The sequence below is a fragment of the Amborella trichopoda genome, chromosome 5 (genome assembly GCF_054954075.1).
Source record: "Amborella trichopoda isolate Santa Cruz 75 chromosome 5, AtrichopodaSantaCruz75HAP2 v2.0, whole genome shotgun sequence".
Taxonomy (NCBI): domain Eukaryota; kingdom Viridiplantae; phylum Streptophyta; class Magnoliopsida; order Amborellales; family Amborellaceae; genus Amborella; species Amborella trichopoda.
In genome coordinates, this window is record NC_142340.1 from 45,822,146 (window position 1) to 45,883,093 (window position 60,948).

The 60,948-nt window shown below is 34.2% G+C and overlaps 3 protein-coding genes and 2 long non-coding RNA genes across 39 annotated transcripts in view; 3 read left to right on the plus strand and 2 right to left on the minus strand.

Moving 5' to 3' along the window:
* LOC18431938 (phosphopantothenoylcysteine decarboxylase HAL3a) overlaps positions 1-8,054 on the plus strand; it is an 18,249-nt gene extending 10,195 nt beyond the window's left edge. For 13 of the 19 annotated variants that reach the window (XM_088868330.1, XM_088868334.1, XM_088868328.1 and 10 more), the window contains 2 exons: positions 5,091-5,441; positions 7,529-8,054. In XM_088868330.1, the coding sequence (XP_088724456.1) occupies positions 5,121-5,441; positions 7,529-7,816 (609 nt within the window). In that variant the 5' untranslated portion in view covers positions 5,091-5,120 and the 3' untranslated portion in view covers positions 7,817-8,054. Of the gene's footprint in view, positions 1-5,074; positions 5,442-7,528 lie in introns of all 19 variants that reach the window. The other 6 variants (XM_088868333.1, XM_088868332.1, XM_088868341.1 and 3 more) reach the window with 1 other exon arrangement.
* A 10,771-nt stretch (positions 8,055-18,825) lies between these two features.
* Positions 18,826-21,777, plus strand: LOC110007547 (uncharacterized). 2 transcript variants are annotated; one of them, XR_016056513.1, is made up of 6 exons: positions 18,826-18,975; positions 19,104-19,144; positions 19,273-19,612; positions 19,992-20,199; positions 20,392-20,662; positions 20,900-21,777. It is a non-coding gene; the product is annotated as an uncharacterized LOC110007547 (long non-coding RNA). The 2 variants fall into 2 exon arrangements; XR_016056514.1 differs by having other exon boundaries at positions 19,995-20,199.
* Positions 21,778-27,061: 5,284 nt separating this feature from the next.
* LOC105420472 (uncharacterized) lies at positions 27,062-59,899 on the plus strand. Of its 16 annotated transcripts, none has more exons than XR_016056516.1 (5): positions 27,062-27,146; positions 27,239-27,388; positions 37,227-37,396; positions 46,453-46,495; positions 59,567-59,899. XR_016056516.1 is itself a non-coding variant. In XM_088868343.1 (4 exons), the coding sequence occupies exons 1-3, from the start codon at positions 30,222-30,224 to the stop codon at positions 32,299-32,301; spliced, it is 1,902 nt and encodes a 633-aa protein (XP_088724469.1). In that variant the 5' UTR covers positions 27,402-30,221; the 3' UTR covers positions 32,302-32,317; positions 32,407-33,277. The 16 variants fall into 16 exon arrangements, 2 of the variants coding, with proteins under 2 accessions (XP_088724469.1, XP_088724470.1); XR_016056519.1 differs by having other exon boundaries at positions 27,063-27,146; positions 59,564-59,899; XR_016056518.1 differs by lacking the exon at positions 27,062-27,146 and having other exon boundaries at positions 27,210-27,388; positions 59,564-59,899.
* On the minus strand, positions 38,305-39,105 carry LOC110007055 (hypothetical protein). Its single transcript, XM_020665857.2, has 2 exons — positions 38,954-39,105; positions 38,305-38,813 (listed from the first exon to the last, which is right to left on the minus strand). Exons 1-2 carry the CDS (start codon positions 38,961-38,963, stop codon positions 38,455-38,457), a joined length of 369 nt encoding a protein of 122 aa, XP_020521516.1. The 5' UTR covers positions 38,964-39,105; the 3' UTR covers positions 38,305-38,454.
* LOC18436955 (uncharacterized) lies at positions 48,842-49,916 on the minus strand. Its single transcript, XR_016056528.1, has 2 exons — positions 49,723-49,916; positions 48,842-49,645 (listed from the first exon to the last, which is right to left on the minus strand). It is a non-coding gene; the product is annotated as an uncharacterized LOC18436955 (long non-coding RNA).
* Positions 59,900-60,948: the final 1,049 nt, after the last annotated feature.

Below are 60,948 nucleotides of genomic sequence, written 5' to 3' on the forward strand. Positions count from 1 at the left end.
AGTTAACATTTCTCAGAAAAAAGTTTCATGCTGCCTGCACTACTTAACATAACCCTCATTTATCTGTGCTTGGGACTGGCATGACAGCTTGGGAGTAGCCATGGAGGAGTTTTATAAGTTTAATTACCTAATCAGAAAATAAGTTAAATGCTAAATTATCATAGAATGATTGGATATTCTTATATTTTTTAATAAAATATTGAATCTTTTAAAAATTCATTAATTACTAATAATATTATATGACTGCACTACTGCCGAAGGAACCCTAGTTAACCAAATGGAGCTTGGTCTGTAGCACTTATCATTTGATCCCTAGAATTTGGGATTGAGCTCCCAACGTAATGGGTCTAGATTCCTAAATTTTGGGGTGTACAGATGGCAATCCCAAACCTAGGGACCTTCTAGCCTTTCAAATCACTCGCTCCTGATTCGGTCCCACAGCCGGTCCCACTCCCGATCCCACTCCCGATCCCAGTACATGTTTTCTTTCGATGTGCTAGCATTGTGATGTGACTTAGGTGAAGAGCTAGGTCTGATTCTCATTACAAATGCGTAGCTGTTTTTAAATGCTCTACACAAAATTTTGAAAAAATAGATTAAATTTTATGAGACTGTTTGGTTCAGCGAGTTGACTTAGTTTTGGCATGAAGGCAAGGAATTTGAGCTTTTGAACACTCATATTAATAAAAAGGATTCTTTACATGACTTCTTATATGTTGAAGAACAAGGAAGATGAATCATATATACCTGTTAACTCCGAGAATATATCTCTTTTGACCTTTGTCTTATTTTTCATATTTTTCGCTAGAGTATTTTTCACTAGAGTATTTATATAAATATATAAACATGTTTTTCACTAGAGTAAAGGGGAGTTTCCATATTTTTCACTAGAGTATTTTTTGATAACTCACACAATAAGAAATCTGTTTCTCATAGATAATGGAGACATTGCTAGGCATTAAATCCAATATTTGTAAGTCCAAGTGAAGTGGATCCCAAAAACAATCTGAGAATTCAGAATTATCTCAACTATTAACGAAATTTGGAAGATATATTCACCCCATAAACTCACCAGGTAGCAAACAATCCATGTCCACCTTGTAATTTGAAAGGATTCCAAAGAGCACATTCCCCTACGACAAAACAATGTAGAGATCATTGATCCAAGCAAATTAAAAAGATGCCATTTAAAATGTGTTCTATTCGAAACATTCTTCATCAAGCCAAGCTACTCCTTTCACTCTAGCGCAGCCTTGGTACTGGTCTGGCTCATGCTTAGGCAAACTTGAGAAGGAACACCCATGACCACATGACTTCATGGTCATAAGAGCTTGCAATCTGTTAATATATGGCTATCAGCATCACTTGACAAGATGCACACATGCATATAAACACTAGGCTGTTTACCAAAAGGTGGTGAACATCAGGCCCTTAAATCCAGTGCAAATATGGGTTTGTCAACGGTATCTCCAGATCACCATAAGCGGTTCACAAAAGTATTGTGGTTGCAGTTTTGTGATCTTCAAAGTTCCACCCAAATCCTGATCTTATTTAAATTATTATTGGAGAGGTTGTAATGTGTGTTGGAAATTGGTTCGATCAAACTGATTGGTGCCGAGTTGCAGAAACCGTTCAATTGGGTGCTGTTCTCAACCGAAAACTAACACTGTCCTGGTGATTTCTTGGCATTTGTGGGCTTTGCCTGTTTCCATTTTGAAAAATGTTTTCTTGTCATTCTGGTGTTAGCAATTATGTGCCATTCATGAATGGAAGGAAAGATCTCCATGTTGTAACTGGGTGTAGATGATAAGCTTAGGTTCGTTTTCTTGACAAGAGACACTTCATGGAAGGAGAGCAGAACGATGATTCTTCAATAGAGAGCCCAAAAGGGTGTCTAGTCAAGCCATCACTATAAATTTTCATGAGCCAGTGAGCAAGGAGGCATGTACCATTAACTAGTTGGTTCATCTGTAAGGAAAACAAGGGAAAATGATGGGTTCAGAGTCTAGCTGAACAGCATTGATGTTATTTCTGTTATCCAGGGAGCAGGCGTGTTTACAGTTTGCATACCTTGTGCATATTTAGTTTGTTGCTTTTTAACAATATAAGAAAATATATTGGTATGCTAGCACTCTCAAATAAAACATTTAAGTGAGCCATTGTTGTTTTTCTATTAGTCCTCTTTTTGTATTCTATGACTGATGGTTATTCTTTATTTTATGAGTTTATTCTTTGTTTATTTTAACACCAAGATCAATATTGATAAATCTTTATTTATTTTAACGCCAAGATCAATATTGCATGTCCAGATTTTTCCTTGACAATTGTGATGTTATTTGCTTGTTTTCCTCAGGTTAGCTGGTTTCTACATGAATACAGTACATTTAGCTTGTTTATCTGTGCTTGATTTGTGTATTCTTTACCTATAATTCTCTTAATTTAGGGTTGATTACTAAATATCTTATAGTCATGAGAACATCCAAACTTGTATTCATTAGTAATAGTAGTTTAGTTCTATTGAAGCATTTATACATCTATTTGGTGATGGGTGCTGGATTAGTATTTGAATGCTTATCGCCGTTTTGGTGTAAATCGATATTTGATTTTTATTCTCTGGTCTTCTATATTCATAAAGGTGCTTTCCAAATGTATACATTGGTTGTTTTTGGGTGGAATTGATATGGCTGTGTTCCCCCTTTTAGGTACAAGTTGCAAAATGGGATGTGCTTTTAATATAATCTATGTGGAGCTAAAGGATGGGTTCATTTTCTCTCCATATATGTGTATTCATGTTTGTATGCACATATCCATATTTATTGGCATACAAGAGCGTGAAGTTTAATTTCATGGAACTTGACTCAACATGGATTGCAGTGGTAACCAAATGATATGGAATCTGTGAGGAATAAACTTATATGCACATAACATATTTGAGATTTTTTTTCGTCTCCCCCTTCAGAAAACTGCAATCCCAAACTGATTATTCAATCAGCTTGTAATAAAATCTGAGTCCGTATTTTTTGTGTTTATTTGGTGATTTTACAGATTTTTCGCAACAGCCCAATAGATCCGAGCTCAGTTACAAAAAAAATTGAGCTCAGTTACAAACTGATTATTCAAACCGGTTGTAATAAAATCTGAGTTCTTTTTTTTTTTTACATTGGTTGTTTTTGGGTGGCATTGATATGGCTGTGTTCCCCCTTTCAGGCACAAGTCCCAAAATGGGATGTGTCTTTTATATAATCTTTGTGGAGCTAGAGGATGGGTATATTTTCTCTCCATATATGTGTATTCATGTTTGTATGCATATATCCTTATTTATTGGCATCAATGTTTTAAAATGCGGGATGCGGCCCTGATGCGGTGGGGGGCCAATGTGGCGATGCGGCTCGATGCGGCCCGGATGAGGGTGCATCGCGATGATGCGGGCAATAAATGTAAAAAAGTTCTAAAAAGTTTTAAAAAATAAGTTAATGGATAGAAAAAAATATGAAGGTGATATATGTGATAGTAGGTATTTTGGTTTAATGATTAACTTCAAAACTATTAGTTGTCGGAGATTTTGTATCCAGTTATCCACCCATATAAGTATTTCCACAGAGCAAGCATATCACACAGTTTCTATCTTTGGGATTTTTTAGTTTAGCATATTTCCAAGCCGGATCCTTATTATTAGTAGATTGGGAAGAAGACATTGCCCCAAAAATATGTATAATAGTAATATTGTACAAGAATGAAACAAAATTTACCGACTCTGTGAAGTACTGTTCGATTTCTTTAGGACTTCTGAAACACCCGATTTTTTATCACAAATTCACCCTAACATCTCCAAATCAACAATCAAAGGCATCCAATGAACATCCAAGTATCAAACAAACAACCGCCAAATCAAAGATTTCAATGAAAAAAAAAAACCGCCTAAATTTTTTTTTACCTCGATTTGATGCAAAAAAAAGCCACTAAAGTGGCTGAAAATCTTCGTTTAGGGCCCCTAATACCCCCCAAACAGTTTCCCTAACATTTGGATGGTCAAAAGACCATTTTGCCCCTCCCCGAGGGCCAAAACAGAAAAAAATTCGGTGGACACTGTAGCAGTGGGATGCGGCCTATGCAGGATGCGGCTATGTTGAGGCCTGATGCGGCGCATATGCGGCCGCATCTGTGAAAAGCGCATATGAGCCTGTTTCTGATGCGGATGCGAGCACATCGCCAATGATGCGCCCGCATTTTAAAACACTGATTGGCATTTAAAGCGTGAAGTTTCATTTCATGGAACTTGACTCAACATGGATTGCAGTGGTAACCAAATGTTATGGAATCTGTGAGGAATAAACTTCATTCCACTCTATAAAATATATGCACATAACATATTTTGGCGCTTTTTTTTTTATTTATTTATTTTTATTTCAACCTTCAGAAAACTGGACTGGCTACAAACTAGTAATTCAACTGATTGGTCAGAGTTTTTTTGAATATGTTCACTCTAACTATTGGTCAGAGTTAGACTAGCATCCTTGCTGGTTTGACATTTGGTCTGATTTTAATATCATCGAGTGCTACTTTAATAAGAATAGGCAAAATAAATTTGAAAGGTTCCATATAATGTGATCCACACAGTCATCATATTCCCATGACCTCGAGGTTATTACCATCCCATCAATGGGTTGAATGGAATCATATTATATTTTTTAATTTTCCAATTTGAAATATTTGAAGATGGATGTGGTTACCTTGATTATTCTGACCTGTTTTGTTACTACTATATGTATTGTAAGCACTCTGCGAAAAAGACATAGTTGCACATGAAGAGAATATATTCCTGATAATATGCAATTATATGTACCAATGTGACATATGCAGCTGAAACATACATTCGACATGCCTAGACTAAGATAAATTTCTAGAATGGGATAGATGCTATTAGTTTGATGAGTATAAGAATCTATATTTCGATAGTGACGCATGTTGCCATTTTGGAATAAATAATCTCACTAAAAAATATTTGGTCCATGTGGTTGATGTGCTACTTTCAGCGCTCATTTTCTCTTAATCTATGGAAATAAGAACCATATAGTTTTTTCTTTTGACAGGTGACATTGTGAAGTCAGTGTAGAACTAACATGGAAGCAGAGACTCAGCAAAGTGGCGTGGAATCACGTAAACGGCGGATTCTCTTGGCCGCAAGTGGAAGCGTAGCTGCGATCAAATTTGCCAATCTTTGTCACTGTTTCTGTGATTGGGCTGAAGTCAGGGCAGTGGCTACTGAGAATGCTATGCACTTCATTGACACAGCACTGATTCCTAAGCATGTAACTCTCTATACAGATGAGAAGGAATGGCAAGCGTGGAAGAAGCTAGGGGACGAAGTGTGCCATATTGAACTTCGCAAGTGGGCAGATGCTATGGTGATTGCTCCATTGTCAGCAAACACACTTGGCAAGGTAAGTTGTTACTACTCTCTCTCTCGCTCTGTTCTTGATGCAGCCCTTTTTGACATGTTTTTCTGTTTGTTTGCCATTTAATGAAGAGCACTGAAGCTGATTTACTATCCCTTATTATAAAAATAAAGACAAAATGGCTATCATCTGTTTACGACTCCTGCTAAAAGGCTTCTTCTGCCATAATGAACAAGCTTCGAAAATGGGTCCACTTGTTAAATCCCTCTTGAACCTTGAAAGAAGCCATATGTAGTTCCTTCCATTAATTCCAAGTGCTAAACCGTACCTGTATATCCTTGGATGAGCCATAACCATAGTGGCTGGAACCTTGAAAGGAAGTCATGGACCCGATTTGGAACCTTGGTCCCATGATTTCAGCTAGGGATCTTGGATGGAATGCGGATTCCTATATTGTGATCCTCATTCCTAGTGGGTTTGAACTGCGGTTCTCAAGTGTGGATTCAGTGCATATGATGTTTACTCTATTCGGCACTGATTGAAGTTTGTGCTTGATGGTACTGTGAACCCACGCATCATTCGTGATTCCTTAAAACTTAGTACTGTGATTCCTTCCTATTGGAACTGCGCTTCCCTATGACAAGGATCCCTCCCTTGATAAGGGATTCTATTGACTACGATCCTAACCACAAGGAGCTTCTAGCAATCCATGGTTCCACGGACCCGAGGCAAGAACACACCTGCGCCTGACAACTATGGTGATAACTATTTCTCTGCCAAACCCCATACTCTTTTTCAGTACCTCTATACTCAATGCGATGACAATGCTTTAATCCTAATATTTAGACCTTAGTTTTTCCGCCACCATCTTTCTCTATAGCCTAGATCAAAGTTTCCTAGTTTCTTGGCCATTTAGAAGGACCTTGAAGATAACCTTTTTTGGTGAGTTACTTCGGCTACATAAAGTAATAGTTAAATCACTCTAGCGAAGTTAACCGTCTCAGCCCTTTCATCTTTAGTCTTTACCTTTTGTGGGGCTAGGGGATATAAAGTAATAGTTAATCATTTTAGCGAGTTTGAGTTAAACTAAAATTCTTTAATAAATACCTTCTCTCGAGGTCCGGTGATTTCAAGGCAGTGAGATCTTCTGCATGGGGGTGATTGAACCGTACAGAGTTTCAGATTGGGGATCCTTTTCAATAGAGCTGTAGACCTCTGAATGGGCTTTCCATGGAGTACCAATATGCCATGTTTCGCAAGACGAGCGAGGAGTTATGGCTGTTTGAAGGCACCTAAGTCATTATTGAGGTCTAGAGATTTGAAGGCAGTGAGATCTTCTGCATGGGGGTGATTGAAAATGTACAGAGTTTCGGATTGGGGGTATATTTCAACATCTACTTGAAATGCATGAAACCTGCAGTAAGCTACTCCTTTAGGGGTTCCAATGGTTCAGAGCGACTAGAGCTCTCCTTTTTCGTTTTTTTTCTCCTGCTATTGGCAGTGTTACAGGGCTTATTGTTCTTATCATTTGGTTGCTTTGATTGTCCATGTCTGATGTTATTGGTTTGATCATCAAAAGTTATGAGGTCAAAGTTTTGGCGGAAAGCCTGGACCGTTTAACTTGTCATTTAGAGCCACCAATTCTCAGTGCACAAACCAGTGGCCTGGTAATAATAATGTCCTGGCCCTAACCATGACAAATTCTTTCTGCTCTCTTTGGAAGTGAATGACTATAAAATTATGATACTGTATAATTCCTCCTGAGTGTTGCCATGCTTTGTTGTTTCTCTGAGCTATTGCTAGTGTTACCTTTATTTGAAAATACTTGAACCCATTTGTAGGCCTCTCCATTGGTAGAGAGTTCAACCATTCTTGAAGAACCCATGTGTGTTTTTGTGCATGTGTGAGAGAGAGAGAAGTCAGCTCAAGACGGTCTGTTTCAGTGCAATATGCCCTATGAGTGTACCCATTCGATCTCGGAATTCTGAGCTGGCCATTATTCCATTGTTAAAACTTGTTAATCATTTCCATTTTATATTATTTTAGCTTATCAATTTGGTGTTATTTGAGAAGTTTATCCACAAAAGGGACCAAAACATGTTTTCAATCTGGGAATTCGTGTCGCACTCTAGATTTCAATGGGACTCTGTGACAACTTGCTGACTTGTGTGGTGAGAGCATGGGACTACGATACGAAGCCTCTCTTTGTGGCTCCTGCCATGAACACTTTAATGTGGAGCAACTCTTTCACTAAAGACCAGATCAACTCAATAACTAACCTTGGAGTCAAGGTTATCGAGCCTGTTTCGAAGAGACTGGCCTGTGGGGATCAAGGGAAAGGCGCAATGGCTGAGCCTTGCGATATCAATAACGAGGTGCATCTCGCCCTTGATGCTCAAGCTCTCAATGTCACTGGTTAGGCTTCCCTTTGGAGACATACTTCAATGTGCTCTATGCCATGGTGACAATTTTGGCTACTCTCTCTCTTTCTCTCTTTTGGCTAGTTCAGTAGTTGGAATCGCTCTCTCTCTCTCTAATTGTGACAATTCTGACTATATGAGACTCTCTCTCTATGTGGATAGTATTATTTTCACTTTTCTGAACTTGTGTACAAATGTCTCATTCTTTATTACTGTAACGTTTTTTATCTTTTTTCAAGAAGCTCGTGGTCCAGTGATGTGGTATTTTTTTTTGGCCGGCCATTTTTGCATTTAGCTGCGGCAACAGGTGAAGAAAGAAAAAAGAAAAAAGAAAAAAGAAAAAAGAACAAAGAACAAAGAACAAAGAACAAAGAATAAAGAAAAAAGAAAAAAGAAAAAAGAAAAAAGAAAAAAGAAAAAGAAAAAGAAAAAAGAAAAGAAAATAAATAATATATATATATATATATATATATATATATATATATATATATATATATATATATATATATATATATATATATATATATAGGGCAATGATTTCATGCCACCGTTTAGTAATGTGATGCAATAACTTTAAAACCAATCTTATGTCTATTTGTTTGATTCAAAATTTGAAATATATGTTTTTTTCATTTTAATGAACAATAAAATAAAATAAAATAAAATAAAATAAAATAAATTGAAAACACTTTTAAGAAAGTATTTTTTGAGCTCAATTAACATAAGCCGTTCATTTGGTGAGATGTTTAGATCTAGGTTTTAAAAGGATTTTTTCATTTTTAATTTTTTTTGAATGGCTTTATTATCATTAGATGAACAATGTTAAAAAAAAAAAAATGATTTTGAGTTTATAAAGGTTAAGACATTGAAATTCACAAAATAAATGGTCTAGATTCGTTTTTGGAGGGGATTCATTTTGATTATATCTAGGATTCAAATTGAACTTCTTTCTTGGGTATTGATTATTGAGATGAAGTGAGTGCCTGCAAAATTTGGGGTCCTACAAATACCACAAACATGGTTTGCTAGAAGTGTGCAATGGTTGCATTGGATCATTGCTTGTATATGTATATAGAAACAAGTTTATGTAAGGTTGCAACCTTAAAATGTAGAAATAGATGCACCTCAAAAATCCATAAGAAAAGGTTGTTTTAATGTTGTAGAACCCTATAATTGATTATCTTGACATCGAGATGTATGAATATAGAAAAAAAAAGATTTGGTCCCAGAAATAGTGCATCTTGCAACATATTATCTAGACTGTTCATTTTCAAAATTTTCAAATGTTTATAAATCTACTCGATTTTAGAATTGAAATATGAAATTATATTTTCAAATAATCTTAATGATATGGGTGTGGTTTGTATAGAGCTTAGGATCTAAACAATTAAATTAGAGTCTACCTTTAGAGAGTATCGAGAAATGTGGTTTAACACTGAAAATCTTTGTGATAGCCTTAAAATATATTTTGATATTTATTTATAAAGTTTAAAGCTTAAGAAATGGTGCAGATTGACAGATCTATGAAAACTTGAAAATCTTGAAAATTGACGGTAAAAAAATGCATTACAAAATACATTATTTCCAAAACTTGGAATCAATTTTTTTCTCATGTCCATGCATTTTGATGTCGAGATGATCAATGTGAGTACTTTTGGGCATCAAAACAATCTCGTTTAGTGAAATTTTTGACGTAGGCTCGAATGTGATATTTTAGAGCCTCGACTCTCTCTCCCCCCCCTCTCTCTCTCTCTCTCTATATATATATATATATATATATATATATATATATATATATATATATATATATATATATATATATATATATATATATATATATATATGAGTAACGATCCTATGAAACCCTTCCACACCTATATGTGTAGGACCTCAAAGGATCACCATTTAAATTTGACACAATCTCTAGAAAAGTCAAGTTTTACATCCATATCATAACTTTTTTTAGAGATGCATGTAAAATTTAATGGTGAGATTTTGGGGTCAAGTCTGTCAAGTCCCATACCCATGTCATAATTTTTCTAGCAATGTGTGTCAAATTTAATGGTGATCTTTTGGGGTCTTATATAGTCAAGTTCTACACCCACCCATGTCATAACTTTTCTAAAGATACGTGTCAAATTTAATGATGATCTTTTGGGGTTCTATACACATGGGTGAGATGCGTGTCAAATTTAATAGTGATCTTTTGGGCTCCTATACAATCAAGTCCTACACCCATGTCATAAATTTTCTAGAGATATGTATCAAATTTAATGATGATCTTTTGGGGTCCTATACACATGGGTGTGAGAGGGTCTCACAAGGTCATTTTATATATACTTCATATTTTTAGGTTTCATTTCACAATAAGTCAAAGGTTTTAAAAGATATCTTGAGGCATAAAAATTGTACATTTTATTTCTTCTAACCCCCTGAGCAAATTTAAACATGTTTTTTTAGGCCAAATAAATCTAAAAAGACATGCATTTTCTCAAAGCCATCCTCTTATACTTCTAGAGAGAGAGAGAGAAGGGCTTCATATAGGTGAGAGGTTACCAAGAGGAGTGAGAGGAGGGCTTCATATAGGTGAGAGGTTACCGGGAGGAAAGAGAGAGGTGTTTGGAGAAACACGAGAGAAAAAAAGATGAGAGATGCAGAAAGAGAGAAAGAGAGAAGATATCTTTTGAAACCTTGGGTTTACCGAGAAATGAAATAGGGATATGGAGATTTTTTCTCATATATATATATATATATATATATATATATATATATGATGAAAATAGACCAAGTCAAATTGGTTATTGGTGATAAGCTTCATATTATGTTCCTCTATCTCCAAGATTCATTGTGATTGTCTTATATATATACATATAGAGGCATGTACTTTTTTATCCAAAAATAGTGAAGATGTAGCCAGTTAGGGCTTTCGATTTGTTTGCATAAGACTTCGACCTAAACCACGTAAATCTATTTCTATGTATAATCCCACGAATTTTAACAGAGCAAAAGAAAACCTCTGGGCAAAATTTTTAACATGGTATCAGATCAAAAGAAAACCTCCGAACCCGGGCAAGAATTTTAACATCGTATCAGAGCAAAAGAAAACTTATTGTAAGAATTTTAACATAGTATCAGAGCAAACTAAAACCTCTGGGCAAGAATTTTAACATGGTATCAGAGCAAAAGAAAACCTCCTGCCTCAAGTGCCTTCCCGTGTAAATCTATCGCTCAAACGAAAACCAAACTCTGGGGCCATGCCGCATAAAAAAAACCTCTCGGGCCCCAAGTGCGTTGCCGCGTAAATTTATCACTCAAAAGAAAACCAAACCTCCGGGGCCATGCTGCATAAAAGAAAACCTCCGGCCCCAAGTGCCTTGGGGTATAAATTTATCCCTCAAACAGAGTGTCATGCCCTATAAAAGAAAACCTCCACCCCAAGTGCCCTACTGCTCAAAAACCTCCAGGCGATGCCGCGCAAAAAAAAAAACCTCCTGCCTCAAATGCCCTATCGCATAAAAGAAAAGAAAACCTCCGGCCCCAAAAGAAAAACCTACAGGCCTTTGGATCCGTGAACGTAAGGCAAAACCTTTAGGCCTTTGTATCCGTGAACGTAAGGCTTCGGCCTGAACAAGCTGAACCACGAAAATCTTGTGTTATCACTTTTCTTCTCTTCACATTTAATGTCCTGTGCATGCTCTCTCGAACTTTAACAATATATATATATATATATATATATATATATATATATATATATATATATATATATATATATATATATATATATATATATATAGAAAAGTATAGAATGAGATCTTTTACTTTAGTATAAAGTGGTCACAATTAATCATGACTATTAATGCGAAATATATATAGATAAATATAGAGACAGTTGGGAAGAGAGAGATCTGTCAATATGGGACGGTTGGGAAGGGGTTGCTATGCTTGGATACAGAATGAAATGGACGGTTAGGAAGGGGTTTCTATGCTTGGATACAGAATGAAATCTTGGACCTGTTTGGAGAAGACATTTATTAAAAAATAGGCATAGATTTACCCAAAAAAAGAAAGAAAGAAAAAATTTACCCCTATTGTGCGCTCCACCTTCCACTGTCACCAGTCAAAAAGAACGAACTCATTGTCTAAAAAGCAAAGCGCATAACCAAACGTAAAGCAAATACCTTCTTTTATATAGGCAAACAAGGACACAATGAAGAGATTACAATCAAGAAGTGCATTCACAATGTTGTAAGACAAAAGACAGTACACTCCAACTGGACTATAATGTCTATGTACTCTCTCGAATACAATCTCATCTATGATTAATTTTATGACCCTAAATTTGAGGATGTAAACTCTTCAACCCATAGATTAATCTCTATAATTTTTTTTTCTTAATTGCATCATTTATGTACTTCAAGAAAATAAGGCCTCAAATAGAAATATTTAAGAATTAACGATGTAACCAGATAATCAAAATAAATTAACAAAATAGTCAAATATTTCATTAGATCTGAGCTTGAATAGTTGGACAATGGAACCACCAAGAAAATGAAATGCTGAAGAAAAACACTTTGCTGAAAGCAAAACACTTTCTGCAAGTTTATTCCTATTACCCAAAAGATTTTCCACTCCCACGGGAGTATACTATCAATTTACTCCCTAGGGCAAAATATATGCTAGGGATATTTTTTAGATTTCAAATTTTGGATAATCTCAGTCAAAAGAGTTGAAGAAATGAACTCTCGATGTACTAGAAAAAACTAATGCCTCGAGATTGAATAGAGACCGTCTAATTTTTGAATAACTAGATTTAAGTGTCACAAAACTCAACATTCAAAATTTTATTTTAAAAATAATTATCCAGTAATTTTTATATGGTTCCCAAACTTTCAGTCTAAAAAATAACCTTCGTGTTTTGCCAAGGGAGTAGATGTGCAATATGATCATGCAGGAGCATAGTATATATTAAGTTATTAATTGAATGTAGTGAGAGAAGGAATCAACAAAGAGCTCTCAAGCCATGCCCCACATACCCCAAAGTCTGGCCACTAGATAGAGAGAGAGGTTTCTTTGTTATTTGTAGGTCATATGGGAAGTTCAAAGAATCAACAAAGAGCCCTCAAGCCATGCCCCACATACCCCAAAATCTAGCCACTAGATAGAGAGAGAGATTTCTTTGTGTTTTTTTGGGTCATATGGGGAGTTCAAAGAATCAACAAAGAGCCCTCAAGCCCTGCCCCACATACCCTAAAATCTAGCCTCTAGATAGTGAGAGAGGGATTTTTTTTTGTTTTTTTTGGGTGAATTAGTGATGAGAGGGCCCTTACCCTTAATAGAAATTAAGCTTAGGACTTAGCGTTACAAAACGTCAAGCGCCAACCAATTATGCCCTATGTAACAACACAACCCTAATTTTTCTTCTTAGTAACACAAAACCCTAATTTTTCTCAGTGGAAGGAGAAGCCCTAGATTCTCCCAGGTGCCCGTTAACAACTCACCAACTACAACTTTTCTTATGTGGTATGCTATCAATGGCCTTCGTTCCCTCTTCATTTGCTCGTTATCGACGCACCAACTACAACTTTCTTAAGTGGTATGATAACACTAGCCTCAAATTTTCCCGTTATCAACTCACTACCTAGAACGTTTTCTCACGTGTGTATGCTAACAGCAGCCTTCTCTCTCTTTCTAAATTTGTCCGTTATCAAGTCACTAACTATAACTTTTTCTTACGTGCTATGCTAACACTACCTTTTTTTTCTCTAGATTTGTCCGTAATCAACGCACTAACTAAAACGTTTTCTTACGTGGTATGTTAACATCAGCCTTCTCCGTGTCTCTAAATTTGTCCGTTATTAAGTCACCAACTATAGCTTTTTCTTGCGCGCCATGCTAACACGACCTTTTTTTTTTCTCTAGATTTGTTCGTTATCAACGCACTAACTAAAACGTTTTTTTACGTGGTACGTTAACACCAACTTTTTATTTGTCTCTAAAAATAGGAGAATCTACAAAAAATATCGAAAAAATATTTTATATGAAAAAATTTAACCAAAATACTCTCGAAACATTTCGAAGGTCTTTTGGTCAAATATTTTTTATGAATTATATTTTTTATATTTTTATTAGGTGCATCTCACTAAGATGTATATACACTCAAATTTCAGATCATTTCGATTTATAGAAAAATAAAATAAAAAATAAAACGTTATCGGACAATCGTAACCGTATAATAAACTTTGACTGGTGATGATTATAAGCAAAATTACTGTTCATTTTTTCTTATAGTCCTCTACCTTTCTAAATTTGTCCGTTACAAGTCACTATTTACAGCTTTTTCTTGCGTGCTATGCTAACACGACCGTTTTTTCTTGTTTTTTTTCTCTAGATTTGTCCGTAACCAACGCACTTAGTAAAACGTTTTCTTACGTGGTATGCTAACATCAGCCTTCTCCGTGTCTCTAAATTTATCCGTTATCAAGTCCCTAACGGTGAATTTTTCTTGAGTGCTATGCTCACACGACCTTTTTTCATTTAGATTTGTCCGTAATCAACGCTCAAACGTTTTCTTACGTGGTATGCTAACATCAGCCTTATCCCTGTTTCTAAATTTGTCCGTTATCAAGTCACTACCTATAACTTTTTCTTAAGTGCTATGCTAATCGCACCTTCTTTTTTTTCTGGAGTTGTTCGTTATCAACGCACTAACTAAAACGTTTTTTTTACGTGGTATGCTAGCAACAACTGTGTCTAAAAATAGGTGAATTTACAAAAAATATCAAAAAAAATATTTTACATAAAAAAATTAACCAAAAATTCCCCTAAAATATTTCGGAGGTATTTTGATCAAATGTTTTTCACGAATTATATTTTTTATATTTTTATTAGGAGTACCTTACCAAGATGTACACACTCCAAATTTCAAATCATTCCGATTTGTAGAAAAAAGAAAAGAAAAAGAAAACACTATCGGATAATTGTAACCGTACGATAAACTTTGGATGGTGATGATGGTAGGCAAAATCACGGTTCATTTTTGCCTATAGGTGTTGGGAAGACTTTTCCACACACACACACACACACACACATACACACATACATATATATATATATATATATATATATATATATATATATATATATATATATATATATATATATATATATATATATATATATATATATATATATGTGGAAGCCATTATGCAATGCCTATAAGTGAAATGCTACAGTAGTTTCGCCTACAGGCTTGGCTCCATCCAATTTTTTCGGACGGCAAGGATTAAAAGACCTCCATAGATCTAGGTCCGTCACGGTACTGTCACGGATATGGTAAAAAAAAACACGTGGTACCTTCATTGATATGACGACATCCGTTGCGGTTCCGTCTGATAAACCGCCACTGCAGAACGAAACACTATTCAAAATCACCTATAGGCGTTTTTAAGACTTTTCATATATATATATATATATATATATATTGAACATACTACAAATTGAAGAACTACAAAATGCCTATAGGTAAGGGACGGCGATTTCGCCTACCGTAAGGGACGGCGATTTCGCCTACCCTCATCACCGTCCAAAGTTCAACACATGGTCACGATTGTTTGGTAGTATTTTATTTTTTAATTTTTATTTTTTTTACAAATTAGAATGATCTCAAATTTGGAGCATGTTCATAAAAAATTGGTGAATCTAGAAAAATATAAAAAAAAATATTTTATATGAAATATATTGACCAAAATACCCCGAAAAGTTTTAGGGGTATTATGGTTAATTATTTTTCAGGAAATTTTTTTTTTATATATTTTTATTAGGTGCGCCTCACTAAAATGTACACATGTTCCAAATTCCAGATCATTCCGATTTGTAGAAAAGAAATGAAAAATGAAACACTACTGGACAATCGTTATCGTGCGATGGACTTTTGACGATGATGAGGGTAGGCAAAATCACTATTCATTTTCAGTTATAGGCATTAGGAGATATTACAAAACGCCTATAGGTAAAAATGAATAGTGATTTTGCCTACCCTCATCATCGTCTAAAGTTCATTGCACGGTCACGATTGTCTGGTAATATTTTATTTTTAATTTTTTTCTACAAATTGGAATGATTTGAAATTTGAAGCGTATGTTCATAAAAAAAATACGAATCTACGAAAAAAATATGAACAAATATTTTACATGAAAAAATTGACCAAATACCCTCAACAAATTTGGGGTAATTTGGTCAATTTTTTTTCTCGAATTATTATTTTTTTTATATTTTTATTAGGTGCGCATCACTAAGATGTACACATAGTTCAAATTTCAAATCATTCTGATTTGTAGAAAAAAAATAAAAAATAAAAATTCAAATCATTCTGATTTGTGGCTGTACGATAAACTTTGGACGGTGACGAGGGTTGGTAAAATCACTGTTCATTTTTTTTTTATAGGAGTTGAGAAGAGTTTTCCTATATATATATATATATATCCAAGTAGAAAAGAAGGAAACATGGAGGATACTACACTTGATCTTAGCCAAAAGGTTGAGAAAGGTAGAAAGAGTTAGAAACGATATTACGCTTGATCTTAGCCAAAAGGTGAGAAAGGTAGAGAGAGTTACAAATTTTGCAGGTTAACAATAGTGGAGAGATGTTAGTATATATTAGTTATTTAAACAACAGTTTTGTGACCCGGATCGGTCACCCCAAAACCAATTCGGGTCGTTAAATCAACGGTCTAAATTGTCGTTTTATTGTGTGGAAAAAACAATGAACTGACGAAAAAATATTGAACCAGCCAAAAATTGCTTCGGATCAATGAATCGGTGGTCCAAATTGTTGTGTCACTAAAGAGAATCACCGTTATATTGTACGGACCGACCAATTCCCTTCTAAACTCTATTGCCTTCCTATATATATACAGAACTGGTACGGGTTGATCGAATCTCAGGTTGGACCGGGCGATCCCATGCTGAAATGACATTTTTTAAATCAATATAATGTATAAATAGAAAAGGAGGTGGAGGGAAAAGGTAAGATAAAAGACTGAAAAATGAGAGAGAGAGAAAGAGGGGGAAAAGGTAAGATAAAAGATTGAAAAATGAGTGAGAGAGAGAAAGAGTTGGAAATGAAAAAACAGCAAGGGGTCATTTGGATACCTGGAAATATATTGTCTGTGAAATACCTTGCTAGTGTAATACATTACCTGCAAATGGATTGTTTCTGTTTGGGTAATATTTAGATGCAGGGAAATACATTGCTACCGTTTAGCTATATCTAGAAGAAATATGAGAAATGCATTACCAACATTTTACTAACAATTGCCTATAAACTATCATTTCTTTCATTTTTACAACAAAATTCCACTGAAATGCGGAATTAAAGTCATCATCACACTATTCAAAAAAGATTTTCTAATAATAACATCAACACCATTCCAAAAGGATTTTCTAATAATAACTTTTACCATTCTAAAGTCATAATGACAACATTTTTTACTTCTTTTGCATGCCTTTGGCACTTACATGGAATCACATGTCTTCTAACATAATTAGAAATTAGTTTCAACATGATAAGTTATTGAAATAATACGATTTGAATAACATGATTTTATTATGACAAGCCTTATTTTTATTTATTTTTTACAGAAGAGGTCTTTCAAATGTCTCTCTATATAATTTCAAATAAATAATAAATTCATGATATAAAATTTAAAATCTTTATGGTAATTAAAAAATGGGAGGAAATTTGATTAGAAAATTTGAGGCATGGTAGGAGACTAAAGAGGTATCTTATTTCAATTTAGCTTCTACTAATCTCTTAGGAGGATTATGTTGTGTGAAATTTTTTATTATGATTGTGTTGTACAATTTTTCATTGATTGCCGATTATTATTTTGATTATAAATTGGAGATAAAGGGATGTAGAAATGGATGGGCACTCTTCTATGGAATATCACTTATGTTCATTGATTTTTATTTTTATTATCGATTATTATTTTTATTATTTTTTATTGATTACTTATTATTATTTTTCATGCATTATCTTAGATATAAAGGAAAATCAATTGTGGCTTCAAGGGATACTTATCTCTGATGAATAAATAAAAATCTTAGATAGTGTAGAAATGGATGTGCCATGTAAACACTTATTTGTGGAGTTTAGAGAAAAACTAGAAGTGGATGTATGCAACATAGAGGGAGAATGGATGGGTAGAGAATAGAGGGAGTTTAGAAAGAGAAAGTAGAAATGGATGTATACAGGAGAGAGAATGGATGGGTGGAGAATGGAAGGCGATTTGTGCTGTGTAATTTTTCATTCATTACTGATTATTATTTTTATTACAAATTGGGAATAGAGGGATATAGAAATGGATGCGCTCGGCTAGTGTGGAAATGGATATACCAGGTAAACAGTTATATGTGGATTTTAGAGATTTACAAATTAGGGATAGAGGGATGTAGAAATGGATGCGCTTAGAGAGTGTAGAAATGGATATGCCATGTAAACATTTATACGTGGATTTTAGAGACAAGTGGATTTTAGAGAGAGAAAAAAAAAATGGATATGTACAAGATAGAGGGAGAATAGCGAGCGAATGGATACGTGGAGAATGGAGGGAGATAGAGGAATTTGTTTTTGTAAGGGATGTTACCCGTTAAACTGTTAATGGATTTTAGATTACCCATTAAGATTTTAAGAAATTTTATGTAACTTATTTCTATTTTCTTAGTGTTGAATCATGATAAATCTCATTTTTCCGTGTAATATGTTTTACTGTAATTGAATTTCAGGTAAAAAAAAAAAAAAAAAAAAAAATTGAAAAGGTTTGTGCAGTTTAAATTCGGGCGTTGCTCTTGAGAGAGAGTCAAGAAAGCGTAAAAGAGTGAACGTGACACATAGTAAGAGTCAAGAAAGGGTAAAAGAGTGAAAGTGACACATAGTAAGAGTCAAGAGAGGGTAAAAGAGTGAAAGTGACACATAGTTTAAATAAAGCCATTGCTTTTTGGCCATGCGCTTTTCTGCTTTTTAACTCTGGGCGGTGCGAAAGGTGCCTTTGACGCATTGTAGGCCTGCATCCCTTCACTATATATATACCATACACTTGTAATTCTCGATTTCAATATGCAACTTTGGTTTACCGGCGATATGGCCTTGGAGATCAAGAGTAAGTTCTCATTTTCATCTACCGGCTTCAATTTTGCTTAATATTAATCCCATTTTTTCTTCCTTATAGTAGAGGTTGAATGCCTCAGGCCTTAATCGCTGATGAGCCTTACCCTTGTGTTTTTTCAGGAATGTTTACTTTGTTGGCCGCTTTACTGGGCAGTCTCAAGGTATTTTCATTTCACTTTCTCTTCTGAAACCTCTGCTCTTTTATTTTCATGGTTTTAAGGACATAATGTCCTGCACCACAAGGAACACTCAGGTCACTTCCTCACTCTCTCATTTTTTGTAATGCCAGGGGTTCCAAGGAAACAAGAAGTTTTCTTTCTCACATGGCTGTATTTCCAGCAATTTCTCTCTCTCTTTCAATTATATCTTTAATATGATCCAGCGGCAGATGTGCCATCGCAATCCATCAGAAAGCGAGTCATCCTACAGCACACGAAGTGCCTACATCGAACAGAGTAGAGAGTGGCTTTCACTAAAACCCGAGTGATTTCTTGAAAACTCGCTCCTGATATGCAACTTTGTCCTTCACCTGACAATCAAAGCTACCCATATCTCCCTTGAGCAGTCATGTTTCTAGGTTTCAGTATGCAACTTCGGTTTACCTAGCGATATGACCTCGGCAATCAAGAGTAGGTTATCGTACCTATACACTCGATATTAGGTTATCATCCCTATACACTTGATGTTAATTCCATTTTTTCTTTCTTAGTTTTCTTTCTTATAGTTGATTTTGAATAACCTGAGGCCTCGAGAATTTTTATTCTTTTGACAACCTGCAATCTCAAGGTATATGCATTTCATTTCCTCTGCTCTTTCATTTTCATGGTTTTATGTATTTTTATATCCGGCATCACAGGGAATATTCAGTCACTTCCTCTCTCTCTCTCTCTTTATTTCTCTTCTCTGCTTTTATAATGTCATGGGTTCCAAGGCAACAGCAAGTTTTCTTTATCACATGGCTGTCTCTCATTTGTTTATTGGAGTGAGTTCTCTCTTCCTCTCTTGTAGCAGGAGCATTCCAAAGGGACACATGAAAGCAGAGCAACCCCAGACATTGAGGGCAATGACATGCCCATCGAAGACCGGTCTTCGACCTTGCCAATGGCCGCCAGCACCACCAGTGATCCACCGAATTTGGCCAGCAACAGTAAAGCGGACAGCGACTCAAAGGTCAAGAGCTCGGATGCCATCTCAATCGCCACGGCCTTCGGCTCTGGTGCGTGTCTTAGAGCCATTTCTCTCTTGTTCCCAACAACCAAAATCTATGCTCTTGTAACCCTCGTAGTTCTTTACTTTGTTATTTTCATTACTGCGGGCAAGATGTTATGCATCATATTCCGAGACCCTCCCCCTCCTAGAACCACAAAAGCCATCAATTTTATGTTAAAGTTCCTCCTAATTCTATCAGTTGTGGCCCTTCTGGTTGAGTTCTATGTTCATCTTCCGGACGAGAGGCACTGGATGGCTGGCTTGGCCTGCGGCGTCGTTCTTGTTTCAGGTGGGGTGATGAAATACTTCGATACTTGGGTGTCTACAGAGCCGCAGTCAGACGTAGCCTTTTCTCCCAGCCCTAATTAAATTGTGCTTCAGGCCATGTGATGTAGAAGACAGTCTATCCATTGGAGAGGTTTGAGATAGAAAGAGTTATAGATGTATGTGGTTGCTTTCCTTCTTTACAGGTATGTTTGGGACTCCTGAACTGTGTGCACTCTTGTTAGTGTTGAGCATCTTTCTTTTCCTTGTTGAGCTTGGTTTTAACTTTGTGGTTGTACTGGTACCCTCTTTGTACTTCATCTTTGTTTCTAATGGATTTCAATAAACTGGGTGAGAAATTATTGAGATGAATGTATTAGAATCTGAACAATGCTAAACTTGCATTTTACTCTCTCTTGAATGTTAACTTGTGACTTTGGTAGGGATGGAGCTCTCGGTATCATGTTGGGGCACCTCGTCATGTGATCACCGGGGCCTAGGAGCCATCTCTCAGTTATGTGACCACCAATCGTGAAGTCATCTCTCTATTACATGACTGCCTGGGCCTTGACGCTATCTCTCACATGTGTGACCACCCGATTCGAGAAGCCATCTCTCTCATCATCAGCAGTGCCATTTCTATTACATGGCCAAGCCATCTCTCTCATCATCAGCAGTGCCATTTCTATTACATGGCCAAGCCATCTCTCTTTTGCTTTAAAAAATCGTATTCATATTTGCGACAGCTTTTACAGGAAGCCGAGTGTAACTCCAAATTATAAGATTACAGAAGGGCCCATTTGGATATCTAGAAATAATTCTCTGGGAGACGTATCTTCACGAAGAATTCCGAACTTCTGAGTTTTAATTGCAGAAAATGCATCAGATGCAGTGTCAAAGCCCTGATCTTTCTCACCATCTTCTTCTGCAGCTGCTCTACCTCTCCCTCTAATGCAAGGATCAACGCAGGAGCATCTTTCTTCCACTGCTGCTCTTCTCTCTCTCTCACTCTCTGTTGCGAGGTACCATTAACACTGTCTCTGCCCTGCACGCTATCTCTTCTTTCTAAGTCGTTCTCTCTCTTATTTTGGTTTGCATTCTCCCTTCAATTTGGTGACATTGCATATGAATGCTAACCAAAACCAACATATGAGTAGAATTCATCAGCAACAGGATCTAAACTTCTCTCCCTCGTTTCAATCTCTAGGAAATGGCCTCCATGTTTTGGGACTCCATTAAATTGATTTCTTTTGAATTTTATTGTGGATTCAAAGGTGCTTTTGGCTTAAGAATATCTTTATGATTATTTGTTCTTCCTCAATTCTTGTTCCATTGTCTGTAAAGTTACCTGCGCAACATAAGTTCTGAGTTTTAATGGTGAATCTTGTTTTCTTTTCTTCTCTTTTGGATTACAGTAAAAATATTTTCTGGCACACATTGATGTATGATCCTTACAAGCTGCATACTGACTTTTATTTATTCAATTATCTTAACCAGGATCGTCTCATGATTTCCTTTTGTTGACTGAAAGCCATAGTCACTGTGTTTTTGAGTAAATTACAGCAAGGATTGCGGTAAAAAGAACAGCACAACTGGCAACAGATATAGTTAGCAATTAGGGCAAAAAAAAAATGAGGTCACCGAATATTTACAGAGTTTTTCAGGGCAAAAAATAAAAAAAAAAGCTTTAGTCACTATGTTTTCAAGTAAATCATTGAAAGTCGCAGTAAAACTAGAAATCTGGATTTTCATTGGTTCTAATATATCTTTCTTTCTTCTTTATGATACAATTAATGACAATGATTTTATAGTAAATAACTGTAAACTAATTTGCTTGTAAATTGTCCATTGCAATTGCTAGTAAAAATTCTTGTGCATTAAGCGCTTATTAGGCAAATGTTTGGATTCATTTTCTTTTTAGGACGGGTTTTAATGGCAGATTGGATTTAGTTGTTAAGATTTTGTTTGACGTTAATGGAAGATGAGCGAATGCTCCGCTGGTTTTGACAATGTGATAGATTTAGTTGGAGTTTGGATTCCTCTTAGATATTGTATACTATGAAACTATTTATTTTTTGTTATAAGGAGGTCACAATCACTCATAATCATTCGATATCAAAATAGATGATTTGGGGTGTATCGCAGCGTTTTAGATTTTTTTTAAGTTGAGTCAGTCAATGTACTCTTAAAACCGCCCGATTTGAAATCAGATTGACAAGTGTGACTAGGACCTATTTGTACAAAAAATAAATGGTATCGTGGTATACTTTTCATTTCTTTTAAGGGAAAAGTTTATATAAAGCTGAGGCTCTAAACAATTAAATTTGAGCCTACGCAAATATTTCATTAGAAGATGTTATTTTGATGCCCAAATATCTTCAAATTGATCATCTCGATATCAAGATGTATAGGCAGGAGAAAAAAAATTGGATTTCAAATTTTGGAAATAATGCATTTTATAACATATTTTTGGACTGTCAATTTTTAAGATTTTCAAGTTTTCATGTATCTGTCGAACTACACTATTTTTGAAACTGTAAACTTTATAAATAAATATGTAAATACATTTTAAGGCTATCACAAAGATTTTCAAAAGTGAAACTACATTTCTCGATACTATTTGAAAGTAGGTTTTAATTTGATATTTTAGAGCCTAGGCTATGTACTAAACAAACCCTTCTTTTAATAATAGGATTTTTCGTGGAGCTGTGGAGAAAAAACAAATGGCACTTTTGTTTTGTTCAGGAATCCAAGGAGAAGTGTCATAGACTTACAATGGTTCCTTGCTTTAGTTTAATGTCTCACTAACCCTAAGGGTCATAAGTAACCTAACTTTTGTTAAAGCTTTTCCAGTCTAAGCTAAAAAATTCGTGTACTCGTCGATCCGATCCGATAAAAAATCAAGCGATCCGGATTTAATAGTGGTGGTTTTATTTTTTTAAAATCTGGATTTTTTTCGGTTAGACGGCTGTTTTAGGGTTTTATTTATATTTAATTTTTTGAAATCCGGATGTACTTTTGAATAGTGGCGGATTTATTTATTTTTAATTTCTTGAAACATCCGGATTTTTTTCGGCCATTTTATTTATTTTTAATTTTTTGAAATCCGGATTTTACTTTTGAATACTGGCGGTTTTATTTATTTTTAATTTTTTTGAAATATCCTGATTTTTTTAAAATTTTTTGAAATATCCGGATTTTTTTCGGCCTTACACGAGTTTGTTCGTACGCGGTCTTTTGAATAGTGGCGGTTTTATTTATTTATTATTCTCAAGTTGTACGTACGCGGTCTTTTGTTGAATATTGAATATTGATATGTACTTTCCCTGCATGAATCGTCATTCAGCATTTAATTTACATCACACAAAATGATAAACATCGAATTAATATGGAATAAGTATATCAACATATATGGACTACAATAAAGCATAAAATTAGTAATATATGATCTAAAAATAAAATGATAGACGACGTTATTGTTCTTCTTGGTCACGCTGATGCTATTGATTAAATTCGTTTAACAATTAATTGATTCGATCTAAAAACGAATCATCGATATTAGCAGGCGTCTGACTATTCCCAAATCCTTGAGTGTTAGTGTTTTGTTGTGTTCCCAATCTAAAATCCTCGAAGATTATCCATCTTTCATGCTCACATGCACTGTCGTGCTCATCCCTACACTGTTGAGGTTGAGACTCGATATGTGAATAATATGGCTGGGATAGGGTGGCCTCAGAATCATTATCTCTCTCATTTTCTCTTTGAATAATATGGATTAAAAAAAAAAAACAAATTTTCAAAAAAAATCGATCATGGATTAAAAAAAAAAAAAATCACAAATTTTCAAAAAATTCTATCATGGATTACAAAAAAAAATTCGATCATGGATTAAAAAAAAAAAATCACAAATTTTCAAAAAATTCTATCATGGATTACAAAAAAAAAATTCGATCATGGATTAAAAAAAAAAATCACAAATTTTCAAAAAATTCAATCATGGATTACAAAAAATTTGATCATGGATTACATAAAATTCGATCATGGATTACATAAAATTCGATCATGGATTACAAAAAAAACAAACAAAAAAAAACAAAAAATTCAATCGTGGATTACAAAAAAAGAAAAAAACAATTCGATCATGGATTACAAAAAATTCAATCATGGATTACAAAAAACTCTATCATGGGTTACAAAAAAACAAAAAACAAAAAATTCGATCATGGATTACAAAAAAAAAAACAAACATTTCGATCATGGATTACAAAAAAAAAACAAACATTTCGATCATGGATTACAAAACATTCGATCACGGATTACAAAAAATTCTATCATGGGTTACAAAAAAAAACAAAAAATTCGATCATGGATTACAAGAAAAAAAAACAAACATTTCGATCATGGATTACAAAAAATTCGATCATGAATTACAAAAAATTCTATCATGGGTTACCAAAAAAAAAAAAAACAAAAAATTCGATCATAGATTACAAAAAAAAAAAACAAACAATTCGATCATGGATTATAAAAAAATCGATCAAGTATTACAAAAAAATCTATCAAGGATTAACAAAATACAAAATACAAAAACCAAAAAACAAAAAAAAAAAAAAAAAAAAAATTCCATACGAAATTCGTTGATTCCGTACAGTGACGTACAGAAACATCCGATTTTCTCTAAAACCGGACTGACGTACAGAATCATCCGATTTTCTCTAAAACCGAACGATTTCTATGTACAGAATCATCCGATTTTCTCTAAAACCGGACGATTTCTATTTATTCGTTGATTCGATCGGTTCATGGCGATTCCCGATTCGACTCAGTATTTTTTTAAACACTGGTTTATTGTAAATCAAGTTGTACGTATGTCTTTTACGGAGATGTGGCTTGTTTGCCACATGCTTTATTTTGCACGCTGCTTGCCACATACTTGATTTTACTGCCTGTGCGATGTGTTTTATAGAGTGAATTGCTCCATCAACATTTTGATGTGGGGCAAATGTTTTACGTCCATTGTAAAAATTAAAATAAGTTTTTTTTGCTATAAACCATAAATACATATTAAGCTATTGGTTAATAGAGATTAAAAAGAAAAAAAATAGTACTTACTTATAAGATATTATAATAATAATAAAATAATATTAATGTTAATTTATTGATCATTAAAAAATTACTAGTTTATGAGATATTTTAAAATAAAAAAATAATCCAAACCATTTTAAAATATATTTTAAAATTTTTTGGTCAATTATCCCGAATTGCAAGTGTGATATATATATATTTTTATAATTTTATAATAATATAATTACAAATTTATGTTTCTAAATTATATATTTCTGTAGATTTATTTATTTGTAAGGATCACATCTTTGTTTTGTATAAATAATTATACATTGATAACTAAATCTTTTATTTTTGTTGTTTATTTATTTATATTATAAAGTATATAATATATTATTTTTATTATAGCTGTAAATATTTTTTTTTTTTTAAAATTAGATTATATTATAAGACAAATTTAAAATTTATTCATACAGGAAAATAACATCTCAATATTCGCATATTGATGAAGAAAATGGAAATTCTTAATGTAATACCCACACTTCTTATTAGATTCTTAAAAAGCAATATTTATAATGACTTTTAATAGTTTTTTTGAATTTTTTTAAAAATAAATCTGATTAATTCTCAATCCGAAACGTCGATTCACTGATTCCGATGGATTTTTGAAGTGCCCGATCCATTTTTTAAACCATTGGTTTCACCTCAACCAATGAATGTAGGGTTGTCCATCGGGAACACCAAACCTGCTCGATCCGAAACGTCGATTCACTGATTCAGATAGATTTTTGAGGTGCCCGATCCGTTTTTTAAACCATTGGTTTCACCTCAACCAATGAATGTAGGGTTGTCCACCGGGAACACCAAACCTGCTCAAAGTAAAAAAAAGGGAAAGAAGCCAGAAACTTCAAATCACAAGAGCTTTCAGGTATCATCAACAACAGCCGTGGTGTGTCCTTCCTCTTGCCAAAAGTCGAATGTACTTGTCATAAATAATGGTGCATATTATACTTCGTAGAAAAATGCTTAATTTTATTAAAAATTCACCCACTGTTTAGTGATATTTGCTGCAAAATTTGCACTCACAGCCAATGCATGTTTTCATTTTATGACCTGTAATCCTTTCATCCAAATTCTAAAAACCCATCAAGCCAACATAAAAATTGAAACATACGTCGTCGAAAATTAAAACTTTCCCTTAAATCATTTTAAGCCTAAAACTTTCCCTTAAATCATTTGAAGCCCGTGTAAATGGGTGGCGTGTGTTAGGTGGACATCCAACGTAAAATTTTATCAAAACTTCTCATGAATTTAAAATATGAGATTTCTGCTTATGTTAGGGCATTGCTGTAAATGACACACTGTATTGGAACTCAGTTATAAGCTTTATTGAAGGTATGACCCCTTAATAAAACAAAATGACGGACCCGAATTTATATAGTGGATCCCACTAGTTGAGAAAAAGCTTCGATGATAATGTTTGTCAAAAAAATAAAATATGTATAACAGACTTACAAGTAGGGCCACGAATGAGCCGAGCCTGAGCGCATGGTAAAAAGGGTGTCGTAGAGGACCCGTCCTACCCCCACCAGGCTGTCTATAAAAGATGCTATAACTCCGTAGATGGTAACGTTTGTGGACACGATGAAACCACAAAGTCTTTCTCTGAGCATCGTTTATCTTTTTGCTGAGCGTTGGTTTCCTTTGTTCGCTTCCAGTGCATTTGAGGCGACTTCAAGATCAAGTGACAGGCCAGGGATCAAAGTCTTTCGCATTTGTGAACATGGCTTTGCTTGTAGGGCTCTTCATATTCTATACTACAAAACCAGAGGCTTTTGACTTTTGAGCAATGGGGAGCTCTTAGAAAGGTGACACTCTCCGCCCTTTTAGCTTTTTTTTTAATTTTTATTTTTGGATAATCACTGGGGAATACATGCCCCTACTCATTTTAAAAAATATTTAGTGGTATTATTTTTTGTTTTTGGATGATAAGCGGGGCAATACAGGCCCTACTCATTTTTAAAAAATAAGTAGTATTTTTCTAAAGATTCAGTGAGAATGGAAACTTAGACAGGTAGCTCAGCTCAATGGTTCCACCGACCTCGGCCTCAACCCCATTCCCAACCTTTTTAGCCCTAACCCTTGCTTTCCTAGCATATCTATGGATGAGTGTTCCTCTTGCCTTGGTTTTTGTGGTGTGTGTTGTATGAGGCATAACTTTGTCTGGTGGAGTGGCTATGTTTTTCTAGTGTTTCAAAACCTTGCAATTTTCGATCCCGATCGTTGATCTACACGAGAGTTAGTTGGGATCGAACTGGTTCTGAGATTGTATTTGTCCAAGCATGGTCCCTCTTTGAAACTCAGGGGCTGATTGGTACAGTGTCAGCCAAAGACCCATATTGAATTTGAATCGATTTGACGGTCACGATTTTATTTCATATTTAAATTTTCATTTTATTTTTCTACAAATCTAAATCATTTGAAAATTTAGGAGTACATTTTATTCATCAACATCCACCTAATAAATATATAAAAAAAATAATTTGTAAAATACAAATTGATCAAAATATCCTTGAAAATTGTATCTGTGTGTTTTTCCGATAAAAGTTTATAGGCACCAATTTAAAGTATGTTTGCTATCTTTTATGCAATCTCTCAGTGAAGTTTTCCGTGGTAGCAAAGGTAATTTTAGAACAATACCTTGCTGAGAATTGGGATTTGGTCTGAATGATTAGTAGTTGACGTTTATAATGTTATATATCGAGCAAAAAGGCCTGCAAAAAATAGTTAAACTCAACAGATGCCACACAAATAATTTGAAGACTAAAGAAGATGAAAAATGTAAAAGATGGATTAAATTTGTTTTTTGATTTAGACCTTCAATAATTTAGATGTAAACAAGAAAAATATCTAAAACAAAATTGTAACTAACATATTGGTATTTTTAGTTTGTTTTTTATATTTTTAGTAATATTTTTGTAGCCGATGTGTTGGACACCCAACTCTCTTCGCAAACAGGGTGAGGACAAGTGGATTCGGCTGCATTAAAAAACATTAGTTTAAAACATAGTTAGCAAGTTTCCGTGTCAGACAACTTTTTTTAAAAAATCTCTGATTCTTTGAAATCTATTGAGAAGTCCGAGTTTTTTAGATGATCTTCAAAGAATTTTATTTTTTTAATAGACTGATATAAATCTATATATTATCTTATTTCAATTTTTTTTTTCAAAAGAACTTCTCCCGTATAATTTTATCTCTTGATTGATTTAATATATTTGAATTTTGATTTAGATATAAGTATATTAAAAGTGAGGTAAATTAAGAATATTGATTTAACAAAAATTTCCATCAATGATTTTACTAATATATTCCTTTTAAAAAAGTGCGGTATCTTCTCTAAAAACTAATCGAATTTTTTGAAAATTTGTTTTTTTTTTTTTTGTAACTCATGGTCGAATTTTTTGTAATCTATGATCGAATTTTTTGTAATCCATGATCGAATTTTTTGTAATCCATGATCGAATTTTTTGTAATCCATGATCGGATTTTTTGTAATCCATAATCGAATTTTTTGTAATCCATAATCCATGATCGAATTTTTTGTAATCCATGATCAAATTTTTTGTAATCCATAATCGAATTTTTTGTAATCCATAATCCATGATCGAATTTTTTGTAATCCATGATCGAATTTTTTGTAATCCACGATCGATTTTTTTGAAAATTTGTGGTTTTTTTTTTTGCAATCCATGATCGAATTTTTTTTTGTAATCCATGATCGAATTTTTTGAAAAATGATGATTTTCCGAAAAGATGCGAAAATCGTGACAAGGTTTTGATTATCATGAGGTATTAAACCATATTATTAATTTTTATTGTTAAAGTTTATGTTGAAAAAATTGTATGTTGATAGATTATTTATGTAAAAAAATGCATATTATTATATTTTTAATGCAAAAATGTATTTTTTTAATTTGTTGTTAATGCATATTTTAGTTGGAATGACTGATGTTAGGTGGCTTTGTGAAGAATTGTTTTTTTTTGTTTTTTTTTTGGTACATGATCGATTTTTTTTTAAAAACCGTGATTTTTCGAAAAGATGTGAAAAATAGTGACCAGGTTTTGATTATCATGAGGTATTAAACCATATTTTTAATTTTTATTGTTAAAGTTTTTGTTGAAAAAATTGCATGTTGATAGAATATTTATGCAAAAAACATACATGTTATTATATTTCTAAATTCTAATGCAAAACTGTATTATATTTTTAATGTAGTGTTACATTAAAAAAGTATTTTCAATTTTAAAAATTTTGAAACCAAAAAATGCATGTTGTTAAATTGTATTATCGTGAGGAATTAAAGTGAATATCATTGTAAAAAAATTGTGGCATACATGACAATTATATTATCCTGCATTTTTTTAATTTTATTATTAATTTTTTAATGCAAAAAATGTATGTTCTTGATACTTGAGTTGTAGCCATGTTTGGAGCTTGCATTATGTATTATATTATCCTGTATGTTTGTAATTGATATGTACGAAAATATTATTGTCAATAGAAGTATTTTGCAATAACAAATAACAACAAATATAACTACGTGAACTACCCCAGCATATTTTCACTACACATGGTGATTATTTTTCTTGTTGAACTGACGGGTTAATTTTTAACTTTTTACATATTAAAACAGTTGAATCATGTCAAGATCTGTAGAAGACCCTGCATGGCAACATGAGGTCAGACTTGATCCCAACAAAAAAGACAAAATTATTTGTAATAACTACCAAATAGTGATAAGTAGTGGGGTACATAGGTTCAAGCAACACTTGGCAGGGGTTAAGGGAGATGTTTCTACATGCAGTAGTGTTTCTAGTAATGTAAAAAAACAGATGGCGGCATTTCTTAATGCTAACAAAGGTAAAAAAATTGTCAAACATAGGACGAATGAGGAGATGCTAGTTTATATACGCCATACAGAAGAGCAATATAATAATGACCTAGAAGAGCAATATAATAATGATCTGGACATGGCCACAAGAATGAGTTTACATGAACAATATCAGAGGGAACGTGGGTTTAGAATACCCAGTGGGTCTAGTTCAGACATGCATGATGGGTCTAGCTCAGACATGTATGGCAGGCCCAGCTTAGACATGCATGGTGGGCCCAGGTCGAGCATGTATGGCCGACCCAGATCAAATATATATGGAGGGGTTGGTGGCAATATGTATCAACAAGAATCAAACGTTGAAGAAATAGTTCCTAACTTATCTAGAAGTGCCAGTATTGCAGGTCATGGTCGTATAGACCCATTTCTCTCAAAGCCTAAGTCACAACCGATGACTCTAAAAGGCATGGTTAAAGGTACAAGAAACATGTTGGGGAGATATATTGGTAAATGGTTCTACGATAAAAGGATTCCCTTTGATGCAGCTAATAGCCCATATTTTCCACCTATGGTCAGTGCAATCCAGAGAGTCGGACCCGGGGTAAAACCCCAGACGGCATATGAGCTCAGTGGGCCAATATTAGATGAAGAGGTGGAGGAAGTTACAAAGTGGATTGAAGAATATAAACAGAGTTGGCCAAGGACAGACATTGCTCTCATGAGTGATGGTTGGTTGAATAAAGTTATCAAAAATGAGTTTTTAAACTTCTTGGCCCCAAAAGGTACAGCTTTTTTGTCTAGCAAAGACGTGTCAAGAACGACGAAGGATGCAAACTTCTACGTACGACTATATGATCAGATAGTGGAGGAGGTAGGAGATAAGCATGTAGTCCAGTTTATTACGGATAATACGCGTGCACGTGTTTCTGCGGGCAGCAAGTTGATGGACAAGAGGAAGCATCTAGTATGGACACCATGTGATGATGCACACAACATTGATCTTATGTTAGAGGAGATCGGTGAGATAAAAATTGTGAAGGATACTCTAGAGGAAGCAAGATTGGTGTCGAGATTTATATACAACCACTCTAAAATATTATTTATGTTTAAAGAACACTCTAAGAAAAAAAAGATAATCAGGCTTACCATAACCCGTTTTACAATCGATTACTTAGCTGTGGACTCCATTCGGGAATCTGAAGGTAGGTTAAAGAGATTGTTTACCTGTGAAGAGTGGTTAAATGACTGCCTCTCGAAGTCTAGTACCGATATAAAAGTGGACAGCATAGTCTCAAATAGAAGGTTTTGGTCTCGATGTTTTAATGTCTTAGAAGCCACTGCCCCTTTGATCACGGTGTTAAGAATTATGGATGCTGACAAGAAAGCTATCATGAGCATCCTTTATGAAGGTATCGAAAGAGCGAAATCAGCTATTGGGGAGAAGTGTAGTTTTGCTAGTAAAGTGATCGAGATTATAGAACGGAGGTGGAACACCAAATTTGGACGTCCAATTCATTATGCTGGTAAATATATATTTATATCATAAGAATGTTTCATTTTAAATCATTTTTTTATGAAATTGTAAATGACATTTTTCTGTCTATATATTTTATAGGTTATTACTTCAACCCAAAATTTTTCTATTTGACACCTGAACATCCCTACAAGATTATGGAAGGGGTCAGATACATTATTGCAAGGTTAGAGAGAAGCCAACGAAACCAAGTAGCAGCAATACAAGAGGTATTATTTAATGTTTGGGTAAGAACTTTATTGAGTTGTTATATTTGTGAGGAATAATGCACTAAAATGAAATATATGTGTTTTAGCTTGCTATGTATAGGGATGCTATAGGATCCTTCGAAACTAGACTTGCCAGGAATTCATGAACTAAGATAGATCCAGGTTATCCCCTAGCTAATATTTTGTTCATTCATATATTTAATCTTATGAATTGTTCTTGCCCTTACAATGCTTTTTGCATTTTAATACAGCTGAATAGTGGGATATATATGATACTGATGCACCTCACCTAAAGAGGATAGGAATCAAGGTGCTCTCCCAGACATGTTCTGCTACTAGCTGTGAGCCAACTAGAGTACGTTCCAATGGTTGCACACTACTAGGAGAAATCGACTCGTTTCGGAGAAGCTTCACAAACTAGTCTACGTTCATTAGAACTTAAACCTCCGAGAGTGACAAATAAGAATGAAGCTTGAAGACTATGGGCCGATAGACTTAGACAAAATATTTCTCACAGACATAGCAGAGCAATGGGTAGTAGAAGAGGAGGAGTCAGTGTTGCACAAGAGAGCGTTCTTTGAGGCTATCGGTAAGGAAGATCTTGAAGAAGGTGATGAGCAGCATGAAAGAGAAAGCAGTCAGCCAATGTATCCACAAAATCGTCGGAGATGTCGGTGATATTGCACCTAATGAGGGAGAGTGGGAAAGGGGTCTAAGGGAAAATGAGAGATGATGATTCCGAGGCCACCCTATCCCATCCATATTATTCACATATCGAGTCCCAACAGCAACAGGGTAGGGATGAGCACGACAGTGTAAGTGAGCATCAAGGATGGACAAGCTTCAGGGATTTTGGATTGGGAACACAACAGAACACTAACACTCAAAAGATTTAGATATAGTCAGATGCCTGCTAATATCGATGATTCGTTTTTAGATCGAATCAAAGAATTGTCAAACGAATTCAATCGATGGCACCAGCGTGACCAAGAAGAAGAACATCGTCATCTGTCATTTTATTTTTAAATCATATGTTACTAATTGTATGCTTTATTGTCGTCCATGTATGTTGATATGCTTATTCCATGATAATTCTATATTTATCCTTTTGTGTGACGTAAATTAAATGGTAAATAGTAGTTCATGCAGGGAAAGAACATATCAATATTCGCATATTCATGCAAAGAAATGAAAATTCTTAATGGAGTACCCTCATTTTTTATTAAATTCTTAAAAAACAATATTTATAATGAATTTTAATAATTTTTTCGGATTTTTTTTAAGCTTTAATCTGACCGATTCATCAGATTCCCGATCCGGATCGCCGATTCGCCGATCAGGATCATTTTTTGAGGTGCCCAATCCGGGTCACCGATCCGCTTTTTAAACCATAGGTTCAAAGTTATTGTTGTTGCATATTTTGCTCCCAATAAGTATGTGATGTCTTGTGTTGTGATAATAGAGTATGTATTTTTGGATTTATTGAAAGTTTAGACAATAAATTGTCAAGTATCACTTTAATGATACTAGGTAAGACCATAAAATCTGTGTTCAATGGTTTTAGTATATTTATACATTGATTGAAAATCACAATCTTATATTATGTTATCTTTACATATCCAATTTTTTCACTCCATTTGTTTGAGTCAAATCTGAAATATTCAATATTCTATAACTATATTTTTTAGCGATATGTATTATTTACCTAATCTTTGTTCAATGGTTTTAGTATATTTATACATTAATTGAAAATCACAATCTTATATTATGTTATCTTTACATATCCAATTTTTTCACTCCATTTTTTTGAGTCAAATCTGAAATATTCAAGTTTCTATAACTACTTTATTTTTTGGCAATATGTATTATTTACCTAATTTTTTATTCCGACCTTTGAAAATAATGAAAAAATATCTCCATACTCCCTATTTTTAAGTTTCATTTCACAATAGACCCAAGGTTTTAAAAGATATCTTGGAGCATAAAAATTGTAGATTTTATTTCTTATTACCCCCTGTGATAATTTAAATCTTTTTTTTAGGCCAAACAAATCTAAAAAGATATACCTTTTCTAAAAGCCATCCTCCCAAATTTCTAGAGAAAGAGAAGGGCTTTATGGACGTAAGAGGTTACCGAGAGGAGAGAGAGAGGTGTTTGGAGAAACACTGGATGAGAGATAGAGTGAAAGACAGAGGAAAGAGGAGAGAGAAAGAGAGAAGTTTGAGGTATATAAGTGAAGAGAGAGAAAGAATTGGGTTTAGATAGAGCATGTATTTCTCACATTTGTTTAGGTTAAAAAATAGGTTTAAACTGGCCAGGGGGTTAGAAGATATTTTTGAAACATTAGGTTTATCAAGATATGAAACCTAAAATAGGAGATATAGAGATATTTTCCCTAAAATAAAATATATTTATTTTTGATGTTTTAGTTTGTCAATACATTATTATTTGCCGACTTGCTAACTATTAATGGAACTAGGGTTTCTAGACGCCATGCCAGCCTAGGCCTCTCCCCGCTCGAAAGAGAGTAGAAATTTATCTTTGGGGTTCATATACCTTTGGTCCAAATCTAGTCAGGCAAGAAAATGTACTGGCGGGATCTTTAAATATATAAATAAATTTAATGAGAAATTATACAAATATCCCCATAATTAATTAATTTCAAAATTTCCCTTTGAAAGCGGAAAAACTTAGGACCTTCAAGGTCCAAAGTTCTTCTACGATCCACCTCGGCATGTTAGAAAGAAGCTCTAACGATCCCCAATAATTAACTTAAGACCTTCGACATTCGAAGATAGAGACCATCGGACCTTAAAGGTTCTATATTTTTTCTGGATCTTAGGAGCCACCTGGGCATGCTAGGAAGTGGCTCCTACGATCTAGGACCTTCTAGGTCCTAAGTTTTTTGTGAATAACTACATGCCAAAGTTACACTTATATATTCATGGATCCCAGAGCTTAAACTTTAGACTTTCAAAGTTTGCGGTAGAATCAATTTGGTCAATTTTTAATACAGAATTTTATTTAATAATTTCCATATGAGCATGATCTAAGGCCCACACTCCCAACCCTCGATTTCACATTTAATGGTTAAAAGTGATAATGACCTTTTTGTACCAAATTTAAATTATCTTATTATGCACTTTTCGATAGATGTAATTAGGGCTATCTTTTGCCAAATGTTATATGTTGTTATTTATTTAATCATAATTAAACTTTTAAGAAGTAACAAAAATGACAAGTATCAAGATATTTAAGGTGCTTTTTCTCGCAAATATTTGAAATCAAGATAAAAGCCATTACATTATTAACTAAAAACCTAAAGGAAAAAGTTTATATAAGTGCAAGGCTCTAAGCAATCAAAATGGGCACCTCAAAAATTTCACTGGAAAAGTTGTTTTGATACTCAAAATTCCTCAAATTGATCATCTCGACCTAAAGATGCATCTTGAAATAGTGCATCTTGAAATGCATTTTTGGACCGTCAATTTTCAATATTTTCAACTTTTCATAGATCTGCTCGATTTACACTATTTTTGAAGCTTTAAATTTTATAATTAGAGATGAAAATATAGTTTAAGGTTATCACAAAGTTTTTCAGTATTGAAACTACATTTCTCAACACAATTTGAAGGTGCACTTTGCTTTGATTGTTTAGAGCCTCTATCATATGCCACTGTACCCTTATCAAAAACACTTATTATTTAACATAAAAAAAACTTTTATTTTAGACACTCGTTACCATCACACGAAACATTTGGGGGTTATAACCAACATGAGAATGGTTGTTCTTATGCTTTTCTAAATTCTCGTAAATATTTGATGAAATTGATTACCCCACCAAGAAAGTGAACATGATGGTCTATGACCCCATGAATATTGTCCGACATTATTTTTTTGCTCCTTTCTTTTGTCTGCAAAAAGAGTATATTTTATTGAAGTGAGGAGCTTATCATGCTTAAGCTTTTTATAGCTACAATTTCGATGATTTATTCTCACATCTAATAACTAAAAAAAGAAAGTGAAATTTTTAGTTGAATCGCCTTACAAGAGTCATATTCAAAATAAAGATAGCCTATTTTAAGTTTGCAAAAAGTTATTATAAGGTTGCAACCTTAACATGTAGAATTACAAATGCACCTCAAAAATCAATCAGAAAGGTTGTTTTAATGTTGAAAAAACCTCTAATTGTTTATGAATATGAAAGAAAAACAAATATTTTGAGTCCCAAAAATAGTGCATCTTGCATTACATTATTTAGACCGTCCATTATCAAGATTTTCATAAGTTTATAGATCTGCTTGATTTTGACCATTTTTGGAGCTTAAAATTTTTTAATTAGATATGAAAATAGATTTTGAGATAATCCTAAGAATTTTTTCACCAAAATTACATGTTAGGATACAATTTGGAGGTGCGCATTAATTGGATTGTTTAAGGTTGCAACTTATAGAAACCACATCTTTAAGTTTTGGGCAAATTTCTCGCTTTCTTTCTTTCTTTTAAAAAACGCTCAAGTTACCCCAGTTTAGACAACTAGCATCTAACCCTATCTCCCATTTATGAAGAAAATAAAAAAAGAAAGTGGGTTCAGACCCCCAAGATCCGAACCTATATCTCACTTTTTATTACACTTTCTGTAAATGGCAACTAACAAGCAGCCACTCTTGCCATCTTTGACATGCTACCTCTGCATCAAAATATGCACCTACACCTGAATTGACAAGAAAGAAACTCCAAAAAGGGAATTAAGCATTGTTATCAAGAGCACATCAGTAAGCCAGTCTGCCGTCGATTTGTGCTTTGGCCTCTTTGGCCTCGAGTATGGTTAGACAACTCTTGATAAAATTTTGTTTGACCAGTTTTTGCCGATGGGTTTGATCTACTTCGACTGGCCTAAACAAGCTAGGCAACTTGATACATTTCATATAGTTAAACTAATTTTGTACTTTTTATTGAATTTTTTAAATCTGATATAACCAGTTATACAGTTGATCAGGATGGTTTTGATTAGATGAGACGCCTTACCGATCCAATGTGTCAATATAACTCCTCTAACACTTTTTTTTAGGTAAATCAGTGGGGGAGAAGGCCCATATTCCTCTGACACTAGTATCAAGAGTAATGCATGTTTCGATCAAATATGGACACACCCAATGATTGTTTCAAAACATAGCGATTCATGATCCATATCGTCAATCTAGACTGGGAATCGGTCAGGACCAAAACAGTTCTTGGAAGGTATCAGTCTCGCCCAGTCCACCCCTAAACTACCAACCTTTCATGTTCTTTTTTTTTTAAAAAAAAAAACTTATCAAATGTTTTCCTATATCCTCCCTAAATCACCTTGCTTAAACTCCTATTTTAGAATTGTTTATTATTTTTCAATTGTTTTTATATCATTGATTCGGACTGATTTAGATCATAATCTGTCAATCCGACACGGATATGTGGGGGTGGAGGTCCCACACCACAAAGAGAAAACTGTACCGTACATTTTCTTCAAATGTGTCGGGTCTCTCTCATGGTGTCCCCTCATTTCCTAGATAGTGAATCTAGGCCTCCTAGCAACCTACAAAGCAAATGAAAACTGTTATTTGGATAGAAAAGAGTAGGGGTGGCAACGGGGTGGGTATGGTTCGGGTCCGACTGGACGCAGACCCAAACCCGAATGTATTCAGGTCCAAACGTTGGACCCATACCCGTACCCATCAAATCTCGTTCTCGCCGGGTCCATTGCCACCATCATTATGAGCTTCTTCTTCTTCTTTTCCTTGCCTTTTTTTTACCATCATATACTCATTATTGGCAATAATATCACAATCACTTGCAATTAGATTTCAAGTCTTTTAATTTGTCGTTTAATAGCTAAAGATGACTGTGAGTTCTTATTGTATATGATCCTTAGTACACCAAATAAATAGGGCTTGAAGTATTTTATCTACAACAATTTACGGATATTGGTCGAGTATGGGTCGGGTTCAACCCAACCCAGCCCCGGACACAGATAGTGTTCGGGGACAAGGTCGAAACCCCAACCCAAAGATCCAAATATTGGACCCATACCCAGACCCGTGTCAGGTATACGCGCCGGGTCTTGGATCCATTGCCACCCCTAGGAAAGAGACAGAATGGCGAGCTCGATTCTGGCAGCCAGACTCTTATCTGTTATTTTCAATCGGCAAACCTTTACACTTTTATTTGAGGCATTAAAGAGGAAACTACATAGAGATTGCCTCAACAACGCATCCATTACTCTCTCTAAATAAAAGCCTGAAAAGCAAAACAAAGCCTTGTTTTCATGCCATGCCATTTCCCACCTTCAGTAGAAAGACCAGGTGAATCTGGAAAGCCAGAAAGAAGAGACTCAGAACACTAACCATAAGAAACCCTAAAACTCGAGCACCTCTAATGGACTGAGGGGCAAGGATCATCAGCCCCTTTATCACTGCAGATATAGCGAAACACTTTGCGTAGATTATAAAGAGGATCACCGAAACTTTGATATTCGCGCCTGTGTATACAAGCCGTGTTGCCAAGCCAAGAGAGACAGAACCCATCACCATGGCCATGAGGCTCACGGCCTTATATGTGAGCTTCACATTTGCAGGTATTGGTGTACCCCTGCGTGAGTTTGGGCTGGCACGGTGTGCAAAGCCTGTGAAGGAATACAAAGGAATGTAACAGATATAGAGAGAGAAAGACAGAAACAAGAGTGATGGGGAAGGAAAGAAAAGCATCAGATCAGATGTAGAGAGAGAAAGAACGAAGAGCGCTAAGGCTTAGTGTTAGTGTTACCTGATACCATTGCTACTAAGAAAGATTGCTAGTAAGATGATAACAAGTTGCAGGTCTGAAATCTAGGGTTTCTCCTTCTTTTACTGAGAAAAGTTAGGGTTTCTTATTGAAGAAAGCTCTCTCTCTCTCTCCTGGTTAAATGGAGTGGCGTTATGGTTCACTAACACGGGGATGTTTCTTTGAAGCTTCATCATGAAGAATATTTTGGCATAGAAAGTTGCAACTAGATGTGAGCTAATAACCAACTCTAAGAGGCAAAGTGTGGCAAGGCCAATTTGATATTTTCCAATAACATTCTCAAAAGGCAACAAGGTAAAATTGTTAAGGGCAATTTATCAAAGGGTGAGGTTTTTATAAGGCGCTGTCCTTATATTTAAGGCGCACTAATTTGCTTGGAGATATGGTTTCAGTGTCGAAAACTTTATGATGGCTGAAAAATCGATTCTTGTACCTAGCTATAAAATTTCAAATTTAACAAGTGATGCCAATCGAGGACACTTGAAAATGATCAAAGTTTTATAGGTATAGTTAATATAAGGCATCAACCTTGAATAATCAAATAAGGCTAGATGGCATGAAAATCGATTCCCACAACTGAAATTTTGAAATTAAGGCTCTAAAAATGGTGCAGATTAAACAAATCTATAAACACTGGAAATTCATAAAAATAGATAGTCTAAATAATGTGTTAAAAAATGCATTATTCTTACGACTTGAAACATTTTCTCTCTCTTTTTTTTTTTTGTATTGTATTCGTATCATAAAAATAAATAATCCACATAATGTGTTACAAAGTGGGATTGACATATCCATAGGATAAGTGAAGTTGAGACATGGATGTTGAAATGGATAAGGGGCAAGACAATAAATGATAGAATTCAAAATGAACACTTACAAGGGAACTTAAGAGTGACTCCAATTGGCAATAGCAATAGGGAAAAGTAGACTTAAGTGTGTTGGCCTCGTATAGTGTAGACCTAATACAATACCAATTAGGAGGTACGATTTGATTCAAGCGCAAGGCTCTAAAAGGACAAAAGAAACACTCAGTAGGATATAGATGGAAGGAGTAATAAAAAATATAATGTCTTATAGCCTGACTAAAGGTATGATCCTTGATAAAGCATAATGATAGAAAAAGATTCATAAAGATGACCTCAAATAGTGGGGATAAGGCTCGAAGGATGATGATGGTGATGATTCATAAGTCGTAAAGTTAAGGTGGTCTAGTAGAGTGTTTTTTGGCATGGAAACAGTATAGTCATCTTATTATGTTTTGTTTTTTAGGTAATTCAGTGGGGAAGATAGGCCCCTACCCATTTTTTCAAGTCAATTAGGAGTTAGCTTTTTGAAACTTTAGTGGTGGGAATAGAAACCACAACATGGTGACTAAGGTGTAGGGTGCTACCACCACGACCCGAGCCCGTTTCCCATCGCCTTATTACACGGTGACTAAGGTGTCACAAAGTTGACACCTTAAGTCAACATTGTCCAAACTTTGTGCAAGAATCCACCTCTTAATAGAAGGATAAAATTTCTTTAAGAACTAGACTTTATGAAAACAAAATAAGGCCCCACCTCAAATTCTCGTCCGAAAAGCACTTTCGGCAAAAGAAATCTCCATGATAGCTCTAAAATCGATTTCCAACACTGACATTAAAATTTTAAACTAAAAAAATGTACAGATCTTGTTGATTTATTAACACATATTTTTAGCGTGAAATAGACAGCCTAGATAATTTGTTGCAATAATACCCCACCAAAATAAACTTTGTAGAAATCCTCCCCCCAACACTTTTAGTATCACACCCTAGACCCAAACAGTATTTTTTTTTGTATTTACCCCTCCTCCCCCCTTCCCAGTTGAAAAGTCAAAAAAAGTGAGATTAAAATGTCTTTCTCCTCTCACTCTCTTTACCCATCCTCTCTCTTTCCCTCAACCCACCCTCTCTTTCTCTCTACCTGTCCATTCCTCTTATCCGAACAATGGTCTCCCGCATGGACAGAAGAACCTCACATGGAACCTTGGGGCTCCATTAGAGCCAAATCATGTCTACAAAACTGCATGTTTTGTGATCCACCATGGCTAGCAGTGGGCATTTATGTACAGTGGGGGCCAATAAAAACCCAAGTTTGGAGTCATGGCTAATAGCTGAGAAGAACCCAATACACAAAGCATGTAATTGTTCACTCTCTGAGATTTTCTATTAGTCGTTGTCTCCTTCTTGTGAGCATTTTAATGGTCACCTATGTTAGAATTCGTGGGAGCATAAAATAGACAATGGAGAGAGAAGGAGAGAGAACACAATGTTTACATGGTTCAAGCCGAAGCCTTGCGTCTACGGATCCAAAGCCCCATCCGGCTACATCGTCACTATTTTGGATGAATGTTTACATCAAGAAGTATGTATATATATAGAGGACAATCACACAATTAGAGGAGATACTTGTGGTATGATAACTTGATGATCAAATAACTTAGTCTCTATCTTCTAGATACCTAACCTTATCAAGAGATATATACATATACATCCATAGTGATGTATATCAATATGAACCTAAGATATCTATATCCAAACACTCCCCCGCAAACTCAAGATGCTTTGACACAAAGCAACTAGAGTTTGAACAATATTAAGTTACTATGGTATTCCAAGAAACAACATTTCTTGTACTCTCTACTTTCTTCTAGAGACTTTATCTCTCTAGGGTCTTCCAAGAAACAACCTTTCTTGGCTTTCTACTTTCTTCTCTGAAGATCTCTCTCTTCATAGGCTTATTTTCTTTCTAGAGACTTTCTCTCTCTAAAAGAAATGGATTTTTCTTTCTCTCTCTTTGGAAGATCCGAGATCGAGTAACGAAAAACTCAACGATTATCACACATGATGGTGCAACAGAAAACTCCATCATCAAACAAGATCAAGGAACGAAAAACTTGATCATCAACCAGGATCGAGAAATTCGATCATTTTCATCTCCTCATCTGGAGACAGAACCCTTGATCATCAACCAGGATCAAGAAATTCGATCATCTTCATCTCATCATCTAGAGAATGGAACTCTTGAATCAATATGACCATAAGGCTGAAACTCTTGAATCAATATGACCATAACTTCCCTTTGCATAGTAGTCGGGACTGAGCTAGAATCTGGATTTTCTTTAGCGGTTACATTGGAGATGTTGAATTCATCTTTACTCATCTCATCCCCATATCTCCTATACTCTCCCTCGCAAGTTGGGTGTGGATGCGAAGAAACACCCAACTTGTAAAATATAATTTTTTTATTTTTCTCTTTTGAGTACAATCATATAAAAAAAATGCCAATGAAATTGAGTTTCTAGACAATAGCCCACATCTTAAAAAAATACTACCTTTTTGTTTTTTTTGTTTTCTTCTCTACTGCTTCAATTCTTTTTTTTTTTGGTGGCCAAGCCAACTCCACCAGGAATAGGTGGAACATTCGGCGCTAAAAAGTTTGAGGGGAGCAAGCGCGTTTGAATAGAATAGGAAATAAATACTTGTCCATTGGCTAGTGAAGATCGCTCAACTCCAGGACAAACACAGCAGAGGCCCGAACCTGAACTCCTCGGGTCACTGTAGTGGAGTACAATGGTGGTGTCTATTGATATAGAGATATACTTCTAGCATTGTTCTCCTCACGAACCCCAATAAAACCACTTTGCAAGAGCCTAGCAAAATCTTCAAGCCATAGTAGCATCCCATCTTGTTGATCACCGCCATCGAGAGCATGCACAGTATTTACCAATGCACTAGGCACACATGCCATCAAATTTATATCGGCCTTACGATATTTTGTGTTAACATAAAGTAAACCATCCGTGCAATCGAGGAAAAATATCTTCCTCAGGTTACACGACGAGGCAACAACAATGAGTTTTTACTTTCTAGAGGATTTAATGCGACGCGAAAGACTGATTGATAACTCAAGCAAAGACAAAATTGATCTCGCTCTGACGGATTGATAACTCGAGCAAAGATGGAATGGGGCAAAGACAGAATTGATCTCACTTTGATACCATGTTGGAATTCATGGGAGAATGGAATTGAGAATGGATAGAGAAGAAGAGAGAACACGATGTTTACGTGGTTCAGGCCGAAGCCTTATGTCCATGGATCCAAAGCCCCATCAGGCTACATCTTCACTATTTTGGATGAATGTTTACATTAAGAAGTATGTCTATATATATAGGACAATCACACAATTAGAAGAGATAATTATGGTATGATAACTTGATGACCAAATAACTTAGTCTCTATCTTCTAGATACCTAACCTTGTCAAGAGATATATACATATACATCCATAGTGATGTATATCAATATGAACCCAAGATATCCATATCCCAACAACCTAGAGCTTGAGAACTGAAAAACTTCCTTGTGCAAAAAAGGCAGGGAAACACCTTGTTTTTGTGATTAGAAAACCTTGAGGGCTCTGCAGCTTCAATGGGGGCATTGAGTTTCTCTTCCTCGGCCATTTTGTGAAGTTAGGGTATGATATTTTATGGGTTTTGTTTTTCTCTCTCATGGATGGGGTAGCATACGGGATGTAGAGAGAGAAATCAATGTGCTAGTGAGAGAGGGCGGGTAGAGAGCAGGTAGAGAGAGAAAGAGAGATATGGTGGGTAGAGAGCAGGTAGAGAGAGAAAGAGAGAGATGGCGGGTAGAGAGCAGGTAGAGAGAGAAAGAGAGAGATGACGGGTAGAGAGAGGGTCGTGTAACATATTGCAAGTAGAGAGAAATCAATTTGCTAGTGAGAGAAAGCGGGTAGAGAGAGAATAAAGAGAGGGCAGGTAGAGAGAGAAAGAGAGGGTGGGAAAAGAGAGAGAGAGGGTGGGTAGAGATAGTGAAAGGACAAGGGTATTTTAGTCTCAATTTTTTGAAATTTTGACTTGGGGTAAATACAAAAAAAATAGTGTGTGGATCTAAGGTATCATACTAAAAATATTAAGGGAATGATGTCTACAAAGTTCATTGTGGAGAATATTTATCATTTTCCCGTAATAATACTGATAGAGAAAGAATAAAATGATACTATTTACTTTTTACTCAAGGTGGTCACAATAATTTCCATTGGATGTAATAAAGCTGGGTAGCTACAATTATTTCATTAATCAAACTCAAACTTCAAAAAAAAATTTCTGACACATACAAATTATCAAATTCCACTTCGAATAATCGTAAGTATCAAATTTCACATCGAATAATCGGAAGGAAATGTGACCTGGTATAAAAAGGTAAATGCCTCTTATTTAACAAAAGCTTTACGTGGGCCTTGGGTTTTTACCAGCCGAAACTTTTATCTAAATGGATTTAGGACAAGCACCTGGGTCTAGGGTTTTTACCAGCCGAAACTTTATCTAAATGGATTTATGACAAGCGCGTGTGAATTCATTCCTGCAAGTTTGTGAATTTGTGGTACGAATAATTATCCTGAATTGTTTTATGCTAGACAAAGGTCGAAACTGATAGAAAAGGCAGTTGTCTTTAGTAAATTATTTATTTATTAATTTGTTATTTAGTAATATCTTTTGTCAATGCGCGTCATTCCAAGGTCGGCATGAGTAGGTCACAAGGGCACCACACTTGCACACGTTACGTGATGTGACGCACACAAGCTTTGCACACAACGTTTCAAAATTTGTTATAACGGATCATATGCCGTTATTAAAATTTGGACCGACTAAATTTCCAATAATGATGTGATTTTTTATCATCATCATCATTTTAGTTTTATTTTATTTTGATTAATTGAGATCGGCCATATGAATCATGATTCTCTATTTTGTTCTACTAAAGATCATATCCTCAGTGAGGCCTTAAGTCCCTATATCTTTTCAGACTACTTCCAACCACGTCTTTTTGAGTTTATCAATTATACTTTTCATTCCTTCCACTTGAACTAATTCGTACCTCCTAACCTGTATTGTACTCAGATGGTCATTCCACCTGAGTTTACTCTATCTCATTTTATCACCTATTGGTGCCACGCTTAAATTGTCTCGAATAGATTTATTACGACTTATATCGTTTTTTGTCTTGCCACTCATCCATCTCAACATCCTCATATCCGCTACACTCATTCTATGGGTATATTATTTTTTGTTTGCCCAATATTCCGCTCCATAGAACAAAGCTGATCTCACCGCTATCCTATAATACTTGCCCTTCAACCTCATTGGTAATAATATAATTTTTTATAAATATTCTATTTTGAGGGCTTTGGGGGCAACAAAATGCAACAATTGGAATTACTGATGGAAGCAACCTCATTAATCTCCTCTACAACCCCCCAATTTTGGGGGCCTTAAGGGCATTTGTTTCGCCTTGATTTGGCAAATACAGTGTCCTAGGTTAGGGTCTCTTTTAAAAATCTTTATTATCATTAGAATAACAATGTTAAAAAAGAAATAATTGATTTTGATTTCATGAAGGGTTAGATCTTAAAATTCACCAAATGGATAGCCTAGATTCATAGTAATGGAAGGGATTCATTTTCACTACATCTAAGTTGCAAACTGAATTTTCTTTTTTAAGATTAATTCTTGTGATGAATAGAGTGTACATACAAAATTTAGAGTTATACAAATACCGCAAACATGGTTTTCTAGAAGTATGGTACTAACTAATGACAAGGTGACAAGAAATCATTTCCCTATATATATATATATATATATATATATATATATATATATATATATATATATAATTAATAACTCCTCAAAATATAAAAGTTAAAGTTATATGAGTTGTATTTCTTTTAAAAAAAAACTTTTTGTCTAAAAATATATTTAAATAAGTAATTTAATCATTAAGGGTAATTTAAATTTTTTACAATAGCACAATAGTATTTTAGAACATATTGTTTTGTAACTTTATTTATAGAATATCATTGTGATTTTGTAAAAATCTCAATTCTACCCATTAAAGAGTTGACAAAAGTACCAATTATTTTTTAGTAGTATTGACATATATGCCCTTATATGAGGAGCAATAATACCACAAAAAATAAATTTTTTTTTTTAAAACAGAAACAATATATTTAGTAAATACACCATTCACAACTCTTTTTAACACTAACATTTGCTAGGTTGTGGATTGTAGATTATCCCTATATGTATGTAAGGCGCATCCCGAAAACCCAGTGGAATAGGTTGTAAGGTGCATCTCAAAAACCCAATGGAATAGGTTGTTTAGATGTTGAAAACCCTTCCATTTGATCATCTCAATCTCACGATGTATGGATATGATAAAAAAAAATTCAAGTCCTAACATAAATGCTTTGTAACACATCATCTAGACCATCTATCTTCAATCAAGTGTTTAAAGATCTGCTTAATTTGCACCAGTTCCATCTATCTTGAATCAAGTGTTTTAAGATCTGCTTAATTTGCACCAATTTTAGAGCTTTAAGTTTCATAATTTGTAGTGAAAATAGAATTTATGGCGATTAAAAGTTCTCGAACTGCATTTTCAGGTGGGTTGAGAGGTGTGGTTCATGTTGAGCAAACAAACATAAGGTGAAAATGTTGCCATTATACTGAGTGAAAATCAGTTGCAAAATTCTTTGAACACAGGAAAAATTTCTGTTTTTTATTTTAATAAATATACCCAAGTAGCACGAGACCAATCATCAATAAAAGTAACAAAATATTAAAGTCAGTATAAGAATCAACTAGGGTTGCCACACATCAAAATGTATCAAATAAAATAGTTCATTTGAAACATGCATAGATGACTGAAAATGAAGTCATTTGTTTTGATAATTTATAAATTTAACAAGAATGATAGTTTAAAGATAAAGAAGGCATTAAGATTTTCACAACTTTATCTGAAGGGTGTCCAAATCTTCAATGCCACAATTTATTAATATCGGACTTATCTTGACTAGCAATCAAGGCCTTATTTTCCTGATTAAATATGTATAGCAAATTAGACAATCTTCCTCCCCATAGCCTGGACATGAAAAGCCACAAAGTTGGGAGAAAAAATAATATTGCAGTTCATACTCTAAATAATTCTGCTAATAGACATTAAATTAAAAGGAAAAGACAACATAAATAGAACTTCAGAATTATGAAACTTTGAAAAAAAAAAATGGTTGTACCAACACCATGAACAGGAATCAAAGAACCATTAGCAATAGACACAGGGTTCATATTCCTATTATTTTTTAAGTTGGATATGCACTGCAAGTTACCAGTCATATGATATGTAGCACCTAAGTCTATAATCCAAAGAAAATAACTACAAGGAAACATAAAACCATAAGGATTACATATGTCCTAGGAGGAGGAAAGAAGATCATGTGTAAAGGAAGAACCACTCATGTTATTTGGTTGCTGACAAAAATCACTTCTAGGACGCCCTCTATTATCTCCACTCTTTCCATCACTGCGATAATTGTTAAGGCTTCTATCTCTACCATTATTGTGATATTTTCTAGTTTCATACTTTTCCAAAAATGGGTTGTGTTTTTCTCCCATAATCGAAATAATGGATTTTTTTTTCTCACACGACAAACACTAGAAATTCTTACCCACAAACTTTTTAAAGAAAATTGCGGCCTCACAATAGGAACTAATGCACCGTGCCTCTTGCAACAAATACTAGTTTTAACAAGAGTAAAACATATAGAGAGAAAGGAAACACCATAAAAAACATATATATCTTCAAGGGATCAATAGAGGAGCCAAAAAGAAATGTCAAAAAGAAAAATTTAAACTTCTCACTTATCCAAAAAACCGATCTAAGTAATTGATGCAACTTTCTATAACGGGACTTCTAAGGCACGCTTTTGTGGATAGAAAAAATACTTGCTAAACTTTTGCATGTCAAAACCTCCTCAAAAATGCAAACCTAGTTTTGCACAATATCCCCCAGAAAAATAAACTTGTAAACCTTTTGCATTTCAAAACTTCCTCAATGTGCAAAACCAGGTTCGCAAAATGGGTCTTTCTTTGGTTCTTAGAAATAATCGTAGTCACATAAATAAAGGATTGTAGAGAGAGAAAGATCCACGCTTTCCGCACAAGAAGAGACTAAAGGAATAAGTAACAAATATTAGATCTCATTATCACCGGCCAGCAATGGATTGTGAGTGATAAAACTGCCTAATATTATGTAGAGATTGCAATAAAAGAAATAGAGAGGAGAAAGATAAATAGATCAATACATCATATATGTGGTTCGACAATGGTGTCTACATCCATGAAAGATAAACGAGTATCTCATTCATAAGAATTGCTCTGGTTTACTAAATATTTATAGATTTTTTTAGAAAACATATCGCATACAACTGTAATCCTATAAAATAAAAAACTCAATATAAAAAACTTAATATCTTGTAATATACAAGATAAAAAACTCAATATCTGGTTTTTATAAATGCCAAAAAATAGTCTAAAACTTCTACTCTGCGTAACATGATGCTATATCTATCCCCCTCTCTCACACACAACACAAGAAACAAAACTCCCTTCGTAGCTATAAAGAAAATATAACTGGTATATAACATGTGGAATCTCTTTGAACAAATGCATACGCATGACAATATCTCTCTTTCTCTCTTTTTTTGAACTATTGTTTTTTGTCCCTTTTTTTTTTTTAGAATTTTTTTATTTATTTACCCCTCTTTCCTTGGTATAGAAATGGAGACTGAGATCTAATGCTTTTTTTGAATTCTTTTTTTTCATCCTTCTTTTTTTTGAATTTTTTTTATTTATTTATCCCACTTGCCCTGGTATAGAAATGGGGACCGAGATCTAAAGCTGGGAACTTATCGCCCGACACACTAGCCATTTAACTCGGGCTCGGTTCCTATAACAATCTCTCTGTCTATCTCTCACATAAATAGGAAAAGTCCATTCGGTGCAACCCAGAGTGACAACTGCATATATGACATATGAATACTATACATATAGAAAGCTCCCTCTGACCACTAAGCAGCCATGGAAACCCAGCAAAGGTCTATCTCTCCCTCTAAGCTTATATCACATATACACTAGATGCATAGAAATCTCTCTCTCTCTAAGCTTATAGCACATATCGACACTACATGATTAGAAAACTCTGTCTCTCTCTACACAACTGCACTCGGCAGACATGGCCACCCCAAGAATGATATAGCCCAAAGGAATTCCGACCAAAGCAGCCACTCCACAAGCCAAACTGACCACCCAATCCAAGTTATGTGGAACGAGCACCCATAAATGAAAAGGCAAAGCCAGTAAAAATAAGCCCAGGCCCACTGCTACCAGAGCTCGAACCACTTTCATGGATCTAATAGAATGGGACCCAAAAATTATAAGCAAGAGGAGCCCCCCAGACATCATAAATGCGACAACATAGTCGATCATGAGAATCGCTAATGCGGAACTATGCTTTGAGGCAAAAGGTAGGTGTATGGTGAGGCCAAAGGCTGCAGTGGCCATGGCTATGGCTAAGGAGATGATGTCCTTAGTCTTCAGCTCCGAATCTGCCAGAAAATTGGATGAGCCACTGGAATCTGGAGCCTGTTTGGCGGTTTCCGGCGAGTTTTTGGTAGTTTCCATAGAGGTTTTGGTGGGTTTCGGTGCATGATTGTCAATTGTTGGGGAGGAAGAAGGGATGGAAATGCATATGTAATCCGGCTTTTGGCCACTTTCAGGCTGCTTGATGTTGGGCTCCATCTGTGAGCAGGAGAGAGAACAAGGTGAAGACAGAAAGAGAGAGAGAGGAAAGGCCATAGTTTAGAGAGAGAAAATACCTTTGATCCGAGAGAGAGGCCACCTTTGATCTGCGCCAGAAGCTTGTAATGGAAGGTCCACAGTCTTTATAGTCTAACTTCCATATTATTTATCCAAAAAAATAAAAGAGAGAGGCCTCTGTAATTACTCTCTTTCTCTCTCTCTCTCGCTCTCTCTCAAGCTCTTTTACGGTACCTTTCTCACTGTACGTTTCTCTATATTTCTCCCCTAAAGGTTACCTCGACAGCGAAGACATGGGCTTCTAGAATGATGTCGGCGCGTGGACCTCTTCAGCCTGATCTCTCTCTCTTACCCGTACCCCTTCTTGATATATGGAAAATGATCTAATACTTGTATAGTAGTATAATACAACTATATTTTTAAAAAATTATATTTTTGGTATTTGTATAACATGAAATTTTGCACACACATTCTCTTCATCCTCACAATCAATGCTAAGGAAAAAAATTTCAATTTGCACCCCATCCAACAATGAATCTCGACCATCCATTTGGTGAAATTCAAGATCTAGGCCTTAACAATTTCGAAATCACTTTGTTATTTTTTTTGTATTATTAATCTAATGATGATAACGCTAAATAAAAATTATGGGAATAAAATAATCCTTCTAAGGCCTATATCTAACCATCTCAATAAAATGGACGGTTTATATTAATTGGGCTAGAATGAAAACTTTTTAAGCATTTTTTTAAAAAAAAAAATTTTGTGATTGTTCTTCACAATGAAAAGGGTGTCCCCTATATATATATATATATATATATATATATATATATATACTGAAAGTGATGCAGTAAACACCTTAATATACCCCATTACATTTCATTTTGTAGGAAGTACAGCATTATTAGCAGCAAGATCAGAAGATCTGTTCTCTAATCTTCGTTGTCCTACATTATCTCATTACAAATGGTATAAGGATGTCTTTTTCTCAATATTATTAATAAGAGAAGATTGTCAACTAGACCACTGGAAAGAAAAATTTATTGTTGGTCTACCTTATTTATTTGCAGAAAAAGTCAAAGATAGACTTAGAAAGAAACATAATGGAATTATAGTATATTCAGCCTATACACTTGAAGAACTCTCAGCCAAAATATGTGCTGAAGGTTTAGCTTTATGTACAGATCTTAAACTCAAAAGACAGTTAGATAAACAACAAATCACCAAGAGAAAAGAACTTGGAGATTTCTGTGAACAATTTGGATATTATCTAGATAGGAAAAATATGCTTGAAAAATTATATAAGAAAAAGAAAAAATATAAAAAAGACAAATATAAATCCAAATCAAATAAAGTACATAAACAATACAAGAAGTCTAAAAGAAAATTTATAAATAAATTCTTCCCAAACACAAAGAGTAAAAAGAAGCTTCCAGTATGTATAAATGTGGAAAGGTTGGTCATTACAAATACCAATGCAAATTAAAAAAGAAAATAGAATCATTACATTTAGATGATTCAATTAAATCAAAATTATATAATATAATCAATTATGATTCCACATCTTCCAATTCTACTGAATCACATATAGAACATATTCAGGATGATGATCTTTTATGGACAGAATCATCTGATTCCTCAGACTCCTCAACAGACACCGAATCATCTAATCAAATGAACGATACTACTTGTAGTTGTCATATCCCTACACATAATCTTCATATGCTTACTCAAGAAGATAATCTAATATTAGATATAATCGAAAAAATTACAGATCCAGAGGAAAAAAGACCTGTAATCACTAAATTTATTACATTAACTAAAACAAAAGCAAAAACACCTCCAATCAATAAAACATCTGATGAATACAATTTTGCTTCTATTATGAAAAGAGTAAGTGAGCAACATACTTCTCAACAAAAAGAACCTTCTATTTCCGACTTAAAGCAAGAAATTAAAGAGGTTAAGAAAGAAGTATATCAATTAAAAAATAGGATCAAAACTTTAGAACTACAGCAGCTATCTCAACCAGAGACTGATACTGATGAAATAGAATTCGATCAGCTCATGACATATGAGCCAGATCCACCAGAAGATATACCAGAAACTTCAGAAGCCAAACCTCATCTGGTAACAATTCCCTCTGTTAACTTAATAGATAAAATTATGATTCAAAAATGGTTTGTTCAGGTCAAAATAATTGTAGCAAAAGATTATAGTTTCCAAACCTCAGCCTTAATAGACTCAGGAGCTGACCTCAATTGCATCAATGAAGGTCTAGTACCTTCAAAGTATTTTGACAAAACAACTCAAATATTAAATACAGCAGATGGTAGTAGACTCTTTATCAATTATAAATTATCGAATGCTTCTGTTTGCTATATATATATATATATATATATATGGGGAATGATTTCATGCAATGGTTGTAAAGTAGTATAATACAACTGTCTTCAAAAACCATGTTAGAGACATTTGTTTGATACAAATTTTAAAATGTACACTCTTTTCATCCTGAAGAACAATCACAAAAAAGAAGATTTTGAAAAAATGCTATAGAAAGTTTGCATTCTAACCCAATTAATATAAGCTGTCCATTTTATTGAGATGGTCAGATATAGGCCTCAAAAAGATTTTTATTTCCAAAATTTTTATATAGTGTTATCATCATTAGATTAATAATACTAAAAAAAAAAAAAATGATTTTGAATTTGTTAATGCCTAGATATTGAAATTCACCAAATGGATGGTTGAGATTCATTGTTGGATGGGTACTAATTTTGACCATATCTTGGGTGCAAATTGAATATTTTTCTTTCATGGGATTGATTATGAGGATGAAGAGAATGTTTGTGCAAAATTTGGGGTCGTACACATGCTAAAAATATGGTTTACTAGAGATGTGGCTGTTAGATCATTTCCCATATATATATATATATATATATATATATATATATACCATTTTTGACTTAAGATCTACCCTAAGCTGTTACCACTATTTAAAACTATTTATCTTAAACATGAAAAGATTGCAGAGTTATAAGTAATTAATTGTTGCAGAATAGTAACATAATATAAGAATACAAATAGGATAATTAAGACAGGAAGCAGAGAAATATCAAATATAATCCACGAAGTATGAGTGTATTCACTGATTTTGAATGTAAACACAAATTTAAATTGCATAACTACTTACTGATTACATATACAAAGGCTGGCAAACTTTCTCCATTCTTTAGGATAGTAAGAAGGTAAAGCAGAGAGATGACAATCACACATTTGAAAATAATATAAAAGTCATATGAACGTTACCGACTTTTATCGATGTACAAGTGGCTGAAAAATAGTAACTATCTTACTGTCTTCAGAAAGGAAGAAAGTAGAAAGCTAAGAAGAAAGAAGAGAGCTAAGAAAAGAAGAGAGAAGAACTATGAGAATTGATAACTTGAGAACTTCGGCTGCTGCTGTGTCTAACCCTTGATGCGTTCTGCCTCTTTCATTCGATTGCCTGAGTATTTATAGAGGAATGCTTTCGAAAATGAGTGGTTTAGGATGAAGCCTTGTTGACGAAGGAACCTTGGGATTGGTAGAAGGGAACTTGTGGTTGCAATTGGTTAGCGTGATGATGAAGGATCTTTGGGGATAAAGATGATCTACGACGAAAGATACGTGGCACTCTGCAAGGAGTAAGGGGATAAGGGTGTTGTACGACGAAGGATACGTGGCAAGCTATAAGGAGTAAAGGAGGTCGATGAAGTGATAGGGAATTTGTAATAGTTGAAGTACGTGCGATCGACGATGGTCATGCCAAGTCTGTGCGAATGAAGAAGGAAGAGGAACGGTTGATGTGAGATGATGTGACTCCAAATCAGTCACATCGTTCGACGAGCATCTTACTATTGAGACTTTTGTCGCCTTCTGTTGAAGAGAATATTTCTTTGTCGGGGCATCTTTTTTTTTCCTGATGGGGTCATATCAGTGGATAATAAAACGGATCAGTGGATAATAAAACGAAAGAAGAGAATCTTTTGTAGGGCTTTTTTGGACTGTATCGGGCTAGACTTTCGGGCTGAGTTATTCTGCAGGCCTTTGGCTGAAGTCATCCAATAAGGGATTGCCTGATTGGACAGTTTCTTCTGATGTTGCCGGTGCAATAGTATCAGGAGCAAATACATGAAGAAGTGTTTGCTCTATTTCTTAGAAAGTAGCATTGGGATGTATTTGTTTCAGCTTCTTTAGATAGGCTGAGAATGTAGGTAGACTGACTGTATTATTTGATGGTGGATTGAGGATATTGGTTTGCTGAGGTATTCTTTTCAGAGGTAAGGTAGCAGGATTGGTACTGAAAATATCCCACCATTTGGTTTTAAGGGTTTTTTCTAACTTGGGAATATACTCATAGTTATTAGTATTATTCTAGGAAATAGAGTATTCCCATTTTAAAATCCAGGGTATTTGATAGATTGCCATGAAGTAAAGATGGTAATCATCTTGGTCTGTACAAGTATTATATTGGGCAAATTTTGTCTGTAAATTTTGGAACGTATCAGGTAATATTTGGGTCTGAGATCCCCATACTAAGAACCAATGACGAAACCAACTGGGGAATCTTTCGAGAATAGGGAGTTTGAATTGAAGGTACCAGGAGTGAGTATTATTTGGATTTTGATAGGAGAATACCTTGTGCCATGCATCAATGTACTCAGAATATTTATAATATTTATATTGGAATTCCGGATTGAATAATTTTTTCCCTTGAAGGGGATTGCATCCCCAATCTTCATAAGAAAGCAATTTTTTTATTTGAAATTTAGAATAAGCATATACTTTAGTCGTGCCTTGGTAAAAATGAACAATTGAAACTGAACCCGTTTCCATGAGAATAGCTTCATACCATTCACGGGTTTTGATGCCATAGGATGGATTCAAGTGATTTACAAGATAAAGGGGAGCTATTTTATTTGGGTCAAGTTGTGTATGAGTATCAGAAATGGTTATATCTGGTAGAAAAGCGGTGTCTATATAAACTGATTTGGCAAAGGTTGAGGTTTGTTTATGTGGGTATGTTGCCGGGGAAAACGCCGGACCTGGAGTGGATATTGGACTTTGTGGAGGAGTCTGTATTAAATATTCAGGTACATTTGAGGATCGAAGAGGTGACATGGGTGTCAAACTGAGAGAGGAATGGATGGGCATAAGAGGCCCATACCTGTTGCTTGGGACTAAATCCATTGGTTGTTTTCTTTTAGTATTTGAAGACTGAGAATTATTCATATTGATATTCTTATTAGAAAGAAAGAGTTGCAAACCGTAAGAGGAAAAACCGTAGGATGAGATTGTATCGTTCTTAAGTTGTGGTATATGGTCCCCCCTACAAAAATTCACGGGTTAAAAAGTCAGGCAAAGAATTAGAAGAACCGTGAAAATGTTCAATAGAAAAATCAAAAGCAGATAAAATAGCCTGCCATCGGGCAAATATTTGCTTTGAAACAAGATTTTGGACATCCTTTTGCATAATGTCTTTGGCAGCCTTACAATCGGTGCGAATTAGAAAATGTTGATTGAGAATATCAGTTTGAAATTTGCAGACACAATGAATAATAGCAAGTAATTCTTTTTTCACAGTAGAGTAATTCTTTTGGGTAGGATTCCAAGCTTTGGAAGTAAAACGTATTAATTGTTCTTTAAAATCAATTGATTGTTTTAATATACCTCCTAGTCCTATTTCAGAAGCATCGCATTCAATAATTTTAAAAGCTGTTGGATCAGATAAAGTTAAACATGGAAGCTCTTTGGCTTTGAGTTTAAGTCGTTGTACAGCCAAAGTATGAATATTAGTCCAGGGTAGAGGATTCTTTTTTAATCGATCATATAAAGGTTTAGCATCTAGAGCTAGATTTTGGTAAAAATCACTTATATAATTTAGACATCCTAAAAATCGTTGTAATTCAGTTTTATCTAAAATTTTATCAGGAAATTTATCAGCAAAAAGAATGGATCTATCAATTGGAATGATTGTTCATTGATTGATATTATGTCCTAGAAATCTTATTTTTGTTTGGAACAAATTTATCTTTTTAGCAGAAACAACTAACCCAGCTGTTTTTACTGTATGAATAAAAGTATGAAGATGTTTGAAATGTTGTTCAAGTGATTCAGAAAATACTAAAACATCATCAATATAGACAATCATGAATTTATAAAAGGGATTAAAGATATCATTCATTATTTTTTGAAATTCAGATGGAGCGTTTTTAAGACCGAAAGGCATAACGTTCCATTCATATTGTCCAAAAGGGACATTAAATGCTGTTTTATATTTATCTTCTTCTTTTATTTGGATTTGCCAAAAACCAGATTTTAAATCGAATTTGAAGAAGATTACAGCATGTAAAAGTCTATCAAGTAAATCTTTCTTATTTGGAATGGGATATCTAATCCATTGTAAGACTTTATTGAGGGGTTTATAATTAATGACTAATCGTGGAACTCCTCTTTCTTGCTCGGCATTTTTATTGACATAAAAAGCAGAACAACTCCATGGAGATGAACTAGGACGTATAAGTTTCTTTTGGAGTAAATCTTTTATTTCAAGCTGACATGTTTGTAATAATTCTGTATTCATCTGAATTGGTCTAGCTTTTGTTGGTATCTTTGTTTCACTAAAACTTGGTTCATATGGTAATCCAACAATATGTTGTTTCCTATGCCAGAAAGCATTTGGTAAGTCATTGCATATTTCTTTTTCAATAAAACTTTTGAGATGTTGTATTTTTTGTATTATCTCAGGAGTTTGGAGATTTTCACTGATAAGTTTATGTTTGATTTCAAGTTGTAAAGATCCTAAGAAATTTTCTTTGTATTTTATATTTTGTTTAACAGTATTAATTTCTTTAATTTTTTGTTTGTCAAGAAATTCAAATCTAATAGGAGTACCATGAGTATCTGTTTCAATACCTGTATGAGAAATTGTAACTGGATATAACAAAGTAAGAAAAGGTACGCCAAGGATTACAGCTTGACTGAGTCCTTTAACCATTATGAATGGAGTAGGAAAACAATGTCCTTCTGTACAGATTTTAGCATTGGATAATTTGTATTTGATAAATAGTCTACTACCATCAACCGTATTAAGGATTTGAGTAGTCTTATCAAAGTATTTTGTAGGGACTAATCCTTCATTAAGGCAATTCAGATCAGCACCTGAATCTACTAGAGCTAGAGATTGGAATTCATATTCATCATTTATGACTATAGTTATTAATACAAACCATTTTTGGGTTATTACTCTATTTAAAACATTTACCGAATGTCTATTCGATGTTTGCCTTGATCCATTTGATCTAAATAATCATTGGCATGATATGATTTGAGTAAATGATTAAATTCTACTATGTCTTCTTCAGTATGTAGTTCGGAAGTATTATCATGAAGTTCAAGGATTTGAATTCTTGTTTTTAATTGAGCTAATTCTACTTTTACTGTATTAACTTCAGCTTTGAGGTCAGTAATAGTAGGTTTTTTTTGGGTGGCTTCATGCTGACTGATTCGTTTCATGATATCAGAAAAATTATAATTATCAGGAGGTTTAACTAATGGTGTATGTTTTGTTTTTGTTTTAGTTAAATTGATAAACTGAGTAATTATTTCTCTTTTTTCATTAGGATCAGGTATTTTCTCTATTAAATCTAAGATCAGATTGTCTTCTTTTGTTAATGTATGAATATCAGAACATGTAATAGGACATTGACAATTTTCATTTTCAGTATTCGAACTATCAGACCAATAAAATTCATCATTATGTATTGTTCTTATAAAAGAAGTATCACTACTGGAAGAAGTAGTGTCTGAATCTGAACTATCGGACGAATCATATAATTGAATAATATCATAGATTTTATTTCAGATGGATTCATCTAATGTAATGGAATCTAATTTTTGTTTGATCTTGCATTGACTTTTATAATGGCTGACTTTGCCGCATTTATAACAAACAGGTAATTTCTTTTTATTTTGAGATGTTTTAGAAGCAAAACGTTTTGTAAATTTCTTATATTTTTTCTGTTTGGTTGGGAAAGACTTATATGTTTTGTCCGATTTATTACGATGTTTTTTTTTTTATATATACTTTATGGATTTTATGTGGTTTGGTTTTATCTATATGACCTTGGTCCATATGACAGCCAAATTGTTGGCAGAAATCTCCTAATTCTTTTTTACCACTTAAATCCTGTTTATCAAGTTGTTTTTTGAGTTTCAAATCTGTACATAGGGCTAGGCCTTCAGCACAGATTTCTGAGGATAATTCTCTTAGTGTATATTGGGAATAATTTATTACACCACGATTCTTATTTTTTAAACGTTCTTTGACCTTTTCAGTAAATAGGTAAGGTAGTCCTGCTACAAACTTTTCTTTCCAGTGGTCAAGATGACTATCTTCTCGTATAAGTAGTCGAGAGAAAAAGACGTCTTTATACCATTTATAGTGTGAGAGTGTAGGACATCGTAGATTAGATAAAAGATCAGCAGTTCTTGCTGCAAGTATCGAAGTATTTCCTATAAAATGAAAGGCAATGGTATAAATTAGGGAATTGACAGCATCACTTTCAGAATATACCATATCCTGGTTGTGTTCATTTTTTGCTGTCCATTGTCGAGTATTAGTTAATATTTGTTGTTTTGTTTGTTTATTAAGATAGGAATCCCACCATCCTCTTAGCCATCCGGTGAATCCCGAGACTATAGCTTTTGCTATTTCTTGGTCATGACTACCAGCCATTTTACATGCCGAAGCATACATAGTCATGTGTTTCATTGTATCTAGTATTCGGTGATCGGAGATTCCATCAATATTCCAATCTATAATTGTTCGACCTGTATATGTAGAAGTATGACTTGTTAGGTCTTCTTCTAATTGGATATCAACTGGGGTTGGTCTTTTATAATATGGTCGGGCATTTATTGGTTGCCAGTTTTTACTATAATTGATACGATTTATACTATCAGGGGTAAGTTGTATTTCAGAAAACGCTTTTTGCATATTTTGTATTGTATTGGCAATTGGTGGTTCCTTCATTTCAGTAGTTTGGAAAAGTATTTCTTCTTGTAGAGTCATACTATCATGTTCAAGGTTTTTTGCTTTTCCTTTATCTTTATCCGATAAAATGATTGTTGGTTTGGGATCTTTTATTTCTAGTTTAGATAATTTAGAGATTAGTTGACCCATAAGTGTTGTATTATCATCGTCGATATGAAATTTGTCTTTATTCAAGTCAGGAGGTGGTTTAAAAAATAATTGTTTTTTCTCCTTGTAAGTGGGAGGTTGTAGTAAATTTTCTATTCTATTTGTTTGTTGTCCAAGTGTATGAAGACAAAGATTTGTATAATTATTTTGTTCAATTATGTGTGGGAGTAATTATAATCGAGCTATATTGGCATTGTTAAGTTTATATGGTGTGGCTACTGTTTCATAAACAACCATTTGGGTTGCTGTAGATGAAGATCCTACAGTTTGTTCTGGAGTTTTTTTAGTTGGTACTGTAGTAGCAACTCCTTGTATTTTCAGGCTTTGTTCAGGAGGATGTATAGATTTGATAGTATTTCCTTCTGTAGTATTGAATACTGTGTATTGGGTTTTTAATGTATTTATTTCGAAGTCAGGAATAGGGATATTGTGTTGGCTTAAGGTGTCTCTTAACCAAGTAAAGAAACATTTTCCTCTATTTCCCTTTTTTCTCCATTTATTAATTTGTGAGTGAAATAATTCTACTAATCTTGGTTCAAATTCTTTGACATACCATTCTCTAATATTTTTATTTTCTGGAGATAAAAAATCATTGATAATATCTTCTTTAGTGAATGTTTCTTCAAGTTGTAATACTTGAATGAATTCTGCCTCAGCAGGTTCTCCTTCAGCTTTTCGGTATTGGGGAATAATGATATTATCAGACGTTCGCAGAAGTCCATCAATTTGTGGTTTTACTGGTGTTGATGGAATATTTATGATAGAAGGAATTCTATTATAAGTAGTAATAGATTTTCTTGGAGGTTCTGGTTCTCGGAAAGAATGAGTACTTGAAGTTTCTGAGATGGATGCATCATCCATAATTCTATTATTTGTAGTAAACTGTATTTCGATATTTCCGTCTGTATATTCAATAATTTTATCTGGAATATTTTGAATGGGATTTTGTGATGGTTGGTTTTCATTATGGATAGACCATGTTTGAGGTAGAATAATATCTGACCATGATATTGTTTTTGGTATAATTGTATTTGATTTTTCCATATTAGTTTGAAAAAATATTGTTTGTCCTCTAGTATCTATTTGAAGTACATTTGGGCATAATGTAGTCATTACTTTGTAATATATTCTGTAAACAATGGCTATAATTTGAGAACCTGTTATCATATCAAATCCTTGTGTTTTTGGGTTTAAAGATAAAACATTTAAAATATTTGGATCTGTAAGTGATACAGAATAATTTGGAAAACAGTTGAAATATATTGGTCCACTACATAAACTAGATTCGACCATCCCTAACAGTGAATCAGAAAATCTATTATGCCTAGTATCTCGTAGGCAGACTAAGATAGAATTATTTAATCCTAAGCGAGTCAAGGGTTTGACAGCTATTTGTATTAATCCTATATGTAAATATTTATAGTTTTTGTTTTTATGAACTTGTAATATCTTTTGAGATAGCAATTGGAAGTCTTTTTGGTTACTAGTGACAGAAAGAGTTTCTTCTACTGTTTTTATAGCATATCCGATTTTGAGGTCGAATGTGCCTTTTTTGTAAATATCTGATATTGGAACCTTAGGTATGTTCCAATTCTGTATTTGGTTTTCAATATCATTAATAATAATTTCCTCTTTGTTTTTTATCCTTAGAGTTCTATTAGTTGTACTAGTTGTTTTATCTGTCATATTCTTCATAAATTTCTCCATTATTAGGTTGCAATTGAGTGTTATCTGGACAGTCCTCTTTGATTACCTCTTACGTCTTCTAGACCTCAGCGGCTCTCCTGGCCTAAACGGTCAACTGACTGGGTGTCCTGAGCGTCTCTAACCTCAATTCTCGGACCAACTTTCTCTAATGGATTAATTTATTAAGTTTCTTAAGATATAACAACTGGTAGTAACTTCTAGATCTCTAAATTCTCTCAACCCCGTTATCCAACCGTCCATTCTGAATGGAGGGCTAAGTTTGCCCCAATTACAATGTCACGTCTCTACACTATTTTATTTTTAAATTTTTTTTCTATAAATTATTTTGAAACTA

Bases quoted from the DNA above. Each gene is read 5' to 3' on its own strand.
- LOC105420472 (XM_088868343.1), top strand. From the start codon at position 30,222: ATGTCAAGATCTGTAGAAGACCCTGCATGGCAACATGAGGTCAGACTT. The intron at 31,936-32,027 runs GTAAATATATAT...TATATTTTATAG, and splicing joins ACGTCCAATTCATTATGCTG to GTTATTACTTCAACCCAAAA. The intron at 32,156-32,241 runs GTATTATTTAAT...TATGTGTTTTAG, and splicing joins AAGTAGCAGCAATACAAGAG to CTTGCTATGTATAGGGATGC.